At 43.3% G+C, this 70,310-nt stretch overlaps 2 protein-coding genes and 3 long non-coding RNA genes across 9 annotated transcripts in view; 4 read left to right on the top strand and 1 right to left on the bottom strand.

The window, feature by feature from the left end:
• LOC104364223 (ovocalyxin-32) overlaps window positions 1-1,785 on the bottom strand; it is a 10,642-nt gene extending 8,857 nt beyond the window's left edge. The window contains exon 1 of the mRNA XM_042793903.1: window positions 1,478-1,785. Coding sequence (XP_042649837.1) covers window positions 1,478-1,696 — 219 coding nt within the window. The 5' untranslated portion in view covers window positions 1,697-1,785. The remainder of the gene's footprint in view (window positions 1-1,477) is intronic.
• The window catches only part of LOC122153537, a 9,580-nt gene extending 5,191 nt beyond the window's left edge, over window positions 1-4,389 (top strand). The window contains exons 3-4 of the long non-coding RNA XR_006165451.1: window positions 3,880-4,146; window positions 4,265-4,389. This is a non-coding gene — a long non-coding RNA (uncharacterized LOC122153537). The remainder of the gene's footprint in view (window positions 1-3,879; window positions 4,147-4,264) is intronic.
• A 4,148-nt stretch (window positions 4,390-8,537) lies between these two features.
• Window positions 8,538-17,448, top strand: LOC116963399. The gene is made up of 3 exons (XR_004408156.1): window positions 8,538-8,821; window positions 11,764-11,963; window positions 16,974-17,448. It is a non-coding gene; the product is annotated as an uncharacterized LOC116963399 (long non-coding RNA).
• Window positions 17,449-26,526: 9,078 nt separating this feature from the next.
• On the top strand, window positions 26,527-41,971 carry MFSD1 (major facilitator superfamily domain containing 1). Of its 3 annotated transcripts, XM_042793688.1 has the most exons (17): window positions 26,527-26,700; window positions 26,902-26,954; window positions 27,120-27,232; window positions 27,612-27,654; window positions 28,209-28,276; window positions 29,105-29,213; window positions 30,378-30,480; window positions 31,202-31,300; window positions 32,098-32,209; window positions 34,275-34,331; window positions 34,959-35,115; window positions 36,173-36,270; window positions 36,602-36,714; window positions 37,191-37,238; window positions 37,949-38,009; window positions 41,413-41,527; window positions 41,784-41,971. In XM_042793688.1, the coding sequence occupies exons 1-17, from the start codon at window positions 26,550-26,552 to the stop codon at window positions 41,841-41,843; spliced, it is 1,560 nt and encodes a 519-aa protein (XP_042649622.1). In that variant the 5' UTR covers window positions 26,527-26,549; the 3' UTR covers window positions 41,844-41,971. The 3 variants fall into 3 exon arrangements, with proteins under 3 accessions (XP_042649622.1, XP_042649626.1, XP_042649636.1); XM_042793692.1 differs by lacking the exons at window positions 41,413-41,527; window positions 41,784-41,971 and adding an exon at window positions 40,447-41,215; XM_042793702.1 differs by lacking the exons at window positions 41,413-41,527; window positions 41,784-41,971 and having other exon boundaries at window positions 37,949-38,013.
• Window positions 41,972-51,226: 9,255 nt separating this feature from the next.
• Window positions 51,227-70,310, top strand: part of LOC116963405 — a 23,132-nt gene continuing 4,048 nt past the window's right edge. For all 3 annotated transcript variants that reach the window (XR_004408159.2, XR_004408160.2, XR_004408161.2), the window contains exons 1-3: window positions 51,227-53,299; window positions 53,393-53,519; window positions 55,018-55,152. This is a non-coding gene — a long non-coding RNA (uncharacterized LOC116963405). The remainder of the gene's footprint in view (window positions 53,300-53,392; window positions 53,520-55,017; window positions 55,153-70,310) is intronic.

Here is a 70,310-nt window from a genome sequence, read left to right on the forward strand (position 1 = left end):
TGCTTAAGGACAAATGTTAAGATCTCCTTTTCAGATGCTAGAGCCAGAATCCAGTGATGCACCTAGCACTTCAGACTGGGAAGCCAGAACAACCAGCCCTCACCTTCAGGAGCTGCCCAGCACTACCCTGGAGAGAAGGGCTAGATGAGAGGGCTGATTTTAAATCCCATCCACTGTGCTAGCTTAGACCTCCTCAGCTCTCCAGGAAGGTAGCGCTTTCTTTTCATGATCTACAGCCATGGACAAATGTTCCCCAAACAGTTTTACCTGTTCTTTTACTTTCAGAAGCTGTAAAAAAAAAAAAAAAAACAGACAAACCCATGGCCTCGAGGCATGGGGTGCAGGTACACTGTGCCTGACCTGGGCACCGCCTCGAGCATCCCTGACAAGCTCTCCACAGCGTGAGCTCTGCCCCTGTAGCTGCTCCTGTCTAGGACTCCTGCCCCTTTCTGTCACCTCAATTTGACGTTTTTTGGAAGATAAAGGCATATTTTCTGTTAGCAATTGCATCACCTTTTAGTTGAAGCTCAGTCTCCAGATGTAGAAAGCTAAAGTCCTTTCCATCCCTCCTCACACAAAGCAGATGGTCGCTCCAGAAGCAATTCTGCTGGGAACGTTTCCTCATCAAACTCTTTTTTAATTTCCATCGTGTGCCTGCCACATGCCTCAGTTCCCTCCTTCCCTCGTCTGTGTTACGCTGGTTTAGATTCCAGGACAGGGCACTGGGGAGCGACGTCAACCACCCTGCGGGGCACTGGGCTTGGATTGGGGTGCTATTTAAACCCGAATCTTTGGCGGTGGATCCTCACTCCCCTCTGAGGGGACCTGGGTGCCCCGAGCCCCCTCAGGGAAGGGGTGGCGGAGCCCTGAGGGGACCCGGGTGCCCCGAGCCCCCTCAGGGAAGGGGCGGTGGATCCCTGAGGGGACCCGGGTGCCCTGAACCCCCTTCAGGGAAGGGGCGGTGGATCCCTGAGGGGACCCGGGTGCCCCGAGCCCCCTCAGGGAAGGGGCAGTGGATCCCTGAGGGGACCCGGGTGCCCTGAACCCCCTCAGGGAAGGGGCAGTGGATCCCTGAGGGGACCCGGGTGCCCTGAACCCCCTCAGGGAAGGGGCAGTGGATCCCTGAGGGGACCCGGGTGCCCTGAACCCCTTCAGGGAAGGGGCGGTGGATCCCTGAGGGGACCCGGGTGCCCTGAACCCCCTCAGGGAAGGGGCGGTGGATCCCTGAGGGGACCCGGGTGCCCTGAACCCCCTCAGGGAAGCTGCGGCGGGACAGCGGCGCCCCGAGGGAGGCGGGAAGGCGCCCGGTGGCTCAGCGCGGCTGAGCTCCGCGCCGCGGCTCCGCTCTTTCACGATCATCATTATCATTCGCCGTTCTTCCCCCAGCGTCGCTTTCAAAACCCCGCCTGAGGAGTGTCTCCCCCACCCCAGCTCCTCCGGAGCCGCAGCCGCCCCGCTTTCCCCCCCCCACCCCTACCTTCAGCGTGGCCTTGCGGACCTGCCCCAGCCCCCGCAGCGCCGCGGGGGACGCCGCCTGGGAGTTGAGGTAGTGCAGTGCCGCCCGCGCCGCCCCCGCGGCCAGCCGGCTGCCGGGGCTCAGCTCCCGCTCGGCGGCCGCCGCCGCCAGCAGCGCGCTGAGGAGGAGGAGGAGAAGGAGGAGGCAGGCGGCGGGCGGCGCGGCGCTGAGCCCCTGCATGGCGCTGAGAGGCGGCGGGTGAACCGAGGCGGCCCCGCACTGAGGCGGGCTCCGCTGAGGGCCGGTACTAATAGCGGAGGGGCCCGGCCCGCTACCTCCCGCCCTCCCTCCGCCCGCTGTCAGTGTCGGGAAGCGCTCGGGGAAACTCCTGGCTCGGCGGCTACTCCCCTTCCCCTCGTCCCTCCCACCTGCTTCAGCCGGGCCCGGGTCGTGAGGGCGGCCGGGGGAGGCTGAGGGGAGCCGGGGGTGGGCGGCTTGAGCGGGGCTGGGGGTTGTCTGAGGGGAGCGAGGGAGCCTGAGGGTCCCCTCAGCCTGGAGAGGTGCCGATGTGAGGCGAGAGACAGACGCTCCAAGACGTGCTCAATCATAATAACATGTATCAGAGCAAATACAGGTAATTATGTGGGAAAAAAACCCACAAAAACTACCTATCTTCTTCTCAGTGTTATGACAACACTTCCCAAAACTTAAACAGGCTCACTCAGAGAGAGACACGCTTTGACTGAGGCACAGCTGAAATATTCCAAATATTGTGCACAAAAAGCAGAAGGAAGCGTTCCTCCCCGAAATAAATCCCACCAAGTGAAGTTTTTTGGAATTGGTGTGGTCATATCTCTTGTAGTGTGAAGAAAATGAACTGAGATGGCAGCCTGGCAGCCAGATTCCTTTAAGATGATTTTTAGGATACAAGTGGGCTTGCTGCCTTGCTGCTCCTGGAAGTGTTGCTTTTGGAAAGACTGAATGTGGTATAACGTAAAAGACTGCAATACTTTCTGGGTTAAAAACCGCTGCTTTTTAAATGACCTAGTCTATTAACATTTGAGCAGATGGGTATTAGTATGCGCAGCTGGGAATCTGTTTTTATGCTTCTGCATGTGTATTGGGGCATGCTTCTGGGCTGCGATGTCAAAGAAGAAAATCAGAATTCTAGTTAAGGACTCAGACTGCCTCTCGTGGAGCATTAAGTTGCATTTATTACTGTAATGCTTTTTCATAGACCTTGAAATTTGGTATTTCTGAGGTTCTCTTAAGTGCGGGAGAGAACTATTACAATAAAGGTATAATAACATTCTTAATGACACTGTTTTCTGTACCACCCAACTCATTTAATTGGCCTGACTTTGTTGGTGATTATGGTTTCCCTTCCTGATATATTTTCAATAAGTAATAGTTTGCATCTTCACATTTTTTGGCACACTGTTTTCTTTCTTTCCATTAGGGTAGCAGATGCAAATGTAGTGCCTTTCTTTTCTCCTTCCCTTCCCAGAAACCCCAGGCTGTTTGTGTTTCATCCATTCTGCAGCTTGCTTTATTCCTTTTTGTCGCTTGCTTTGCGAAGACTGTAAGAACACGGCAAGAATAGGCAATGCTTCCCCGCAGTACTTTCCCAGCTTCCTGCCACTTATGGCTCTGTGATTTCCTGAGATGGCAGAGGTTTTTTCTGGGCAGTTAGTAACCTTCAGTAGGTTTCCACAAACTAGTCCAGTTTCTCCATGAGCCCATGTCAGGCACAAGCAAAAGGCTCTGAACACTACCTAATTTCATCTTTGGTTTTTGCTGACTAATGATGGCTTTTCTGTCACATGATATGATTGGTTCCAGACAAAAGTACAAACGTGTTCTTTTCTCATTTCTTTCTTTGATATTATTTAGCTCTCTGCATCCTCAGAGAGTCTGTGTAACTTGTGTGGCAGTTTCCTCCAGGACTTGTGTTAGGGGAAAAAAAAAAAAAAAATTTGTTCTGTCATACCAACGGTACTAGAAGACAGTAAAGTTTCATTAAATTCAATTTGAGTAACTTCAGCATCCAAGAGAAAATGTGCAGTTATGCAGTTTGGGGGTGGGGGGGGGGGGTTGCCTTCATTCTTAATTGACACTGTCAATAGCCTATGCAGCAAATTAAGTTTATTTAACCTAATTTAGGAGCCAAACTTCTCATCTGCACCTGAGTTATATGCCATATAGAAAGGTTAACTTTAGATTAATTTGACATTTGTCCCAGTTTTACAATGCACTTCTCTAGTTAACATCACATCTGGAGTCACAGAGTTGCTTATTAGAGGGCAATGGCATTTTTCGTATATTTTTATGGGGAAGTGTTTACAAAATTTTGCAGAGGCAGCGGGCTAATTTTTTCCCTATTGGGACACTTGCCATGTTTGTCTCTAATATTTTCTGCTTAGGTGGAAGAAACCAAGATCCAGTCTTCTCTCGTTTATCCTCGCTGCGATGACAGCTCCGATGTTACTGTTAAAATGAAATACAAAGCTTGGTTCTCCTTAGCTGACACTGGCGGAGTTTGAGCAGCGCCGAGCGTTTCCTGCTGCTACCAGTTCGCTCCACTCACTTCATTTCTCACAGCAACGCTCCGGAGCGGCTGAGGATGTCGTGGGAGCAGAGGAAGCACAGGCCACGGAAGGGCAAGCAGCGAGGTGAAGCAGGGATCGCTGGTGAGAAAAGCTCTGGCTCAGGGTGTGTAGGGGAGGGTGGGGAGGGAGGAGGCAAGGACTGCGAGGGGTCAGCTTCTCCAACTCAACGACACCCGTGTTACTCGTGTCCCTGTTCAAGGAAAGAAGTTAAAACCACACTGCACAGAAGTTTCACGCTCACAGTTTTGATGCCTCAGGTTTTGGGGGAGCTCAGAGGCTTGAATGAGAAGTAAGAGCTTAAAAAGTGTTAAGAAAGAGTGTAAAAAGAAGAGATGAAAAAGAGGTAAGAGCTTGTAGATCTGGCTTTTTGTCACTCATGGTGGAAAAGCGTGCAAACCTCTGATGTGTGAGCTGTGAGGCTTTGACCCCATGTGTAACTTTCTATGTACTTCCTTTTCCCTGGTATGTTCTCCTCCTTTTCCTGCTTTCTCGGTCAGCATCGCTGTCAGTGATACGGTTGTTTCCTTCCTCCCAAGTGCAACAAAGAGGTTGCGAGTAACCGAGACCCAAGGGTCATTATGACAAGGATAAAGAACCTGTATCACAAAGTAGGGACAAGAAAGAATTTCCATGGCAATTTCCTACACTGCTGGCAGAGATTATGTTACTATAATTCGCTGTTGATCAAACACGACTCTGAATGTACAAAGCATTTTGACATGGGAAAATAAAAGCTCAAATGCTGAACAGGTCCAGGTCAGGGCCTGGGGGATGTTCCTAAATATGCACAAGCACAGGCATTTGCTGCTTGCATAACATTTAGAAAAAGTATTTATTTTGAGCCCTGATTTTATGGGGCTCTTCTTAAAAGCTGAAAGTGCATCTTCTAACAGCCAGGCCTCAAGCTAGGCTCTGCTCATGTGCTTCAGACTTCTTGGTGACAGTAAAAATGAAGCTCTACAGCATGTAACATCTGAACAAAGGGAACAGGAGTGAGTGATCTAACTTGAAGTGACATATATATATTCTAGTTAGCTAGAATGCGGTGCATGTAGGTTTTGTCCTTCTAGAATATCTTTTTACCTCTCATTCCAGTTAACTTGGTCCAGACTCAAAGAGGATGGTGGTGGTGTTACATGTTAATAAGCCTCCCTCATTTTTCCTTTCTCCATTCTTCTTTAACAAACTGTACATTATGGCAAATTTCCCAACGTTAAGATGGTGGGGCGGTTTGCATCACGCTTATGTCACGTCTGACTTGGACCCTTTACAAATGGAAATGAGGGTTGTTTGAGGCAGCTGGTCTAAAAAGCATTCTGAGGTTTTCATTTTCTTACCATCTCTTTTCATACATCAAATGCTTGTTTAGAGGCCAGCTATTCCTAATTTGCTTCATATTTGAAGACTATTTCTATATCCTTTGTAAGCATTTTACAACAGACCTCACTGGCTCATAATCGCTAACAGATGACTGTAATATAATACAATGAATTTGGACAAACTTCAGTTTATTTTGTTTTGCAACTTTTTTAGTTCTAACTTCAGCATCTTGCTGTAGTTAAAAACAAGCTCTGTTACTTGATTTTAAGTGAATAGTTTATGTCATTTTTTTTCCCCCCTCATCAACAATTATAGCTTGATTTTATTCCCAATAATTAATTACAAGAGCTTATTTTCTGTGTAATTAATCTCAAATTTTTTGATGGATAAATCAAGCTTTGAATAGGTGATCTAATGCATTGCTGGGCTGACCTTGCCTACGGTTAAGCATAGGCATAAAAATATGTATATTGTTTATATTGTTTCACTGGCTCATTTTTTCAGGAAAATTTGGTTTTGTAGGCTTCTGACTATTTTAAAATCTTTTTGGTTATGGATAGGATTTTTTTTTTAAAGCCAAACATGCATGTTCAGTGTCAGCAGCGACAGATGCCATTCTTGCACACCCATGTAACAGAATTTTCCCAGTGGATTTTATATATGTGACTTAACACAGACTGTGCTTTTCTGCAGGTGTTGGTACCCAGAATGTATGATATGTTGCATTTTTACAAAAGGGCAGGCTATGTTAAAGCCCAAATGAAGTCTCCTATATTTTGAGTGAGTATACAGTAGACAAGTTTTCTAAAAACCTGCGTATTATATGTGTCAATTGGCCTATGGGGAAGTTTGCTGTGCAGCTGTAATAGTTCCATAGGGAACTAATAGAAAAATAAACAAGAAGAGAGAAGGCAGTTGAAGCCCATAAATACTCCCTGCAACATGAATTACCTTCAAGGCCTTTGACTTGGTCTTTTGTTAAACTTATGGGATTGGTTTTGACCAGAATTGTTAGGGCCAGGAAATGAAGAAAAGTGAAAGGACTTGAAAGCCATCACTAAATGCCACTCGGGTCAGTAGAGGAATACCACTTGACATGTAGGCTCTGCAATATCTCGGTCAAGAACATCTAGTAACCCCTTCTGGTCAAAAATCTGCAAAATGATTGATGCTACCTGTTTTCATTAATTTGTGTATTTTTAGATTGCTTTTAAAATGCATACCAACATCCTGTGAAATGGAAACGGTCACGAGTAAGCTTCAGAGCTCGCTTTTTAACCGCCCCTGTGCTGTTGGCAAACCTTTCCAGTGAACTATCCACCAGGACTTCTGGTCTTGTTGCTTGGAGGCCCTTCCTCTTCAAAAGCGATGTTTGATGGTGTAAATCACCTTTAATCTTCCACTGTACTCTCTTTTCCTAAGGTGGTTGAAGCCACATGGCATTTCGTTCAATCTGCTGTAGCTTTAGTGTATCAAATCAATACCTTTTCCAGTGTCAAACGTGTCAGTGCAGAAAAAAACTTTGTGAACCTGGTGAAACAGAGAAGCACAAAAATTCTCAAGCACATGAGCACTTACAGGATCCTCTTTTATTTTACTTCCCCAAATCCTAGCAGTGGTTGAAGTATAAATGTGCTAGCGTTGATTCTAGTAACGCAGAGCACCTGCAACTGGGACCCTCTCTCTTTACTGGAGGCACCGTATGGGCCTGGGGAATTCAGCATGAAACAGCGTGTCCCTGGCTGCATCTTCAGCTGTTTCAAGCGACGAATGCGCGACACACCACTGATTCTTCAGGGTTTTCTTGAGGGAATCGCATAATAGGACCGCGTTTAAAGTCACCTACCTCAGGGAATAGCCACCAAAGCTAAGATTTACCGCATTTACAGCCATTTTTAGTTTCTCAACGTACAGTTAAGAACTGTACAAGACAGTACATCAATACAAGACTGATGCCACGCGTGTGGCGGTGCCAGCATCTCTGGAGTCTGTCTGGCAGAAAAGTAAGCTGCCCAGCGTGTCAATAGGGAAGGTTTGGAGGGTATTTCTTGGGATGGACTTTGCTTGGGGGGCTGCTGGGCTTGAGAGATGAGATGGCCTTATAGCAGATGGCTAAATTTAAGAAATGAATAATGGAATCAGAAATTGTATTTTGTTAGAAAACTGGAGTATATTTGAAATGAGCTAAGCCCAAGAAAAGCGAAAGGCCATCTATTATAACCTGGGGGAGTAAATCACTGCAGATTATTATCACTGCTATTCTAGCATTAAAAGGAGACTGAACATTTCGCTAACCTATTTGGATAATTTTCTTCTGATTATGGAACAGGTATGGAACAGAGAAATCTTAGTTTATAGACTGGCCCCAGCAAACAAATCCCTTACATGCCCAGTGAGATAAAATCATACAGAGCCAAGAATAAACACAAGCAACAAATAGTACCTATTAATAAACCAAAATCACAATTCTGCCTTGTAAAACTGTAACAAATGGATCTTGGACACAGGCTCGGGCTTGTTTAAAAATAAACAGAAATTAAAGCACCCTCTTAGAGATGAAATGCTGATAGGAAACACACCTATTTGAGTATTTTATACTACTGACAGCTGCCACAGAGGAACTCAGCTGAAAGGTTGGGCAGAGCTGTGATGTTTGGTTAGGGTCTTTCCTTCCTTTGTACGGCTCTCACAGCCGCTCTGCCTCTCCAGAGGTCTTTGGAGAGTGCATCAAATCTCCAAAAGATGGGATCCAAAATGGAGCCTCTAAAGCACTGTTTATGTTAAATTCCTCTGGGCAGATCCAGATGGATGCCAAGTCACGACCCCCTCGCCCCACACTATTTCAGTTTGTTTGAGGCTAACATTTACTCATAGTTGATAGCAGTAAAAATCCCCTTGAAATACCGGCTTTTTTTGACACTGGTTTTATAAAGATTCAGTGTATGTCACTGTTAAATAACTATTGCAACAGAACAATAATTTTTTAAGTGTTCAGTTGCACAATGTTTAAACAAGGCATTAAATATTTGCACAATAGGGGAAAGATGGCTCAGTTAGTGTTTCAAGTAAGGTGGGGACAAATGAGAGAATTCTTATGCTAAATTCCACAACATTGTATCACAAACCATCTTTCTTGCAAGGTGACGTGTTTGAAAGGATCCAGCAGAAGCAACAATGAGAGGAAACACATTTGCCATGTCTTGCTCACTACATCCTCCCGTGTGTCCTCTCCTTTGCGACCGCTGTTCTCTCCGTCCTTCGCAGCGCCCATCTCCAGGGGCCTGCTCTCCCTCGGAGCCATGGATGCTGAGCTGCACGGGCCCTGGCTCGTCTAACTGAAAGCCAAAACAGGCAAAACACTGGTCAGAAGCACAGCTGGGGACAATCCTACGCTGTCACTCCTGAACAGACCGTCCTGGGCAGACAGACCTAAAAGGTGATCCTAATTTTTTTTTTTTTCATAATTTCTGACACCTGTCAGATAAAAGATGAAGCACAGAAAAATACACCTCGCTGAACGGTTCCCTTGGTTAGCTAGGGATGTTATCTAGGCTGGAAAGCAGGTAGAACTTGTTAATTCTCTGGTAAGAAGTTTTGTTCCAGGGAGACATTTCAGAGATTAATTGATTTATGTGTGGCGTTTTATCTTCACACACTCAATTTTGTACTTATTTTTTTTTTTTTTTTTAATTTGCTCGAAGTCAGATACTGTAATCCATATTTAGGTTAGTAAATATATTACCCAGTTTTCACCTCACACCTATAACATGGTGTGATGACAATTTGTAGGTTGCTAATTTTACTCTTCTGCAGGGTTTCCTGTAACACTGGATGACACAGCCCTGAAGCAGATTGACCACCCTGATAGCAGTAAAGGCAGCTTACACTTCAGGATCTTCTAAAACCATATTATGACTTTTTTTTTCCATTGTAAGGGTCATATCTGGTTATTGTAGGTATTACTTATATGACTTAAAAAATAACCTGGAACTGTATTTTGGAATTATTATGGAATAAAATCATTAGAGCAACTGTCTCCAGTTAAGTAATTCATATATATATATATATAAAATGTCCTTTACATACTAATGAATTAGTCCTTTACATGCTAATGTTTTCTCAGTACATCTCTCATTGGTCAGTGACAGTTTTCTTATCATTGTTCCATTTCATGATAATCTAATTTTCTTGGTTCTGTTTAGGAATAATTCCTTCTTTGTCCTTTTCTGCATCACTGTATGTTCCCAGAACTCTGTGAAAATGATCTTTTTTTCTTGATTAGTCATACTGTTTGACAAATATGTACTTGTTTCCTCATGTAAACGTATAGGAGCTATTGTATGTATTTCTCCAGATTGTGCAGTCAGGCTTAATCAGCAGGATGATGGTGGAGTCAAAATGGAAATCTCTCTGTTGTGTTTAAGGATTAAAGAAAATATGGAGAAATAACATCACTTACATGGCGCAGACTTCAGCGTGGCCAATGTGGTACTTTTCATGAGCATTACAGTCACTGAAACACTGTTTTTACTGAAAAAAATCCAAGTGACAACCGAAAGCTATGAGCTCAGCGGTGGCTTTGATCCCGTAATAAGACTGACTAAAAGACTTTCAGCCGTTTAAAGCTCAAGGAAAAAACAGTTTGTGAAGAACAGTGCAGGAGCACTAAACAGTCATTTTCAGCAACATTAATTCCAGCTGGAGAGACTACAAGGAGAAAGTTCGTTCACTGTCATTGCTGTTAAATTTAAGTGGGTCTGTGTAATCTGGCAAACCTCCACTGCCATGAGCTGAATGCTGCATCGCGCTACAACAGTGAGCTGATCACTCGTGCTGTCACCTCTTGCTACATGCAAAAAAAGTTTAATGTATTTGGTCAAAAATGCTGAAGTGGGCACTAATGTTTAGCATTTTTCCTTTATGTTAGGAGTTCTTATGAGAAAAAGAGCAGATGAAAATGGGAAATGTTTAATGTCATGTATAGCCTAAATGGTAGTTGTGGTCTGGGAAAATAAGCCTCTGGTATATTCAAATGTTCAACAAATCTTATCAGGTTTTTTGGGAAATCTACACCCTGTCTCTAATTTTACATATCAGCAGATCGGTACATCAAGACCTAAGAATTCTATGGATTTTTACTGATATTTTACTGATGGGGAATGTGATATTACATCAGTTTCCGTGGAAATGATTGGCATATTAGTATAGAGTATAGAGCAGGAGGTGTTTATACGCAGCTCCAGCACAAACCACAGACCTGGGTTTGGTTGTAGTTTTGTTTTGTTTTTTTCATATCTAGATCTAAACATAATGGCACTGAGCAGTCACTAGCTTTCTCCTGCAATTTATTATTATTTTTCACCTGGTGACCAGCCTTTCCAGCACTGCATTTGTTATCACCAGCAAAATATATCTAACTCATTAGCTAAGCTTCTTCTGACAGGGAATACAATGTGATCTGGGAAATTATTCTGCTGTTTCACTGAATCAAACTGAACTGTCAGGGATTTGGGTTTGATACCCTCCCAAGTCTTTAAGAAAATGCAATTTATGGCAGAAACCAAATGAATATATTTTACAGATGCAAATTTGATATTTTATCTTGGAAGATCTCTGCTTCTCCTGCTGACACTAATCCATTAGCAGTGGAAGCCTGAGGTGGGGCAAGTTCTGGTGAGAAACTGTATGTGATACATCAAGCAAAACTTGATGCCATTTTCCTCTTTTGCAGGAGTTGCTTTTTAATGTCAAACTGTCTATACTGAATCAATGTTAGCATGGGATGTGGGGTTTGGGTTACAAAGTAAAACTAGGTTCAGGATGGTTTTCCTATTTTTTTTTAAGAAAAAATGCATTCACAGTTGTGGAATTTTATTCTTCCTGATACCAGTGTTGGTAGTTGTTATTACAATGTGCTGAAGTATTTGTATGGACATCTCAGATGAAATGATTTGCTGCCAGCTTAAGATCCTGATGCTATAATCTTCTCTTAGGTAGGACTGGGCTTCAGATCTGTAATGTGTTCATGAACAAAACATATTACCACATGTATATGATGAAAAAAAAAAAAATTCATATGTATATATTGACAGAGGTGTAACACATGATTGAAGTATTGCTGTGAATATTGTGGTTAAGATTTCCTTCCCGAATCTGTGATTGCATCCACCCTTTCCTTTTGAAAGGATTTTTAATTGAGGGTAGTCCATTCTTGGTCTTGTCCAAACAAATCTAGAAGATTTAAGGGAAATTATTGTCTAAAGGAAAAAGAGGGAGAACTTTTACTTTTTTCTATGTAAGACATGACGATTATTGCAGAGTTTTCCATGCAGATAGCTCAAATCTATGTTGATGTTTTGTTTTACTTTTTTTAAATAGCCCTGGCTGACCCTCCTTCCAAAGGTGAATGTGAAAAACAATAGCAGGGGTGCGAATGCTGAGCGTATTTAAAGCACAATCATGGGAAATGCTGGTGACCTCCCATTGCCACCGAGGCCTTTTCCTTCCTCTGGCAAAACCTATGGCTTGTCTCCACCACCACACCACTGGCCTCTGGTTCCGTGAGCCTCTTCGATAAGGTAATTGTTATCAATATTAAAAACATATATATTCTAGTGATAACATTTGAAGGGCACAGTGAAATCGCAACAGAACCAAGATTCACTTAATGCATTCATAAGTTGCTGCTTATGACAGAGACAGGCTAATTTTTAACAGCAGATTTCTCTCAGCAGCATCTTCCAATTTAATTTCTAATTAATGCTTGGTTATATACTGTTAATGCTCACTCTGAATAAAAACATTGCTGCTTGCATACTTGGATTTTTCCTCTTCACATTTTTGGGAAGCAGGAGATTAGGTTCAAGAAGTCAGCTATATGTTGGCTTCTATACAATAATAGATCAATTTTAATTTTAATAGCTGGACTTTTGTACTGACCTGAGTTAAAGTGTTTTCCAAAATAACTTGATGTAGCACAGCCATGATTTAAATTGAGAAGCTGAATACAAGTTCCTTTATTGCTCTGGTGTCTGTATTCTGCTATGCCATATTCTGGTGGCTTTCTTTAGAAGGTTAACCATGTATTTTTAACTGTTATAACCTGGCCATAATGCACAAACTGCAGACAGAGATGGAGAAAAAGAAAGTACTTCAGTGGTAGCTGAGCATTTTCAGCAGCCAGTGCTCAGCCCTGCGCAGACTGCAATTGCCAGTTTGCACAGATGAAGCGCAGGTAAGGCAAAATGTGTTAATGGACAGAGAGGAGGAGGCAGGAGATTTTATAAAGCACTTGTGAGAGCAATGTAGTTTTGCTGAGTAATACATCACTGGAGACAGCAAAAGCAGGGAGGATGGTACTTCTAACCCACATTTCCTTGTGGGCATAAATGCAATTCCCATTTTGCACCCTGAGCGTTTGTCACTTCAGGAGGCTACAGATTACACCTGGTGTTACTCACACAGAGCATTCAGTCAGCCTTCTGGGTGGAGCCCAGTGTAATTATGTGGTTTTGTAGTATTAAATCAGTGACCTGTGACCTTGTTTTTTTTTTTTAAAAAAGACTCAGTTGTCCAAGTGCCTCCTTGTGAACACTGGCACTGCTCAGGGGTCTGGTTGTAATGGCAGGGTGAATTCTCAAATCTGCATGTTCTACCATAACTGAGGAATGAGGAATAGAAAGGCAAAAGAAACACGCAGCATTGGAAGGCAGAAAGAAAGGCCTCCAGCTGTTTTTCACAACTGATGTTACAAATTAGACGTCCTTGCTAACTTTTGGTGAAGACAAATAAATAAAAAAAAAATCTGTATGCAACCTTGCCAGAAAACCAAAATCTACTGGAATAGATTAGTTTTTGCTGAGATTATGCCGCTGTTATGATTTAGGTATTTAATGAATTATTTTTGCTAGCCTTCTGGATTCTAATAAGCAACTTTGCATATTTGTAGTGAATGCATTATTTTAGGAGCAAAGTAAATTTGCTTTAGGCGTAAAAACTTGTTTCCTAGCAAGACACATAAAATGGAGGGGGTTTTGATATTAATAGCTCACTTACGAAGACAGCCTGTTGATCCAGAGAGGAAATGCCTGGCTATCCCAGTGAACAAGTCACAAGCACCTGCTCTTAACTCAAACAGATTTTTAGCAGGAATTATCTAACTGCTCATGGTAAGAATGGTATAAAACATTTCCTTATACAAATAATGAAGGTGCTTGATCTAGAAGACTGTATTATCACTTGCCATCACTGAAATTTAAGTTTTAAATGAGAAATCTGTTCTGTTCAAAATATGAGATGGTGGAAGATCAACACCAGAAATCACAGACAGTGGGATGGGAATGGACCCAGGGAAGTCACGTAGCCCATCTCTTACTGATTGACTCTCCTGAGAAGAAAGTTCATTGTTTATCACAGGAAAAAATCATTGTTTTGTCAGAGTAGAAGTTATAAAAACCTTAACTCGTGATATAGCACCTGATCTTGGTCCACAGTTTGTGTGACACTGGTGTGGGCTGCATACATGTTTGTGCATGTTTGTAGACATACATATATGTGTATATATATATCTATATATATCAGATACTACAGATATTAATTGTCAAATCTGTAGGTAGCTGTGTCTATTTATATTCGTTGTCAGACACTGTGCAATTATATCTGCCAATACAATTCCTCTCTGTTTTGTTCATGAGGTTTGTGCTGTGAGGATTTAGTGTGACAATGTCCTTTCCTAAAAGCTCGCTTTCAGTCACGGGGTCATCAGAGTGCTTGAGAAAGGAACAAAATTTTAGATATGAAAGCAAAGGTACAATCTAACCTATTGAGATATTTATAATCCATCTTGAATAGCAGCATATAATACTTTCCACTAGTTCTGTGAAGTGTAAAGAAAATGAATTTTTTCCCTTCAGGAATTTTTGCTGTTTCCATCTGCCAGCAAAGTAAAGAGGGAGCATGAGTTTAGGACAGTCTTGCTGACAGTTAAAGCAATTCAGGTTTCCCCGATCTATCTGTCTAATTAAATAAAACCATAGATTTGAAAAAGATGTTGGATATTTTTGCATTTTTCTGAAGTAGGCTGCAGTACACTTTTCTCAGACTAAATCAAAGCTGACCTGTTTATGAAGCAGCTTTGTTTCATAAACAGAAAAGGAATTGCAGACACAAACTCTTTGGTTTTACCCTCCTCTCTTGCTCAGCAGCCCCTCAGGCGGGCGTGCGGGAGCATCCGACAAGCCCGAGGAGTACGTTTCTGTTTGGGAGCTGGACTTTTGGTGAACCATTGTTGGGCTTTATGGCTTGTCCTAAGACAACAGCATCAGCAGTAAATTGTCACTTCGGGACCAACATTTAGTGCTAACTCACAGAAACCGCAGGATCACTGTGGCAGATATTAATAGTAAGCATACAAATTAAATCTTGGAGGAGGAGCATATCTTAACAATGCCTGGTTACTAAATCTATTTGCTGAGTACCCGGTGCACACGTAAATGAGGAAAGCATTGCAACAGCACAGAGATTCAACACATCATGCTGCGTCAGCAAGACCGTTTACTGCCGGACACTGTTTCTTTTCTTACAGACCCTCTGCTCACACTCCAGGCCAGTTGCTGTGTGCATTAAGATCGGGGTGGTACGGCTGTAGGCAGAAACATGGTTGTAGGCTTCAGCCAAGGGTCCCCCTCAGCCCCGCAGGGAGCCAATTATGACATTTGGAGCCTATTTATTTTTCTGTTGACTTCCTTGAAGACATGCGTTGCGAGCAGTGATTCATCCACCAGTTCTTCCCAGTCCCGTGGGACCTGTGAAAGGATTGTTAAAATCATTGTGTTTCTTTTCCATTTCCTGGAAGCATTCGGGTGTTTGGGGCAGGTTGCTGGGCGTCACGCCGCTGCTGGACACCTTCCACGGCCGCGCCGGGGCCAGGGCTGGCTGTCAAAACGTTATCTCCTGGGTGTAACATCCGTGACACCACCTCCCTGAAAATCCCAGCCCTGCAGATCTGTAGCAAAATGACTTTTCCCATGGGGGACCCAGAGTGTGAGGCTGTCTGTGGGAAATATTCCCAGGGAATCAAGGCTGGGAATGTGCTGAGAGCAGCATTGCTCTTTCAGGTGTCAGTATAAGAAATTTATAAAAAACTTGGTTCTTGTTCGTTGAGCCGGAAGTGCAGTAAAATGGGAGCCAGGACTGGGAAAGACTGGCCTAGAAGCTGAAATGATGTTGGGACAGCTAGGGATGGAGGCAGGAGAGTCCTTTATGGAGGAGCCATATAAAGAGTCACTCTTGAGTGAAAGCTTATATTGAGGTGCTTTGTTTTGCTGTTATTTACATTAATGAAAAAGCAAAGCCTGACAGCGTGGAAGCCTAAACCCAGAGGCTGTATTTTCCCCAAAAGCCTCTTTTGCAGACTCCTTCTCGCAGAGTTCCTGGCTTTGCTTTCCCTTTTTCTGTGCAGCAAAGTAATTTTCAGCGGCAAGTAAGTAGCGCTCACCCCACCCGTGTCCAGGCGCTGCACACAAGTGCCGTGGGTCACACGTGTCTCAGCTAAAGCATCGCTGCTGCCCCGGGGTCAGTACTGCATCCCACCCCTCACCCTGGGGATTTCTGAGGCCGCACCTCTGCCCCGGCTGATGCGCTTCCTAATAATTACCAAATTACCAATCTGGTAGTGGTAATAACCTCCAATGGAATTTTGGTTAGTGCCAGTTCTTCACCAGGCTTACAGCAGACGGGGATCTGGGGGTGCTGGAAACGTTTTTTTCATTTTGCCAGTCAAAATATTTTGGCATGTGTAATACTTCTAATAACCATAACGGATCTGTTTGAGCATGCTAATATACCGAGAAGAATTTGATCAATGCTCAGCAAGAGAAGTCAGAGCTGGGCCCAGGAACAGGCAGCCTTTAAAGGAACAGAAAACTTGAAAATGTAGATTCCAGGCAAAAATTTAGACAAAGATGAAGAATTCTGATTAGTTTGTCGTGTGACTTTGGTACATGTGAACTCACTTTGGAAAATGAGATTTTTGACTCTAAAGCGGTACAGATTTTGAGCACCTGACTATCAAAGCTATATTTTTTCTCAGTGTGAATAGTTGGGACATTTGCTCACTAAAACATCTACATCTAAACAGTAAAACATCTAAATCTTATTCAGACATACATGTCTAGTTCCTCAGTCACACTGAGGTGCCTTTCAGGATCCAAGACTAAATTGTTGGAGAAAAATGTAACCTTTGGGAAGTATATACATGCTATTCTGGGCTGAGGAATGACCAAGGCCAATGTCACCTTTTATGAAATTTAATGACATTAAAAACGTCATTGCAAAATGTTCCTTTTTTAAAAAAAAACATATGGTCGTGGCTCCTTTCTGAGGTTTGCCCTGTGCCTGCAGCTCGGCTGCAGGAGGAGAAGGAAGCATGGACACTTTGTGCTCAGTGGTGCCACCCCTCCTCCACAGCACGAGTGCCTTGTTCCGCCCCTCTCACCTCCAGTGGATCGACTGACTCTCTAATTCCCTGGAATAATCAGATCTTAAGAAGTTATGAAAGCACTAATTGTTTGTTTCTTCTCTTTTTCTAGTGATGTGAACACTCCCATGCAGCACAGAAAAGCCATCCAAAATAACACAGTCATTACCAGTGCTCGGAAAGACTCCGAGGGACGCATTCCCCAAAGAAATCAAGTCAGTTGTTGTTCGTCAGCAGGTCTTATGTAAATTGGGTAGCAGGGCATTTAGTTGGAGATCTCGGAGCCTAAGCCTGCCCCAAAGCACTTATTGTTTAGAGCGTAACTATAAGCTGGGAGAAGTGTGATTTTATACAGTTTGCCAAGGGAAGCGAACACTCCAGATCTTGTGTGGTGGCCAGGATGGGATGTTTTTACTTGGTGTCATTCTCAAAAGCAGGATTTTTATCTGTTCCCTTTCCTGAGTTCGGTTTTCTCTTTCCATTTTACTTTCCCTATAATCTTACAAAGCAGTATGCTTGGCATTTGGTGTTAGATGTTAGATATCTGAAACAGAAGCGTCACAGCTGTTCACTGCCTTGTATTTTATTTGAATGCATTGTGGTTGTGGCCCTCAGTGTAGATATGTCACATGAACAGACTGCTCAAGTTTCCAGAAAAAAAAATGTTGCATTTGCTTTCCAGATAAGAGAAAAGAAGAAAACATGGGTTTTGATCTTTGGTTTCTTTTAAACTAAGACTTCATCTAATGGTTGCCACGCAGACCCTGGGCTAGGTGTGTGTGAGCAAAGCACTGGCTGTGCAAGGGAGCTCTCAGAACCGAGCTGGTGTTCAGCCAAGCTCTGTGTGGGGTGCAGGCAGGGCAGGGAAGGAAGCTGAAGCCGGAGCGTGCAGTCACTTCCACGTGGAGCACCTGAGACAGAAGGAATTGCGGCAGCTCGGGATGGGTGAAGCCAGTACAAGCCCTTTCCAAGCCATCCCTCCAATGGGGAGCACCGGGGACGTTCAAGGGACAGAGAGGAGTGCTTGGGAGTTTCCCATCCAGGAGCCCGCATGGCGTGAGCTCTTCTCTGAAGGTTAGCTTTCTCCTCAGTCTTGGGCTCTGTTTAAAAAGAGCAAACACCTTGTTGTAGCTCAGAAGGGTCTCTGCACGTCTGAACGGTGCGTAATCAAAAGAGGCCACAGGAGATGTCCCAAGCCAGCTCTGCGTAGTGTGATTTGCCTTACTCATCTAACTGCGGTCACGGTTTATCTGTCCAGTTATGGTAATTTACATATTAATGTTATTGGGAATTTCATTTCTGATGGAAGCAGGAAGTAAGGTCGTAGCCTTCCCATGCCACTGGGATCGGTTTCTTCTTGTGCTGCCTTACTGCTGGTGTTCAGAAGCAAACGTAATTTAGGATTTGCCTAAATGGAAGAAATTAATATACAAATAAAACAAGTTGTAAGTGAAAGGTTATGCAAGCAAAGCATAACTTCCAATAAGAACCATCCCAGAACTTTTGCTTCACCCATTTGCTTACGCTCAGATAAGGTTATTTTCAAATAAGTCTTTGTTCTTTTTCTCCTTCCTGAAAGGAACCACCCAGAGCCCAGGAAGAAATGCGCTTTGCTGTGGGTAGGTCTGACTCCGGTTGCAAACAGGTGACGGCTGCAGCGTGATTTTTCCTACCTGCACTAGTCGAGGGAGGGCGGGCACCTCGTGTGGCAGCGGGGTCCGGAGCGCAGCCCCTCTCTGCTCAGCCCCAGCCCTGGCCAGGAGGGAGGGAGGGACAGAATGTATGCAATATATAGAATTTCCATCCCAACTACGGGCATACACGTAACTATATATTAAAAGCATAGAACATATACAATGAAAGTGTGCGTGCATGCCACTAAATCAGCCTCGCCACCTGTCCTGATGTTGTAGAAAGAAGGTGAATTCTGCAGGTCTCGTAAGAAACAAAGTGTTTTAAGATCAGGTAAAATTTTCCACGCTAACAAAGCTGGAATGACCTTTCGCTGAGTGACCTGTCACCGAAACTCTGGCCTAGGGGTAATGTTAACTTTAAGATGCGTTTACTCAGCGTTGAATACCTCCGTGTATAGCAAGCGTGATATGCCTATAGTGCCAGGAAACGTCAGTGCAATATTTCAGTTAGCCACCCATATAACTTGTATTTATTCACTTGTCATTTATGTGGAAGAACATGAATCTACTCGATTTTTTTCCTAATGCTATGAATAATATTTATGAAGTTGTTTGTACTTCAAAACCACAAGGTGGTGAACTCAGAGATATAAAAATGCAAAGAATTGTAATCTCTAAGGAATGAAAATGTGAAATCAAGTGTTGAGCAAGATGCTTCTAAAGGAAACAATATATTTTCTGAATTATATTACAAGTGATTTTCTTGCTGTGCAGAATAATTTTTCATTCACTCTTTGAAGGAAAGTAAAAAAGAAAACTGTGCATTTCATCCCCCTCTCCAACCCCTTACTTTAGCAAATGCTTAGGCAGACTATCTGGTCCTCATTTTATTTTTCATTATCAGTTTAGGAAATTTTTTCCTTCCCTCTCCAGGTAGATAAACTGCTAGTTTCCAATTCTTTGCCAATGAGGAAAGAATTTTGCCTTTCTTTCTTTTTTATTTTTTTCCTCTTTTTTTCTTCTACATGAGAGCATTTTGTAACTTTTTTTCCCATGGTATCACTTTCTTGGCATCATGAAACCAAGCAAAACGTCGTACTGTGAGATAAAGCCGGGTATATGGAGATAACTCAGAATTACTGGAATGATACTGATTTTGTATTTCTTTTATTTTTAAAGATCTCAATCCAATAAGAATATTTAACATGACCATGTCAACTACAGGTGTAGAATTTTTTTTTTTTTTTTTTAAAGAAAAAGGTGAAACTACATCATGCTTGTCTTGATTATTTGCCGCTCCTTGTGGACAATCACGCAAGATCAGTGAATTTTGAGAATTTCTGCAGCGGATAAAGTATCTACTTATGCTGCCCCACTTGCTAAAAGTGTTGCAGCTAGAATAAGAATTCATGTAAAAGCTGAAGCCATGGAGCAAAGGGGAAGTGACCATAAATCAGGAAACCAAAAATTGACGGCAGAGTGTCTCCTGGAATAACAGTTGCTGGATAGGAGCGCCTGTAAAGTGGGGCTGTAGTTATCAGGAAAGAGCTCGTACTCTGCAGCAGGTTGTACCGTGATAAATAGGGCCTCAAACAGAAGGTTGTACACTGGAAGAGATGCTTCAAATAAATACACTTACGGGTCAAAAGTGGAAAGCAGTTCCTTGGATTTGGGGCCTAGGAGAGATGATGAGAAGCAAATTGCACAAAGGTGAAAGGATTCATTTCCAAGGAAAGGAAAAGAATGATCTGGTGTATCAGCAAAGGAATTAATCACAATTCCAGTGAACAGTGGTGCCACTGAATAAAGCTGTTTGCTTGGAAAGTTCTGCTCAATTCTGGGCTGTAGCCTAGAGAGAGAAGGAAAGAAAACAACCCACCTTACCCATGTCTTGGAACCTCTCCAGAAAAGTTCAGTAACTTCAGGGCGGAGGAAATGCCTGATGAGGAACTGCTTGAGGTGCATAAAATACTCAGCCTTGCGGGGGGGGGAGGTGGGAAAAGAGAGTTTGACAGGAGATCTGCTTTTGGAATACGAGTAACTAGGGGAGATAAATACAGAGCTAGGTGGGGACACCGGGAGGCTTTCTGCTGCAGTTAGAAAGGAGAGGTTCTTCCTGGATACTTGGCATGTAGGAGAGCCTGCTAGCCAAATTACTGGGCGGTCCTAACGCACTTCAGTTTAAGAACAGAATGATATCTGTGCCGTGAACTACGCACATTATAGACTTACAGGGCTATTCAGGGCACACTGCGAGGCCTGCAGTGGAGTCAGCGGGGATCAGCTCCTTTCTCCCACCCGTTTCTGCGTTTCTATATGCTTTCACTTGAGAAGAATGAAAAGTCTCGCCCGGGTGACAAAGAGCGCCTTTGCACCGCTTGCACTTGGGCTTCAGCCAGAGGGAGAGAAACAAAACCCTTGTCAGGGGTGTGAACTTCCTTCATTCCCAGGGCAGCGAGCGGCGGTGGTGGCAGCGTGTCGCACCAACCTCCAGCATTTTATTCAATATCAAAGCTTCCTTCCGAAATTGCTGGGCTTGGTTATAAAATACTTCATGTACATCCCGCTGAAAGAAAACAGTAGACTTTTAGAAATGTTGAAATGCTACGAGAATGCATATTTTCACTGACAGAGCACCCAGTAAGTGCTTCAGTCATTTCAGACACTTTATTATTTGGCTCCAGACTCATATGTGCATGCTAAGCAACCTCTGATAAACGTTTTTGTTTTGTTTTGGTTTGTTTTTTTTTTTTTCCCTTAGGAGGCTTGTTAGACACAATGGGTGTTTCCAAAGTGAAAAACGCTTTGAACTGCTGCAGGAAAGCAATGAGAGAGCTGAATGAAGCTCTGGAGCGCCCACGCAGTGTCCTCCTGAGGGTGCTTGCAACCACCCAGCTCTGCTCCCTCTCGTCTCCGCTGGGATGCGCCGCGAAAGCGGGAAGCGCCCTCCCAGTGCAATGCAATAGAGCGACTGGACCCAGCAGCTGGGAGATGGGCCGGCTTCCAAACTACACCTGGGTGGACGAGCCCGTGAGGAACAGCAGAAAAACACTGCAGAAATGGTGATTTCTAGAGAGAAGTCATTACGTGTGTGTGTGCAGTGGGCGTGGGAGTTACACCAGGGCTGTGTTTCTGCTCGGGCAGCCCCGTGGCCGGTGCCCCCAGCTTTGGGATGTCAGCGCCCACGGGAGCGCAGGCACCCAGCAGCCACGTCCTTACGAAGGGTCAGTGCTGGCAGCCGGAGCGAGGGGGGTCCCCAGGGGCGAACGCCGGCAGCTGGGGCAACGCGGTCCAGGGAGGAACCGGCCCGTGAAGGGTTGGAGGGCTCCTGCGCCGCGTTATTTCAAACAGTGGCTTGTTCACAGGAAGCTGAATGAAGTTAATGAGCGGGTATTTTAGCAGCCTGCTCTGATCCCGGTTTTTGCACCCTGCTAGGGCAAAGAACCTGGGTAGTAATGCTAAAAAAAAAAAAAAAAAAGCCTCCTGAAAGTTCTGGTTTGGCTGAACGTCATTAACGATGCTCTTACACACTCGCTGCAGGTTATTTTTTTTTATATACGTTACCTGAGCAGGTTTGGCTGTTAGAGATACAGCCTTAGGAAACATCTAGGGGCTTTAAGTAATTTTGAGAAGTATGAAGAAGAGTCTTGATGAGTGCACTTAGGAAAAGGAGCAATAAAACCCCAACGCTCAGCACTGTGGTTTGTTGTCTGACTCAGCTGAGAGGGGAGGAGGTGTTGGCTTTGGCCGAGTATCCTTTCGAACCTCAGGAGGTTCCACAGGCCAAGCACTTGGGTCTCAGACAGATTTATGGTGCAAAAATGCTTCCTCAGCCTTTTTGCAGCTGTTTACAGAAATTAGACATGTCTTAAGGAGATTGTACACAAGTCCAATAATATTAGAGTGGGATGGGAAGAGTACAGGACATGGGGAGCTTTATAATAACACATTCCTTACCTCATGAAGTGATTAAAAAAATGTCTGCATGCCTGTGTATGACAGATCTTTCATAATAGGTTGCTAATGCATGTTGGAGGCAAAGCACAAGACTCTTCTTTCAGAGAATGGATAATAGTCTGTGATGGTGATGTAAATTTAATCATGTTAAATGCAGTTCCTGGTTCTTTGCAATTTCGTCATATTTTGAAGCATCTTCACTGAAGACAGTAATAACTTAGAAGAACTAAACTCTGAAAGCTAATCGTTGTTTCACGTGAGTATTTACTATCCAGAGTGTTCAGTGGACTTGATTGATCTGGGCAATGCAAAGAGGTGAGGCCACAAGCACAAGAATTTTATAGCACCTATAAAGTACTGTATACAGTTTTTGCTCAATTTTATGCTGTTAAACTAAGCATTTGGTATCATATGGCACTTTAAGTACTTTGATTTATGTTAAGACAGAAATTGCATCTGTAATAAACATTCTAAAGTACGAGTTTAAGAGCAATCTACTGTATTTATTTGTGACATAAACACTCACCTGCAATGCATTTGAGAATCATCTCAGACTTAACTCACACAGCACATTACAGCCATTAAGCTTCAGACACAGCAAGGTCATATCCAAGGTGAAGACGGAAGTGACTGGGAAGAAAGGGGTGGCATGGCAAATATTCTGAAATAGGAAATGGAAAAATATTCTTTTTCTCCTGTTAAATATTCCAGATACATGACTGTAATTTCTTACACTACTATAGAGTCTTATGTTACATCGAACAAGATAAAGTACAAATCCAGTCTTGTTTAATATGAAATATTTAAGCACACAGCCTTGAAAATAACATGAAAAACCCACTGACGTCTTTGAAAATAAATATAATAAAATTTCATGTGTTTCAGATGTATGAAAACACCCTCGAGGATGAATGAAAGCACAGAAACCCTTTGTTGTACTGGAACCTGCCGCGGCTGTGCTCCATGTGAAGAATCCTCCCACCGTTACATTTGCTATTTTGATATAGAATTAATTACGCTCAGTGGAACCTGCTTAAGAGTAACATAAAGTAATATTTAAAAAATTCTTTTAGGTAGCTTTTTAAATAGCTTAATCCTACCATTTTTGCATATTTTTGTATGATTAGTAATAGAGTGTGGGAGAGCGGTGATAAGGTAATGGATATTATTAGGAACGAACAACAAGGCTTCACTGGCAGAGCAGGATGTTAACACTCATGCATTTATTTCTGAGGAAACCACAGAGTAAGTGAATTCAGACAGATCTCTGGTCTTCCAAGAGGAGGCAAAAGAGAGGCCAAGAAAAAGCAAGACACATTATGAAATCATGAAGTTTTCAGGGTAACACAGCTTAAAGAAATTTAATGACTTAAATAAAAAAGACAAATCCAGGATTCTTTAGTTTAAATAATAAAATTAGATAACTAAACAGTATTCAACCTTTAAGGTCGTATGTGCTAACCCAGCCTTGTCTCACTGTTTTACGGGAAAAGGAAGGAGTTGTCTTTTTATGTTTGTTACATGTTGATGCAACAGTGGCACACTGAATTTCTTATAGTAGGGAAGACTTGGACTGTAATGCTGCACAGGTTTACATGAACTAAAATGGGACAAGAAGATGGGAAAGCAGTGCTTAAAATCCTACTGCTAAGTTTGCAGAAAGTCAAGATGATACTCTTTGCTGAGTGTTTCTTTTTCCAGGAAGCCTTTGTCATCGTACTTGGCAGAGACAATCTGCCATGGTTGTCAGAAGCTCTCAAACATACTTTTGCAGAGTGTATTTTTTTGGCCTTTAGTGTATAAAGCACTGCAACAAAAGTACCCAGGATGAAATCCTGGTCCACAAGTCAGCTTGAAGGACTGCAGAAGTTTTTGGTGGTAGTTAATTGATTAATTGAAGTCAACCAAACAAGAGCTTTGGTGAGGATATCCTTAGGGTCTCTGAAAGCCATTTACTTCCATTCTTCCCATTGGCATCCACAGCAGAATCCAGGCTGTAATATTATCATCCTACATCAGAAATTGCAGTTTAATATGTTTACTCACAATGTGCTTTTGCCTATTATTTTGATTATGGGGCTAGAAAGCCTTTTTGAGACTTAGAGGATAAAATCTATTTTTCTAGATCTTCCTTTAAATATCCTCGCTGATATAATTGATCAAAAGTTACAGGAGACAGTTTGCGTGGGATCTTTTTGCAAAGTGCCGACATCATGTCACTGCCCATACGAGTTACACGTTAAGGTGATTTGAAATAGATATGAGAGTATTATAGTTTAAATAATAAAATCAAAGTACTACTGTTTAAGACAATGACAAAGCATTCAAATGGCACCTCTGAGTACGTGCCAGTTACCTCTTTCAGCTTTATCTACCAATTATCTATATTTACCTGTGCCTTCTGTACTAATGTTTAAAAATAGTTACAGGGACATCTTTTTTATGATAATATTCTGGCACTCTACGGATTTGTTAAGTTTAACTTTGCTGGGTACCACAGTCTGAAACTGGTACCTATCATTTTATGGAGTAGGCTGTGCAGTTCATGTCTTGTCAGTGAGGGTTTTCTTCCCTGACCCACAATATATTGTGTCTGAAATTGCCACGGTTATGCTCAAAATGGAGCAGGATGGTCTTGGGGAAGCAGCTGTGGGCCATGGAGAAGTCAGTTCTGTTGACTCTGGCTCTGTGCTTCATGAACAGAGTGGGCTGGGGCTCCCTTCCCCTTCATCAACGATGGATCCAGCTGAGTCCTGAGGTTTTTCAGCATTTTATTTCCGAGAATGTCGGCGGGAGGGTAGCTTGGGGACTCTGGCCTTTTGCAACAACCTTATTTGTGTCCTGGAGGGAAACTAGAGTGTGTGCATGAACAAAAACCATTTTCCGTGGATCAGAGAAACCTAGAAGAGTACTGGGTGATATGACAGTGGTTTCAGGGAATAATTGAGCTAGTTAGCTAAGAGAAAGGCTACATTTATATTCTGTACACGAGCTTTCGCTAGCTATAACTTCACTTTCCAAAGTTTTCCCTTTTATCTGTGTATATAAAACATCTCTCTTTAATGACGCCCCTGTGAAACTGAAGGTGATCTGGATGTCCACGCATTACCTTTGAGCTCCCTCAAGCGGCAACGAAACCCCCAAGTTTGGTGCATGGGTACTTCTACAACGAAGCCTTGCAGATGAAAACCACGTTTTAAAGAGTAACTAGAGTAACCTGAAAGAGCTGCTCTGACAAGACTGGTTTAGGGCAGTTGAAAATGTGACCCCGTGATTTCATAACATGCTTCTCTTATGACAGATCTGTTAAAAGACACATGTTGAGTGGAAAGCAAGCGTTTCAGGTGCAGTGGTGTTTTTACAGCGAATGAGTCGCTTGTTTAAGGGTTTGTCCAATATGGGAAGACCTTTTTGAACCAGACATCTCACAGGAAATGACTTTAATAGCTGAATGGAGGGTAACGGAGAAATTTTACAAACATCTGCATTTCTTTGCATGCTTATTGTAGGGCTTATTGCAGTCTATACCTTTTAACTTTTTTGTTTTGTTTTGTTTTCCAGGCTGGGAGCACGTGGAAAAGCCAAAGGTATTTCCCTGGTTTTACATTTTAAATCAACCGGGGCAAGACAGGTACGCTTCCTCCGCGGGGCTCGTTCACCATTTGACTATGACATCGCCTTTAAATAGAAAAGGCGGCTGTAGGTGCTAAAACCTGAAATAACCCCCTGCCAGCCTCATCCCTTCCACACGGTTTTGCCGTGGCTGCAAAGCTGGGCGCGGTTTGTTTGGCTAACGCCCTCACCAGAGCAGCAGGTCGTTCAGGGGTGCGGCTTTAAGGAGTTTTTTTGACACCTGGTTTAACTGAGCGAGACTCATGAGGTGTAGCACCCACCGCCCGGGGTTTCGCACGTCTAATTTCGGTGATTTCCTCACGCCCCGTTGGGCCGGGGAAGGTGGGGGGGGGGCTGAAGGCCGCCATAGCAACCGGCGGTCATAGCAACCGGCCGCGGCGCGTTGTGGGCCGGGCTCACGTGACGCGGGCGGGAGTCACGCGGTCGCGTGTGCGTCCCGCCCTCCTCACGTGACGGCGGCCGCGATGGCGGCGGAGGAGGAGCGGTCGCTGCTCGGCTACCCCGATGGCGATGGCGGTTCCGCGGGGTCCCCCCGCGCCCTGCCCGCCGCCTGCGACCCGCGGCGCCTGCCGCACCGCCTCCTCGTCCTCACGCTCATGTGCTTCCTGGGCTTCGGTGGGTGCCGGGTGCTGAGGGGCGGCCGGGTGCTGAGGGGCGGCCGGGTGCTGAGGGACGGCCGGGTGCTGAGGGACGGCCGGGTGCTGAGGGACGGCCGGGTGCTGAGGGACGGCCGGGTGCTGAGGGACGGCCGGGTGCTGAGGGACGGCCGGGTGCTGAGGGACGGCCGGGTGCTGAGGGGTCCTTTTCTCCTTGCAGGCAGCTGCTTCTGCTACGACAACCCGGCGGCTCTCCAGACCCAGGTGCAACGGGTGAGTAGCGGCCTGGGGTGGGAGCAGCGTCACGGGGGGGGGGCTAGGGAGTAATCAGGTTGGAAAACATACCCGTTTCCAGCAACTTCCATACCTGCTCTGTGTCCCTGTAATGACCTCAGGGAGGGATAATTGCTCTTTTTAATCTCCCCCTTCTGCATGTAGGATATGAAGGTGAACACAGCTCAGTTCATGGCACTCTATGCCTGGTATTCCTGGCCCAATGTGGTTCTTTGCTTCTTTGGAGGTTTTCTGATAGACAGAGTATTTGGGATACGGTAAGTATGCTGTTCATGGTACTCCTGTTCAGCAGATGGTAAACTTAAAGTGCGTGTGAAGTATAAGCTTTAAAGTTTTTAAAGATTATAATAATCTTTTTCTATGTTGTTTTTTTTTTTTTGTTTTTTTTTTTGTCGTGTCATAGGAATTTCCACTGGTATAGATGAGCCTTCTTCCCTTATGGCTTAAATAAACTGGCTTCAAAAATGCCAGTATGTGCTGCCTTTTTTGCAGGAAGCTGTCAAACTGTAGCATTTATTAGAGAGACCTTTTATTGCATATCAACTTCCCCTTGTTTCTCTGCTATAGGTCCAGCATAGCATTTTATAGCAAAAAAAGAGTTTAGCTAGACATTAAGTGATTTTATTTGTTTTACAGGTTGGGCACTGTAATATTTAGTATCTTTGTTTGTGTCGGGCAGGTAAGTGCAGTTGAGAGGGTGAAGGATGATGTGTGTTTGAAGTTTCTCTGCCAGGGGTGGGGGGAAAAAAGCCCAAACAACTTCTTGCATAGTAGGGAGAGATTTCAAATGGGAGTAGAGAGGTGGAGAGAACTAAAATGGGAGAACACTGGATTATTGGGGTGGTTGGGACCAGATGGTATAACGGGGAACAGAGGACCTTGAAAGATGAGTGAAATAAGAATGTGAATGAACCTTTTGATGTGAAACTATTATGTAAAAGTATTTGGGTAGGGCGTGGTGACAAAGGTGAAGCATGACTTGAACCTCTAGAAGTGTTTTCTGAGTGTGCTTTCAGGGTGGGCCAGGCTGGATAGCCTGTAGCCAGCAGGATGATGAATAAGGTGGAGGGAGCAAAGGCAAAAAGCTAGGAGCTAGGAGTAGGAAGTGTCTGTAAAGTGTTTCTGCAGGTCTGGGAAGGGAAAAGTGGGTTTGTTTCTGTTTTGGGATTGTTCTAGTTTGTTCCGTACTTAAAATATAAAATCATAATTTTTCCTTAAATGTTTATTTGGCAGGTGATTTTTGCTTTGGGAGCACTACTTAATGCTTTCTGGCTGATGGACGTGGGCAGATTCATATTTGGGTGAGTGTAGTAGAGCATATTATGTGCTTTCTGAGGTGAGGACCGTCTTTCTGTGCCCTAGAGAACTGCTACCATGTTTGCACTCCCAGACAAAATTGTTGGGTTTTGAGGCATTTGTAAAGTTGAGGCATCCAAGATCTTCTGTCACATTCCCTGTCTAATTTAAAGTTAAAAAACAAAACCCAGGATTTTGCTGGTCTTACTGAATTCAGAAATGCTGAAACTATTCAAATAAAGACATTCACTAAGCTGATAAAACTTAGTCCTCCTTTTCTCTTAATTCTTGCTTTCCTGAGCAAAAAGAATTCTTAGCAATGACAACAACAGGGCTCCTGTGGTGGCAAAAAATAAGAGCAAATGTCAGAAGAAATACATCTAAGTTGTGAATGTGCCACGGCATAAAAATGTTAGAAAATCTGACCAACTTTACTGGGGGGTGGGCAGATGACTCCATTAAGTTCTGATTCCAGGTAAGGTGCCTGCTTTTGGTTTCATTTGGGTCAGAATCTATACCACTTGGTTCTTTATTGCAAAAGAGAAATGAGAAGTTGCTGCCCATTTCTGTAAATGACCAAAGGCAGTTATAATCACTCCTAGGCTGCTTAAGATACCGTATACTCTTAATTATTCTTAAGACACTGCAGTTCTCTTTTGAATTGTCTTTAAGACTTCTGTTGCCTTGTATATATACATTAGATCTACCTGTACACAGATAAATTTCTCTGAAATACTGTCATCTTGGTATTGCCAGCAGCTGATGGGCTGCTTCTGTGTTGCTTTGCATGTTACAATTAACGTGCTTCTTTTTGTCCCTTCCTTCTTTTTTAGAATAGGTGGAGAGTCCTTAGCGGTGGCACAGAACACGTATGCAGTCAGTTGGTTTAAAGGCAAGGAGTTAAATCTTGTGTTTGGATTGCAGCTAAGCATGGCCAGAATTGTAAGTGCCAAACTGTGTAGCTTTAATTGTTAGACTTTAAGCTGTGCGCCTTGTCTTGGCGGTGAGACAGGTAGAATCAGCATTCCCAATGCTCCCTGGGGAGTTTTAGTTAAAAATAGATGTGAAATTGAAAGTTAAAATGTTACAAATTTGTGGTAAATGGACAAAGGCTACACAAGGAAATGGGTTAATAAGATTACTTAGACCCTGTCAAGCTTCTGCAGAAGGCTGGTGGTGTTATTAGTGTAGATTACTGGGTGGGACAGTCCCAGTGCTGTCTTTCATCAGACTAATTGATTCCTGGCACGTCATAAAATATTGCCTTAGTGGAATGTAGCTTGTGGCTCACTCGGGGACTAAGTGCAGGCTCTGATAAATGAGCTGGGGGGGCTGCTTTAAGAAACTCCCATCCTTATCTGCTGTTGTGAGATGCTTTTGTCCCTGTTGCTGGTAGGAACTCAGTGACTGCATCTCAGCTGTGCCGCTTTGGTTTGATACAATCAATTAAACTGCTGCCAGTGTGGTTTTACACTAATACACCAGGCTGTGAATGACGAGAGTGGAGACATGCTGCTCCTGTTAGGGGTCCTCTTCAGCAGCCTGTGGTACCTTACACTGCTGCGGGTATTTATCTCGGGGAGAAGAGAGCTAGCTTGTCCCAGCTGGCTCTGGGTTGATCAGGCTGTTGCTAATTAGTTGCCTAATCTCAGCTGAACTGTAGTTACTGCCTGTTGTTAGCTTTGGGATTGCAGCCCTGAATCCCTTCTCTAGAGGCAGAAGGGGGGAACAAAAAAGGTGCTTCTTCTTGATGGCTGTGAGGTGGGAATCCTGTTTGCTTTAACATGCGGTGTTAAATTCAACTCGGTTTGAGCTACTACAGTGTGTGATGTGGATTTTACAGTGCTTCCGATGTCTCCATTGAAACACTGTTAGAGTTGTAGAAAATTTCAGCTTGTGACAATATATTATTGTTGCAATGGTTAATTTATTACAAACACTGACCAAACCAAGAGGGAATAATTTTACCATTGATCGTTTATGTTCCTGTGTTGCATCTTACCTGTTTGTTTTAAACACTGTTCAATAAGCAGTCTGCCTAATGTTCCTTTTGAATTTGTATAATTGTGAAATACATTATTCTTCACATGAGTCTGTTCTGCCTAGGGGAGCACAGTGAACATGAATATCATGGGATGGATATACTCTAGAGTTCGAGATCTTCTGGGGTACACTGGTCCCAGTACTCTTGGGTTAACTCTTATGATAGGTCAGTAATCTTTTGAATTGATGTCACCTGCTGTTGTAGGCTTCCAACTTGGAACAGCATGCTTACATGTTTATGATTTCTCACTAACTTGAAAGTAGGACAAATATATTTGAGACTAAGAAGAGCAATTCAAATACTGTTTGTATCAATGTCTAATATTTTTGTGCAGAGTGTATGATTACTGCATCTGATAAAATGGTGAGTTCTGTGGCTGTTAAATTCAAGTTTGTCTTTTATGGAGGTGAAACATTTGACATACTTTGAGTAAAGGGCAGACTTGAAAAATTTTCTGAAGGGCGTCATGTCAAAGCTTGTGTGTAGACGTCTGATGTGTAGAAGTGAAATTTCAGCTGCCTTTGGACCTGTGTTCCCTTCCTTCGGAGCCATGGATATTAAGGCCCTGGTGTTGGTAACAAGGCACAGGCTTTGTGTTATTACGAGGTACAGATAAGAAGCTTGGCTGTGCTGAGTGGGAGTGGTGGTTAATGTTTTAAATAAAATAAATGTAGCTGTGTGTTTGTACTCCAAGGCAGACGTCTCTCAGTGGCATGCTTCAGTATTTACAGCTTATTCAGTTGTACAGCTATTGAGCCTTATACATAACGCAAGGTGGTGTTAAACTTAGCTTGTATTAGATATATAAAGGTAGACTACACTAGTGCTTAAAAGCCAAATTATTACTTGTGTCAACAACTAAACATGTTGTATTGCCTTATTGCAGGTGGCCTAACGTGTCTCTTTTCACTGGCCTGTGCATTAATCCTGGCTTATCTGGACAAGAGAGCAGAGAAGCTCCTTTGTAAAGAGCAAGGGAAGACGGGTGAGTGGTGTGGCTGAACCGGCCCTGGGCTTCAAACTTCAATTCTGGAGCAAACCCTTCCAGTTACTCTGTGCGCTGTGCAGGTTTGCATTTTAGGTAATTCAGTGGCTGTTGCTTAACACCTTTTTCATAGTTAGAGCTTAAATCATAATTTTTAGTTCATTTTTGTATCAGTAGGAAGTTTTACGGTTTTAAACACCAGTTTACAGGCAGATGCACTGTCATCTGCTTTATTTACAAAGCAAGTGGAGAGCTTCCCAGTTCACACCAATTTGATCTGTGCCATTGCCACTGGTACTTGGTTCTGTTGGAATCGGTCTTACTTCCTTTAATAGGTGTGCAAAAATACGCAGCTCTTCTCTGTCAGTGTGTGGTGTTCTGAGGTTTTTCTGTGTGGGTGAACTTAGGCCAATTAAAAATGAGCTGAATTTGAGATCCAGGTAAGAGCATATAATACAAGGCTTCAGACATGAATTTTGCTAGCTGATTAAACATTTCCTTGAAAAAGTGGTTTGTATTTAATTCTGCTGCATAAGACTCTGAGAGGCTTTAGAGAACTTACACATCCAACTTGTAATGTGGGAGAGACAATTTGTTCTTGGCTTTGGCACTGTTGATTTAGCACTTCTGTATTCTTAACTGACTCTCACTGTGTAAACTTTAAATAAGAGAGTAGTCAGGGGCAGGAATATATGCTTTAGTGGTGACTTGTGATCACTGTAATGTTTATTCAGCATGGATGAATTTCAGATGTGCTCATACTGACTGAAACAATATTGTGTCTTGCCCCACTCCAGGTGAAGTGATTAAGCTAACTGATGTGAAGGACTTCTCTTTGTCCTTGTGGCTTATATTTGTAATCTGTGTCTGTTACTATGCAGCAGTTTTTCCCTTCATTGGACTTGGAAAGTAAGTGTCTCCCACTTATGTAGCAGTTGAACCCAAGGATTTAAACTAGCTACTTAGCCTGCGCTTCTCCCTTACTCTCCCTAATATTTAAGAATCCCAGATGGCTACAGAGCCACTGCTCTCCCAGCTGTGGTTTGTCATTTCTTCTGTGGCATCGTTTGCCATACTTTTGTGATACAAATAAACACAACTCTTTCATAGCTTCCTTATCTGCTGAGCTTTGTGGGAAATACCATTGCTTAGCATAAGCTGAGTGGTCCGGACTCAAAAGCATAAGTCATGCTCCATTTCCTGATTAAAACTTGCTACATACTTAAAGCGTGGCATGAGTTTTGGTGTGGAAAGCTGTGGACAGCAGTCATGTAAATTCCTTCCATACTCATAAGCTGTTGACCGAGTTCGAGGTGGGGGCTTCAGTGTAGTTACAACTTCAGACCGAAGTTCTCTTATGGTGCTGACTTGGGTGTATATCTAGCATTGATAGATATACTTGAAGCTTTTATATGTAAGTGTCCCCCTTTGAAGCACACAACTCGATCTGATAGCTCATTTATCAAACACATATAATTTTATATATGTTTCTTTTCCGAGTGAAGTATAGGTGGCCTGTCCACCTGGGTCCAAACTGGTAAAAATTTAGTCCAATCCAATAATCAATGTCAATTTCCAGTTTTAAAGATGCGTCATAAAAAGAACAAGTCCCCACCTACTGTGTTAGATTTCCAGTACTCTGATCGTTTTCCCACCTGATCTAATCCCTCTACGATCCTTCCATGTCGGCTCTTCCCACCATTTTATTTTTATTATTTGTGAAAGTAATACAGTGTACAAACATTACAGCTACAGTGTGATAATACAATTAAACATTCACTACAGTTCTTACTTTACTACGAAACATGTGAACTATATCAACAGAAGAAAATAATGCACGATTAGACAATTGATGTGCAACTTTGTCTTGCCGAGAACTAGAGAATCCCAACTCCATCAACAATTTGTAATTACCCTGGTACCACTTGCCACGCGCCCCCAAGGGAGAGCCCATGAATTTAATGGTTGTTGTGTTAGTCAATTCCTGAATTTGATCTTCGAAATTCTGGTATTTTTAAATTTTCTCTTTTGCAGCATCCTCTAAGGATGTTGTCTTGCTTTCGTATCTAATGGTTGCATCCACTACAACTGCTATCTCCTCTTTTACAAATACCAAATTGGGTTTAAATAGTTTTTTTTTTTTTTTTCCTTACAAACTCCAATCCTCTCAAATTTATCCCAACATCCACCAATTCGGTGTGGTCTCTGATGGTACGAGTGACCACATTGTCACGCAAGTCCAAAGGACTTGTTTGCGTGCCCACAGACACGAAAGAAATCTGTGCTGTTAGACACGTTTTGCCAGTTCCAAATAAGGGTAAGATCTAAGCCAGCCAGCACCCCCCTACGAGCTGTCGGACTGCGCCCAACATAGGCCCGTGGGCCAGGCTCTGGGCAGTCAATAATTGACTCGGAACTTTTGTATCACCAGTTTAATACTATCAAGTGGTTGGTGAAGTCACTCGATGGGGAGGAAGGAACCATACCTCATCACACCGGGGCAGATGGGTTTTGAATATACTTGCAATTAGAAAGGGATCTCTTGAGCTCAATGCATGCGTTATGTTGAGCAAGAAGGAAAAGTCTGAGGTGACTTGGAGAGACCTCACAGTCAGCAGTGCAGATGCCTGTTTTCCAAATGTACATGTTTTGTAAAAAGTCTCACTTTGGTCTCTTACTGTATGCTCATTGCTAATGTCTCATTCTTGGGTTACGTGCTGGTTATGTACTTTGAATATTTTCTCCGAAGTGTAATTTGACTAGTCCTTATACAAAACTGTAGAGTCTAATAATCAGCTCCTAAATGCATTATAAATGAGGATCTGTGATGGGATGTTTGTGTCAAAGCTATAGAACTATATTTAAAGATTTTCTGTAAACTGGGTTCTTGTGTCTTCACTTTATCTAGCTTAAATTTTCTTTCATGTCATAAAAGTGTGCATTTTTCTAAGTCTTTTTTTTTCCCCCCTCTCAGGGTTTTCTTTATTGAGAAATTCAAATTCTCATCTCAAGAAGCAAGTGCAATTAACAGGTATGTTGTGGTTGATTGAACAAGTAAATGTGCCACTGCTGTGTTCTAGGGGTGTATGTGTCTTCGGGTTTGGGCCACGTGGTGGGAGGTTTGGGAACTACTGTTGCAGTGGGTGACCTGTGTTTAAGTGGATAGCTAGATTTCACATGGCCCAAGGAGTAACTGGGAAGTGTGGATAATTTTGTAATATCTTATATGTCCACATTGAGGAATTGGAGAGAAAAGGCTCTGTCTGAAGGGTATTATTTTGGTGTTTGGTGATTCTCTTCTAAGTGACAGAAGCAATTTTATAGAAACGTTAAATGAACTAAATTTTCCTAGTTTGAAGATGAATTTGTGATGTGGCAGAAAACCAAACAAATAAAGGCCAACAACAAAACGCTTGCTGGTATAGGATTCCAAGAGTATGTCACTGTTTCCTTGGATGTTGGTTGTTTTCACATACTTGGACATTTGGGGAGTTTTGAGTTCTGGAGTCCGTTCAGGTGGGGTTTTGTGTGGTTTTTCTTATGGCCTCACCAGTAACAAGGGAATATCATGTTTTAGCTGGAGACACTTGTATTGTGTAACACCTAAAGCTGTCACGGCTAGACAGTGTTAAATTCTCTTCTTTTTATTCTTTTGTAGTATTGTATATATCATATCAGTACCCATGTCCCCTGTCTTTGGACTCCTGGTGGATAAACTTGGAAAGAATATCATCTGGGTTTTATGTGCTGTAATAACTACACTTGCTTCTCATATTATGTTGGCTTTTACCTTCTGGAACCCCTGGATAGCAATGGTAACATTCTCTGAGCTTTATGGCTAAATATGAATAAAATAAGAAATAGAGTTGAGGCTGAATTATTCTGTGCAAGTTGTCACTGTCTTCTGACTGTTTAGGTAGTCCTCAAAACTGATTTTGCTGTCCCTGTCTTTAAGGAAGACACACTGTGTGAAATTGAGTTTAAAACTGAAGACAGTGAAAAAGCAAAGAATGGGTGATACAGGCGAAGCTAACACGAGCTGTCTGCAGGCTACAGATAACACTTCAGTCTGGTGTTTTGTGGAGGGAGGCGGTAGTTATGCATGTGTGTTTTGAGGTGGAAAAGACAGGCTGCTGCTGTCTGTAGGAGTAATTCTATAGTAGTTTGGTGCAAAAGGGTATTTGGCTTCTTGGGAAGGGATTAGGCCAGAGGGGTGTCTGGAGTGGCAATTCCTTGTCCCTTGATTCATCAGAGTAGCTCTGGTTTGGTGGTGCTCCCTTGCAGAGATCTGCTTTCGTGCTTCACCAACATTCCCTATGCTCACTGTTACTACATTGCTGTGCTAGATGCTTGCTTTTCTCCAAAAACTTGTTCTTTTGGTGTAGTTCTGAAGCTTATTGCTATTAATTAAACTGTCTCTAATGTGATGTGTTGGATAGTGGTAAACGTCAATAAAAATCTGTTATTGATTTCCCATTCCTAGGGCAGATTCCCTGAGAAATTGCTTTTGTACTAAGGTTCACAGACTTAAACGTGGTGCTTGGCAATGTATTTGGGTTTAATAATAGAGTCCTTGTGTTTTGGGTAGTTTTCTAGTGAGCTGCAGAATTGATCTTTTCCTCTGGGTATTCAGGTCAGGCTCTTTAATGCGAATTAGTTAGGGTTTAGTTCGTGGGTCACTGCTGGAAAAAGTTCTCTCTCCCTTTAAACATGCATATTTATTTAGAACGATATTGCAAAAAGTTACTTTATCTCTCTTTTTTTTTTTTTTCTCTTTTGGGAGAAGGGGAAAGCTAATATGTTCATTTGTTAGAACTTCACAGCAAAAATGAACCTCATCTAACATCTGTCTACTTGTTCTTATTTTACCAGAGTTTGCTAGGAGTGGCTTACTCATTGCTTGCCTGTGCCCTGTGGCCCATGGTGGCCTTTGTTGTTCCAGAACACCAGCTGGGAACTGCTTATGGCTTGTAAGTCCTTAGATCTGTCTGTCTGTCTGTGCTGCTCTACAGTGACCATATCCTGGTACTGTTGGTCCACTGAAATGAAACAGTTCTAACACCTTAATGGTTACTCGTTCTTGTAAATTCAGCCTAGCAGGAAGTCTTGTGTAGTTTCAGGATGTGTGTGTGAGGGAGAGCATGTGGTTGTGGTCGATGCACAGAAACTTCTGCAAAAATGTGGAGTCGTGACTGTCGTATGTCATAACTAATGGGGAGAAGTTAATCTCATGGGTTGTTCAGTGCTGCTAATGATTTGTTTTTCTTTAAAAATAAATTTAATCCTTTGTTTATGCTTTAGTATGCAGTCTATCCAGAATCTCGGTCTGGCAATTATTGCTATAGCAGCTGGGATGATTCTGGACACAAGAGGATACTTGTTTCTTGAAGTCTTCTTCAGTGCTTGTGTTTGCTGTAAGTATTAAAAACAATAGAAATGGATTCTGTATGTTCAGGAAGCTGTAGTAGGCTTTTTTCTTAACATTTCCTGTAAAACAGTAATAACTTCTTTCTTAAGAGATTGGGGCAATATTGAAAGTCACTCAAACCGAGTGAAGTGTTGTGTGGTTTTCTTCAAGGGATTTAGTGCAAGTAGTTTCAGTGTTTTGAAAAAAATGAGTAAAAGGATAGGTGAATGATGCTGTTAAAGGCTATGTTTATGAAGGCTGTTATTAATATAACTAGAAACTTTTTCTGAGTTATTGTGCTACTTAGGAGCATAGTGGAATTTTCAAAAGCAATTAAGAGATGCTGCTGGCAAAAGTCTCCCCTCAATTACAACTATTATGAAAATGCCTTGTTGTTGCCTAGTTGCATGTTAAAGCTTTTCTGTTGTTGTTGTAAACTTATTGTCAGCTAAAATGGTTCCTTTTTTTTTTTTTTTTTTTTAGTGGCACTAATAGCTGTAGTCATGCTGTATTTTGTGAATCACCTCACAGGTAAGTGTTTTCAGCTTCTCTTGATATTTGTCTTTATTGTAATTCTTGAAGTTATCAAGCTGAATTGTTTACAGGTGGTGCTGTATGGTTGTGTCAGGTGCTACAACTCATGGCTTCATATAGCTTCATCATCTTCCTAGATGCTGTAGTGTGTTAATTCACCAAAACTTGCTGTGATGTTCAATCTCATCAGCAGGGCAGTGGTACCTGTCCCTTCAGCTGATTTGAACAAATGTAGAGGATATTCTGTAGCTTTTTCTAAACTGCATATCAAACTTCGCTGTATATGTATCTGTAAATACAAAAACCTAATTCTGTAGACTTCCCTTCAAATAGCAGTTTTCTTTTAATTGTTTTTCAAAGCAGTAACTAGTGAAAGAACTGGGAGGAATGTCAATTTGTTTCTTTCAAAGTTACTTCCACTTTCTTTTAGTTTTATGGGACATTATGGTGAATCGTAGAGAAATTTGTTGTTACTCAATGGAAAACTGGATCAGGCTGGAGAGTTTAGTTTGGGTCCTGATTTTGCTGGCTTGGGTGATTGTGAACCTGTTGCTCTTTCTCTTTACCTCAGTTTCTACTTTTGTAAAATTGCTCCACTGATTTCTTTCGTCAAGTGCTCTGAGAACTTCTGCAGTGAGGTATGATATCAAAGGTATACAAAAAGACCAATTTTAAAATTTTCAAAGTGTATATTACTTCTGTTGTAGGTGGTGATCTCAACTGGTCCGCAAAGAAAAGGGAAAAACTGCAAAAAGTAGCTGCAACTGAGTAAGTGTAAAGAACAGGGTTTTTATGAAATGTTTAACCTCAAGTATTTAAGTAGATTACTGTCTGAAGTCAGTCTCTTTTTTGTAGGTCTGTCATTTGTACAGAATGTTATTTTTTTATCTTTCTTACCAGTTAGTATTAGGATTTCATATTCCTGCCTCCTGTCAATGAATAGAGGAAGTAGCAATTAACCAGGAGTGCTTTCCTTGCTATTTTTCTCTATTTCAGTGACTTTCCAAATGAGTGGAATCAAAGTGTGTTTTTAAAAATGTTCTATCGCTTATTTACAAATGGTGCTTCCTTTCTATGGCATGTACTTGACCCGGTCAGCAGCAAACATTACCTGGGTTTAAAGTCAGGTAATGCATGGACCAATTTTTAAAGTGTCATTAAAAGCTAGATCTCTCTTCAGATAAAGCTACACTCCAGTCACTTCCCCTTCATTTCAGGTTGCTCCCTTTGCTATCTTATTTAGAAATCTTAATTCAACTTGTCTCTGAAAACTGTGGCATGAGTCTAAATTACAGCACTAATGTGAAACTCAGTTTGTGGTCAGATCTGTGTCATAAATGTTACTGATGATAGTGAAAAATTTCTGCTTTTTAGAAAGAAAATGAGGCAGCAGTATTTCAATAAAGTGTAATCCATTTAATTTGAAAGGAAATGGAGCACTGAAGAAGTGGCCTTAGGGCAGCAATTGTCAAAATAATCAAATTTTGACTGTTCTTCCGATTGGGCAAACTTCATTCTGTGGGAGACTTGTATGTTCTGCTTTCCTCTCTACAGAAAATAAGGATAGCGACACCCTTCAGAGCAGTAACTTAAATACTCTTCCTTGGTCTTGACAAAACATTGGTGGTGTGGTAAGGATCCATTGCTGTGCGTAGCCCTAACAGCTGGAATCGGGTACTCTTGCTTTTAAGTGTTGTTTGATCAGATGTGAAGGTGTCAGTCACCTGCTGCTGGCACATCCCCCGAGTCCTAGGGCACTGGATTTATCCCCTCTGCACAGTAGAAAGTTTACTTGCCTTTTTTGTTTGGTATCTGAGAGGGTTAAAAGCTCTCAAGGGATGTGGAATGCTGCACAAGGGAGTCAGACACTGGGTTAGGCTTCTAACTTTCAAAATAATTGCCTTGTATTATGGAAAGAGGAGAGGAGCAGCGCTGTATGGCAAAGTCTGTTAAGAGATGTCACCTTAAAGGCAAAACAAAAGACCCTTCCACTCCAGCTTCTCCACTATGCACTTAACTGTCTAGAAAAGCTGCTTTTTTTAAGTAGACAAAATGTAAAGTGTGTCCATCGGATTGAGTTTGTCCTGGTGACCTTGCTGAAGGTGCTTCTTCTAGTAGTGTCTCAGCACCCAAAAATTGTGTTACCTTTTCCTAGTTCTGATTAGTGCTGTGAGGATTACAAACATATGTGCATTGGAGAATGTAATGTCAATGGGGATGAATGCTTGGTTAATTTATTGATATATTTTTTTATAAAATATATTTAAAGCAAATGTTTAATTTGTTTAAGGGTAGAACAAGTCTAAGAAATGTCAGGTTCTGCTCCTCTGATCTGCACTTGTTTTGGTGAGATTGTGAGTAAGAACTATTGGAGAGGGCACAGGATATGCGTTTCACGACTCTAGATGTAGTTTAATGTTTGTCATGTGAAAGAGCAAGTCGATACGCAGCGAGGCACAGCTACCAAAATAACACCTGTAGAATTCACGCTGCTTGTGTGTGAGCAACACAGAATTTTTCTGTTGAAATGCTTTCTGTTCTGACCTAATTCAGCTCAGTGAGTCTCTTCAGGCCTTGTAGCTCATTTTGTCTGTGATGTTGTTGGAATTACTTTTTAATAGGTAACTACATTTCACCTGCAGATATACATTCCACAGCTTATATATACGTTCATTACAGATACATACTTTGCTAACAAGGTATCTCTTATAAATGGACTTCATGGACTTCTCTAAAACTGGGCTGTGTATCTGTCCATGTGATGATACTTAAGTTAGTCTCAAAAAACTAAAGTACCTGCCGACAAGGTCGAGCCAGGTGACTTGTGGGGTTTAACATGGTTTTGTTTCTTGTCCTAATTTGTGAGCTTTTTACGCATCAGTCTTGAGGAAAGCTCAAGAAAAATCAAATTGCACCAGACCTGGTGAGCACACTGGCTTAGTTGTGATGAGTGTCATCCTCGAGCCAAAAGGTTACAACTGAGTTTTAATACAAATGCAACAGCAAAAACCCCAAAACCTGGTACCCAGGAGTGAAGAAATTCTGTGTCCAAATAGGGCTGCTTTTCAGTCTGCCTGGCCTACCTTGGATGTGTATAACACTTGCAGTATTTAATGTGAAAGATGGCTTTGTATTGGTGTATGCTGTGGGATACAGTGCTGTAGAACAATATTTTCAGTAATTTTTATTACAATGTTTTTTTCAGAAAAGAAAGTTGAATAGCAAATATCATCCAGAAGTGGGGAGCATTTGATCAGCATCATGTCAACTTGAAGAATTATAATGTTTAGTTTGGTCACTCTGCACAGTAGTTCTTTGGAAAAGAAAGTAACTTGCTGGGGGCTTTACAGGAAATGGCTAAATTTTATGCTTTGTAACCAAATCATCTCTTTGAATTTGAACAGAATGGGTTTATACCATTTTGCACTGTGTTTAAGCTCTGTGGTTGGAGAGGGTACTCTGCAAGCTGAGACAAACGTGTTCATCTGAAAATGAAGACTAGTGTAAAGTGTCTTTTTGGTCCAGCACTACCCTCTTGGTGTGGGGGAGATTTCTTTACCTAATGGCACTTTATGTTCTGTAGTAAGGCTCACTGCCTTACAGAGCTTAGAAACGGGTCACTGTTACTGCCTTTGTCACGGTCTTAATGCAAACCACTGTCTTACGCAAAGTGTATTTAGAGCTTTGGTTCTGTTTAAGGCTTATATGAAGAAAGAGCCACGATGCCCTGGTCAAATATTGACACTTTTGTAGGAGACTGCTATTAATTCTGAAGACTGCTGAGCAGTCTTTTATTTGCATTTTTGACAACTGATTCTTTTTGTAATGTAATTTTAAGGAGTGAAAGCTTGTTTAATAAAGAGACGGTAAAAATTGTTACAAAAGCTTACTGAGCACGTTGTAATCTGTGAAAACCAAAAGGTTGATCTTTCTACCGAAGTCTTGCAATCTGAATAAAAGGAAACTGCAGAAAACAGCCTCTCTCTTTCTTTACACTGAGTTAGAGTAATCCATACCCACCTCTTAGTGTCTCTTAAACTGCTATCCAGTGTTCATCTATAAACGTTGCAAGCATTTTCTAGTTATTAAAAATAAAGCTGCATACATAAGATGAAGTTGCTTGGGTTTGCACTCCTCAGTGCAAATATCTTAAACCAATTTTCTTTTCCAGAGCGGAAGAACAAGAGAGACTCAGACGTCAAAATGAAGATGACTTGGCTAAATTACGGCCAAAAGCTGATGACTTTAGTTTAAGGAATAAATACCTCTCCAAACTAGGCGCTCAGGTATTAGTAACAAGTAGGGGGTTTAATAACTGAGAATAGAACAATGAGATGTTTATTTTATTAACTTGCCTTATTGTTTCAAATAGCAAATCAACCTCTGATTAAGATGCTAAATGTATGCTTGTTCTCAGAAATGAAGTCTCACCAATGGTAATTAAATATCTAATGAAGAAAATGAATCAAGGACTGGCGAATCAAGGAAGTTGAGGAGCAGGCTTATTATGACGCATGATGTTTTGATTTTATTTTTTTGCAGCTACCAGATAATTACTCTTCCTGTTTCTCAACAATGGCACACAGAAGCATGTTGAAATAGCATCTTGCCCTATTTGCAAAAGCAGAAATACATTGAAGTTCCTGGTGCACAAAACTTTGTTTCCAGTACTGACAGCTACCACAGTGAAAGCCGAATGAGGCACCGTACTTTCCTGCAAGCACAGATCTTATTTTAATATTATTTGGCTTAAGCTCCCTCTCCGCTCTGTGGGTAAATAACACAGATGCTGGTGAAGAACCATCTGGCTGTTTATTTGAACCCATGAGCTACGTACGACACCCTCCACTGTAAAATGCTCAGTGAGTAGCTCGAGTCAGTACATGAGACTTGGTCTCTTCTCATTACACAACGATGTCCGAGATGTAAAAGCTTCGTTTCAGTGATCAAATCGCTGGGAAATGAGCCTTGATGCAGGTGTGGGTTGTTTAGCCTCTCAAGTTGGACAACTTTGTCACCAAGTTGGAAGTCGTCGGTTTCATTTTTCTTCTAGAAAAATGTGAGGAAAGAGTACCTTTTTGTTTTGGTCCAAGGAAATATTTTAGGGGAAACTACAATTTCAGTGTTACAGTTCAAAAAGTGCTAGCTGTGGACTTTAGTATTAGATCACAGGCTTGGCAATAACCTCATATAAGTCCTGATTAATGTGAAAAGTGATGTATTTTTAAGAGATTCTGACTAAAAACTGTGGAAAGAGTTAAATGCAGGAACCAATGTTTGGCTTTCAGTGAGGAAAGTGGTGTTCGATAACTCTTTCCCATCATTTCTGTGGAAGGCTTGTTGCTGAAGAATTCCTAGGAGCTCCTGCAGAGTGCTTTTTTTCTTTGTTGTTGTTACTCATAAAGGCTCACTGATGTCATTGGACAAACTATTTGTAAACTGAGCTAATCTTACTTTAAAAGGCAAGAGCATGTGGCTTTCTGGAGCACTAGGCACACCGAACGAGGAGCTGCTGTAGCAGTAGAGGATAAAGTTCCCAGGGGTGAGTGAGCTTTCCTTTGCTGACTTCAGGGAGTCCTTGTGTGCCAAAAAATGCTGAAGAGCGAATTGCTTGACTGCAGAGAAAGTAGTTTGTTACAATAAAAATGTTACATTGTACCTGTAATATTTTTTTTGCCTACAGTAATTTAAGGAGACATTTTGGAACACCTGGTCTTAAGGTGTTTTTTTAAGAGATATTTTCCTGTGGAGATTTCTTTTATGTTCCTTAAAGACTAAGCCAGGACTATTTTGGTTAATAGTTCTGTATTCCGAAAAACAATCCAGGAAAATAAAGTTGCAGGTTGTGAACTAAGCCGAGCTTACTGCCGGAGGGGAGTAGTACGCTGACCTGTGACAATTTTTATTGCTGCTCTCTGTGCTCCCTTTGAGAACCAAACACTATCAGCTCCGAGACTGGTTGATGCAAGTTGGATTGTGTTTCCTTGGAGACTTGTGAATTCTCGGTCTTTTTTTATTAAAAAAACTTTAAATGGATACTGGCACCTGTACTTTTCTTACCTGGCTGCTTAGTGATGTGTTGTTGCCTTTGGTGATTGTTGAGACTTAATATATGTTGGGTGTTTTTTTTATTTTATTTAAACAAGTGTGGCTTGTGTTTTCCTATGAGAAACATGTAGTGGTTTTGGGGAAGTGTATCTTTGAGGATCCAAAAGCAAAGTTTCCCCCAGTTCCCCGCACTGATGGGTTGATGCATTTTTCTTTCCTGGGGAGGGAGTTAGATTCTTCTGTTCCTCTTCATCTCCTTCAGCTACCTGCTTCACTAATTCTGGTATGGTTGTAGAGAACTCTTGTGCTGTTACCCATAGGTTGGCATTTTGTGTGTGACATGACAGTAATTGAACTTAGTATTTTGTTGAAACTTTATTTTCAGTTCCTAAATTCGCTGTACCCTCGAGCATTTTGCTAAAGTGCTGTGGTGGACTTCTGCAAATGGTGTAACTTGTGTCAGCTCGACTCTAAATGCTGTAGCTTTTCTTTTCTGAGGGTTTTCAGCCCAGTGATTTCTCTTACCTTGCTTTTTCACTTGTGGATATGGAGCATGGGAGCCATCTGGCTTTTGTTCCCTTATCCTTCATTCCTCTAATAAGTTTCTGGTAGGATGGAGCCTTCTTCTTTCTGTCGCCAGCCCTTTTGCTTCCAGCCCTGCCTTAGAAAGTTGTGATGCTGTGTTTGCGCTTCAGGCTTTCAAGGCATACATCGTAGGTTCAAGTTGATCATCAGGAGGAAAAGGGGAAAAGGGATTTTTGAATTCTGAAATGCAGTTTCTTTTTGACAGAGAAAACCTGGTTGTGATGGTTGTGGGAGGGTAAGGCCAGCAGCTCCAGCAGTGAGTGGGCTGCCTGCCTTGGCTGGGGGAGAGACTGTTGGAGCCTGGGCTGCTGGAGTGTTACTTGGCAATGTCTGCCCAAGTCCTGTTTGCAAGGAATTTGCAATGGCTTGAGCTGAAAGCTGCTTATCTTTAGAAGACCTGCTTTTTTCCCCACAAAGCTTCCTTTAATGGCTTCTACCTCCACCAGCCTGAGAAGCTGTCGGTGCAGTATGGCTTTCCTGACTTTTTTTTTTTTAATACAGAGTTTATGGGTTGGGCTCTGCTTCTGGACTGTAATGATCTCACTAAATTCTGCTGGTAGATATGCACGCTTGTCTGGAGATGTTTATAGAAGAGTTCATAAATATGGTAGTAAACAGTAGTTCAGCACAGTATTTTATTACAATTCTATGGGCAAATTTCCAAGGGAAGTGTAACTTATGAAGACTATAAATGGTGTTACCCATCTCTGCTGTTATTTCTGCTGCTCACATGGGGGACTCCCAGAGCTGCTGTGGCTTTTTGTGTTTCTTTCTGTTGGGTGAGAGTTTTGGTTTTGCTGTTTTTTTTTTTTTTTTTCCTTACTCCTTTTGACATGTCTTTTCTTCCGGGGTTATTACTGGATGTTTCAATTGGCTTTCTCATTCTCATTTCAAAAATTGGTTACCATTTCATCGTGTATCTTAACCAGTGTAGGTGCTCTCTTATTACTTCTCCTGGTGCGGAGATGGTCAAGCAAAGAAGCAAAGCAGAGCTCTTCAAAGAAGCTGTGTGTCTGAGTAACATGAAAGCCTCTATTGCTAATATGTTCACGCTGTGTTGTGCTGGATGGGGCAGATGTGCACTGGCCTGAATGGAAGCCAGAAAGCTGTAGATGTAAGTACACGCAGTGTGCTGTTTCATGCTGATTTCTTCAAAAGCAAATGTTTAAAACACAGAAATACGCTGTAAATATTTAAACTTCCCATGCATATGAATCATGAAATATCTCTTTAAAACATTCAGTAATGGAATAGCTGCCATATGACACTACAGTGCTTCAGATCTCCTGTTGTTCTCCAAGTATGCAAGTGTTTTTGTACACCTGAGATTTTTTTTTCATAATTACCGGTCACTAAGAACAGCAAAGGCATTTGTGCCACAAAGATAGTACTTATGAACGAAGCTTCTTATCCTTGGGGACCTTAGAGGTTTTATAACAGCAACAGTACTGAACTCTTCTTCATCCTGAACCTCCCAAGAAGCCTGTCTTCGAGGTGGCCCCCGAGCAAGACAGCAGGAATGGTTTTGTTTGCCCTTACCCACGAGGAGCTGTGCTGAAACCAGTTTGTGTGGCCTTTTAAACAGCTGTCAGAAGCCGTGGATTTCAGTTGTTACCAACCTCGGTTGAATTTGAATCAACAGATTGGAAATTCAAGCTGCTCTGTCTCATTGCCAAGGCTCCGTCTGCTGAATGTTAGAGAAGGAAACAGAAGCAGCCTTGGCTGACTGGGTGGCTTCATCTGGATTCCCTGGTTGAGTTTGCCCATGTTACTTGCTCGAGTGGGGAGAAAGCAAACGTGCTTCTACCCAAAGCCCTGGTGGAGGTGATCTGGAAGATCTGAAGTAAAGAGTTTGGATTTTGTTTTATTTAAATAAGGAGAAAACTTTAGTAAAATAAGTCAGAGTAATTGTGTCTGTTTAGACTGGGCTCTGGCTCATGTCAGCATATGTAAAATTGGATAGCTGAAGCAGTTACCATGTCCTGGCCATCTGGTCTGCTCTTCTGAGAGAAGCTGCCACTGCTGTTGCAGAGATGACTTGAAAAACATTTTTTTTTTTTTTTTTTTTTTTTGCCAAGCTTCTTAAAGTTCAGTGTCATGGACAGGTTATAAACAAACGGGACCCAGTTTCTTGGCTTTTTCTAAAGCTTGCTGTCTGCTGCTTCTCAGGTGTACACCATGACTGCTTTTCTGCTTTTGTTTGATTCTGATGCTTGTATGGATGTGGTCAGGCAGTGTCCCAGCTACATCACTTGCTGTTAGCCTCCAAGACAATTCCTCTTACTCTTGTCGTGTTTTCTAGATCTCACAGGACTGGCAGCTCCTGTTGTCTTACCTTGCTCCCTCTCAATAATTGCTGCTCCCAGCTGGCTCGAACAAAGGGATGGGACTCAAACCTTGTGGGCAGCGATGGGTCTGCAGGTGCCTGTAGCTCAAATACGGGTTTGGAAGCAATCAGCACTTTCTGAGAACAACAACTCAAATTACATTTCTGTTATGGTACTTGCCGAGGTCCTCGTCATGTTCTTGCTTGTTAAGTTTTGTACAGGTAGTCAAATCTTGTTCCTATCCCTTTGTACCCACAGTATTTAAACAATTTAAACATTTAATTGCCTGACTAATGGCCGGAGAAGGCTGCTTACCTCTGCTTTGGTGTCTTCTGCAGTTATTTACTGTCATTATTTTACAGCCCTCTTTCCAACTAGAAATGGTATCCAGGCCTTTAGGAAAAGGGGAATTTCAGCTCTATTTAGTCACAGCTGGCCCAGGAAATGATGACAACTTGCCCCACAGTCCCTCATGAAAATATTTCCTTTGTTCTTTAACCAAATTTATCCTCACTACATTTTGTCCTTGCTCTGGGGCAATTGCAATTTTCTTTTTTTTTTTTTTTTTTTTGGTGTGCAGGTGAGTGTCATGTCGCTTCTCCAAGTCTCATACCCAGTGAAGTGGAACAAATCTGCATAAATGAGCTTTCTCAGCTAGGAGCAGGTCTTGCTGGGGCGCCTGTCCCCTCTCTGTTTATGGCAGGCCTGGTGAGAGGACCTGCCTTGGGTCTTGGCCCTGAAACGAGCCTGGCTCTGTTAGTTTGACCAGAAAGAAAGTAGAGGGAGGGAGTTGATGTGGCTGTTGAGGCTCACCAGGGGCCTCCAGATCTTGTAAAGCAAACTCCAGCGCTGTAGGAATTGGCAATCAGCAACCTGGTCCGCAGGAAGGAAGAGGTCTCAGTGCTGCGGGTGATGCAAAATAGCAGTAAAGAGAGAGCAAAAAGCCCCCAGAGGAATGGTTTGGGTGGTGCTACTGGTGGGGTTGGTGTCTCCAGGGCGCTGGGTGATGCTTCTGACCGTGAGACGGCAGCGAACTGAAATAATGAGGGAAAGGAAAGAGGAAAGCAGCTGCGGTTAGAGCCACGCACACCCCTAGAAAAACGGTGGGCGCTGATGCAGGTCGGCGTGAAACAAGAAACGTGGCGGTTTGCAGAGCAGCTCTCCGAAAGGCCACGTGTCCTGCGGGGTGTTGATGATGATGATGAGCAAGGGCGGAGAGGTGGGGAAGGCTCACCGCAGCCAGGTTCACCAAGGTAGACGGTGCAGGTCCAGTCCTTGGCCACAGCACAGCTCCAGTGAGGAGCAGCCCCAGCACAAAGGCGGAGCTGTAAGTGAGGGATAACAAAATGTATCGCTTTCCCCCAGAGGGCACAGAGCCCTCCCGGAGGTGGTGGTCTCCATTTCTTTCAGCCCCTCCATTGCCGGGTGCAGCTTTAGGCATCGTGCACTGCTTTTCTGTTGCTTCAAAGCTCTCCCTGCCAGAAATAAAAACATGAACACCCAACAGTCATTTGTCACTCTCAGCCCTGGCCTCTTGCCACCTCCAAGAAATCTGTAAAATCCTGATTAAGGCACGGACAATCCTCTAAAGAGATGAAACTGCGGTGGAAACGGTGTGTCCCTGCTACCACTTCAATTCAACCAGAGCAGCAACTGCTGCAAACACGTGGTGTATCCCTTGGGCACCAGCACTGTATCGCAAGGGCATTTAAATGAAGGTTTTTTTGCAAATGCAGGCTCTGCCACATGCTGAAATTCCTCTGAGCTTTAGGTCACTTTAGGGGGGGCAGTTGAGGGAAGGGCTCAAGTGAGGGCACGTTTTGGGAGAGGCAGTGCCTGGGGCTGCTGCTACTTTGGCATTGCACGTAGGTTGGTTGGGACAAGGTGAATTTACAGCTTGCCCAGAGCAGCAACAAGAAAACAAACCTGATGGATAGCCATGGGCGGCCTTGCTCGGTGGGGAGCAGTTTGCTCAAAATATGTGTTCATTGCAAGCTGAGAAAATACGGATGACATTTCCCAGAGGAGTGGGGAAGAGGTGTTTTTTCTCCTTTCTGGTGTTCCCTTAGTCCCATTTAGAAAATATTCATATAATAAGCATAGACTTTTTTTTTTTTTTTTTTTAAGTTTGTACTCTACATAGCTCCTAAATGTCCCAGAAAAGCAAGGGAACCAGGAGAGATTTCCTAGCAGGCATTCTCTTCTAAAGAGAGCAAGGATCAAACCAAACTGAGAAATGACTGAATGTCTTTCTGTTCTTAATTTAGGGGAAAGCTCAGTAACTTCTGCGTGTGGCCAGCTGAGCCAGAACTGTTTGAAGAGATTTCTCCTGGCAGGAACGGTGAAGTGCATGTTCGGGTGAGCCTCTCTGATTTTTATCTACCAGGGATGCTCATTCCACACTCTCAGGTCGGGCCCTGTTTGGGTTTGTCTTCTGCTGTAAGTCACCATGAACCCCTCGGAGCATTTCTGAGCTCCTGGGTCATTACATCTCTCCCCAGACGCTCCTTTGCCACGATCCTGCAGTGATTCTGCCCGTGGAGGGTCCTGGCTGGCTCCTCTCTGCCTGGTCCTTACTGCAAAACCCCTCCAGGCATGCCCTGGCCCCCCCGAGTATGAAAAGGGTTTTAACCCTCACTAAGTAGTGACATAAATAACTAACTTAACTTCAGTATCTCAAAATCTGTAATTTACTGCTTGGCTTTTGAATTATTATACCAATTTCTTCATAATCTCCCTTAGGTAATTTGAGCAGCAAACTTCCACTCTTACTACTTTGACCCTTTGAAAAACTGTGCAATAAGGATACCACATCTGTGGTGTTAACTGGGAGCCAGTTCTGGGGCTGCTCACCCTCTGAAATTAGGGAACATGGTTCTGGACTGGAGGATGAAATCAGGGGGCAGGAGGTGGGGAAGTGAGGTTTATCCCAACAAATGCTTCTGTTTTCTGGGCTGTCACTAGAGGTCAGCACCGCAACGTGAATATACAAGAAATGTTTTGTGTATTAGGACAAAAAGTCTTATCCGAGGCTGCAACTACTCTCATTCGTGTCACTTACATACATGACTTTGGAGGTTGGTTTCCAAAGATAAATATTAATACCAGCAGTCTTCAGCGGGAAGAATTCGCTTTTATTTTTTCTCATGCAAATAAAACAGGGTAGGGTAATAAAGTGACCAAACTTGCCTTTTCTTTTTTTCAGAGCTGAAGCACAGAATGGTTAGATTGGAAGGGTTCTCTGGAGATCACCTAGTCCTGCTCAAGCAATCATAAATGAGTACGTCTAATTTTCTGAAATACCAGCCCGTTTGTGTCCCCTGCCAGCTGCCTGAGGCTGCCGTGGTTTGCAGCTCAGACTCAGCTGTAGTTACCTTTGGTCCATTTTTTTGGAAAAAGCTCCCGTTCCCCACAGCGCTGCTGGATAATCTGCTGGAGATGCTGGTTAACTCCGATCCAGCCCAGGGCAGAAGTGTAACCAAAGCTGCTGCCATCCCACCCGCTATGAGTTCAGCGACGGCTGCGGCCGTTGCGTTGTCTCTTTGGTGGACGTGGAGCAAACTGTGGCCCCTGGTTCACACAACGGGACGGGTGACACCGCAGCCCCTTCCCTGAACCGGAGCTGCTGGCTGGCAGCATTGTCATCCTCAGCAAAAATCCCTTTGACCACACTCAGACGTGTTTTGTGAAGCCTGAAGTTGCATAGAATGATGTAAGTCTGAATTCTAGCTGGAGTGATCCCTGCTGTCATCTACGATATATATGAAGCAAAGTTCTTTAAAACAACTCCCTCTCAAAAAAAAATCCAACCCTCTGGATTAGATGGAAAAGAAAGGAGTGGTCAAAAAACTCCTCAAATTTTGCAATCCAAGACCTAAATAGTGTATTCCATAGAGAAGGGTGATGTGTGCTCAGTGGTTTCTCATGTAGCCGTGTGTATGTTCAGGCACAGGGAGGGCTGCGGACCCCTTTCATGATCAGGCCTTGGTGTTCCCATCACAAAACCCTCTTGTTTTCTGCAATTTCACTTCTATCAAGAGCTCATTCTGTTGGTACAGTCTTGGTGGGTTGCAGCAGGATAGAGAAATTTCTGCTGCATGGAGTCTTGGTCCAACCAGGTAGTTACGTCCCCCAAAGCCCTCAGATCTCTTGAATTTGTTTCAAGATGGGTAAATTCTTGATCTTCTCCGTTTCGTCGGGAGGGATTCGGTCCATGTTGCTTAGGCTGCTGGCCTGGGAATAGTTTGCGCTGGAGACCGGCGCGTTATTCAGTGTGTTTCTGAGCGGTTTTGGGGTGCGTGTTGCGAGGCAGCTTTGTCTGATCTGGCTGGAAAGGTGCCACTGGAGAAGTTTCAGCTGGGGTCCTGTGGCTGGATCTCACCTTTGAAGGAAAACCTACATATCTGTCTTAGGGCATCTGTGGATTTAGGGCTGAAACTTTTGTTCTGCAAGCAAAATGTGGGGCCTTCCAGCAAACAGAAGGAAGGAATTAGTTCCTGTTCTGTTTCCTCTGAACAAGCAAATTCTTTCTGGAATTTTTATAAAGCATCTGCAGATCTGTAAACATCAGGCTGTTCCTCAAATTATTAAAAACTGTGTTACTATAGTATCTTAATTAATTGACTTGTTTACATGTTTATGAAGCTCTGTCTGTAGATATAAACCAGCTGTTAATGTCACTAATTCAGAAATAGTGGAGCTGGCATCTTGTATTTCTCTTGTCAGCTGAAATGATGATTGAACATAACTGGCCACTTCAAATTAAGGTAAGTGAACTAACTGCCTTAGAGCAGCTGGGGTGAAATGGCTCACTTATGGCTGTTGCAAATTGATGAAAAAATCTCGGATGTCACTTAAATACTTACGGGAAATTGGTTAACCTACTTAACACTGAAGACTTAAAGACTTTTTAAAAATTCTACTTTACTCCCAGAGCCGGTGAATGTCTACAGGTGAGCATTAGATGTTTTTATTTAATATTATTCTATTTTTTTAGATATGTTTATAGTGTAGCAGTGGGAGCAAATCATCTTAGATCTGCTGGTCAAGATGAAGCCTGTTGGGGCATTGTCTCTTAAAATGCCTTCACGGTGTTCCCTGTTGGCCTCTTCCATGCTGGATGGTTTTGCGTGGCTGTTGGGTCATCTCTTACAGTCGGCATTTCGGAGTAAATCAACCTGTTAACCCAAGTTTAAAACCACCTTATTTGGCTTTGATGTTGCTTTATTATGAGCAGGCTGACTTGGGATGGCCCTCACTTACCATCCTGCGTTTCAGACCTACCTTGAATATGAGGTTAAGAATAAAACTTCACTTGAGACGCTTAGGCTATCAGAAACTATATTGCTTATAAGAAGAGCCCCCAAAAGCAGTTTTTTCCAGTCTTTGTATATAAAATTCACTTAAAATTGTTTTTAGTGAGACTAGAGGTGATATCCCAGTGTATAAAATCTGTCAGAAATAATTGATAAACGTATGAGAAGCTGACTGAAAATTGAAGGAAAGATACGGCATTGCCAGGATTCATTTAAATACAAGAGCTATGCATTTAGATTGATTTATTTTTGTGCCAATAGATTCTGACAGAAATATAGTGATATATAATGTATTGACTGTAATGTCAACATTATTTTAAAGCTGACTCGAGGAAAAATATCTTGTTGTTAGTGCTGAAATATCATGCTTTATTCTGCTGAAGGGGGAATGCCTACAGTCAAATAACCTCTTTCTCAAGACCCTTTGTAATGGCTCTTAAGATGAGTGAGTAACAGCAGAGGTGACCTGTCTCAGGGCACTCTGTGTCCTGAAATTGTTTTGGGACTTTCAGGGCAATAGCAGAGGGACTGGGAGCAGCACGTCCTGTGGTGCTGAGGCTGTGGCTGTGCTGGCACAGCCCAGCTCTGCGCCCCGTGCCTTTGCCTTCTGTTTTGGAGTCTCTTAAACTTGCATCCACACTACACAGCAGGTTGGCCCTTAGGCTGGCCCTTAGGTAGCTTTTAATGCTAATCACAGTTTTATACCATGCACTGTGCATGTTGTATTATGTAAAACCAATGGGTTACAGGTTGTCAAACTGACCCTATTTGAATTTTGCTTTAGGGTCTTTAATCTTTTTTTTTTGACTTGTTTTGGAGCTAACCTTGCTAGAGGCGGAGGAACTACTAGATGTTTCGGGGGGAAAGGGTAGATATTCATTGACTGAACAGTCTAGTGCAAAAGGGATTCACCTTTTCTCTTCACTGCTTCTGCTCTTTACCTGCTGTTCTGAATTTTCCAGGTCAAGTCTCTGGATGTTCAGTGAAGCAACGTGACCTTCAGGACCAGGCAGATTGGTGTTGGCTGTGGCCATTGGAAGTCAGTGGAAACCTCAGGCTCGCAGTGGGTCTACCTTTCTCAGTCCAGGCTTCCGTTGGTCCCCAGGAGGAATGTGCCAGCCCACTTCTGACTTAGATCCGCTGCCTCCAAATCCTTCTGGTTTTGCTTTGTTTTAAAGCAAGCAAACAATACAAAACAAAACCCAAGCCAAACAAACAAACAAACAAAAAACCCTGAAAAGTTTCTTTTCCATTAAAACTGCTTTGCAGCACTCAGCTGGCTGGTGCCTTTGCATTCAGTCAGCGTAGGTAGGAGAGCTTGGCTGCGCACAGAGCGGCGCTGCTGGCACAAGGGGGGCTACTGCACGCTGGGTTTGTGCCATGGTCCTGCTGTAGCCCATGAACCATAACGGCAGAGAGATGGAGTTAGCCTGAAGGCTTTTCTTCTACTTCTTATATTGTTAGCTTGCACTTAGTCTGCTTAAATTATGCCCAAGTGTACCACTTCAATTTAAGTCTACCTTTGCAAATTTTACAAGCTTTCATCCCTTTTTACCCTTAGCATCTTTCTAGTAACTTATTCTGAGTGTGTATAACGTGTGGAAGTGGTTGTGGCTCGTTGCTCAGTGTCACAGCCAAGAAGCAAAGCAGTGTCTGCAGTTTTGCTTGAAGCCTGCAGTTGATGTACCCCCCTGGAAAAGCCCCTTAGACCCGTAACACTTAATTTCTCCGCTTAGGTGGCCGCTGGGTGCAGATGTGTTGAGCACCTGCAGCTCCAGGCGCGGTGAGTAAAAGCTCCACCTGATTTTCACCTCTGCAAATCCTTGCTAGGTAACCTCATCCCAGCACCCACAACTCCTGTCTGTGTTGGTTTTAGGTTGGCTTCAGCCCCCTGGCAGGGAAGGGCAGTTGCCAGGAGCCGAGCTCAACAGGACTCGCTGTGACATTTCTATTCACATATGAATTGTTTTAAAAGCGTCAGATGGAGAGCAATATACATAGATGTAAGTTTTTCCCTTTGCATCAAATGATTTTTTTTTTTTCTTTCTCATTTTCTCCTGCATTTTTTTACTTCCACGTTGTACAGGCTGCTGATATAAAGGGTTTATTCATGAGGTTAACCTAATTACTGTCTTCAGAAACAAAGCCTGTTTCTACAGTGAATATCCTTTTGATATCCATCATCTGAATATTGCCTAATAAAGTTAGCAAATGGCCTCCAAATGAACCAAAATGATTCAATATCTCATCTAGCAAAGAATGTATTATGGTTTTACCGATAGTGACAGAAATGTTTAAAATTCTCAATGCGTTGCTTTGCTGGTGGATTAATATGCATTTTTCTGTCTTGAGATGAAGAACACCGTCTGGATTTAATGCCACACTTACAAAATTGCTGATGTGAGTCTCTGTTAAAGCTATTTTATATACACACTGGAGAGTTTACCAGAGACAACCGCAAAGTTCACTTTGAGTAGCTCCAACACTTGTAATCAGTAACTAAAATGTATTCGCGGAGTGGCAAGACTAAAAGGCATGAATTTAAGTGCCTTCATATATTTTCCTTGCTTGGAACAAAGGTGGTACATTTTTCATGTAAGCAAAACTCCTTGGAGTTGAGTATACTGTGGGGAGATAATTAAGAGAGGTCAATATATACTGATTGATTGAGTTGTGACCCGAGCATAGGCTCGTTATCCACGTACTGCGATGGCCAAGCTCCAGCGTGCGCGGCTGGTGGCTGGCTCCCTGGGCTGGCTTAGCTGCTGCTGGAGTCATCTCGCAAGGTCTGCATGTTGGGTTGACACGGGGGGATAGTTTACATTTGGTCAGACTTCCCTGGCTTCCGTGTGAATGTTGGTGTGAAAACCTGACAGAAAAGGCCATTTCAGCCCTTCATGGTGCTTACTGCAAAACAAATGTTCGATGCTCGACTCAGTCATTTGTTTTTTCTTTTGGGGGAGAAACAGAAGTGGTAAGTGAATGCAAAATTGACCTTTTTTCCCCTATGGATCATCATTCTCTTAAGTGAATTCTTGGACAAAAAAATTTAAGATTTAGCTTGCCTTCTGTGAAGCAGAACCCCAGCTAATCCTGTTAAAAAGAACATAGCCAGCAGATTTCAACGTTCTCGCTGCTGCCTACCTGCTTGATGCTTGCAGGTATTCGTGAAGGAGGCTGAGGCAATCTTTATGTTCTTAATCTTCCATCTTTACGTGGACTGGAACTTTTATGAATCATTTTACTTAATTATAATATATCCTGATTGGAAAATACTAGTTTGTCAGAGAACATTTCAAAAAGCATACTGACAAACTGCCTCGTTCCACTGAGTGCAAAAACCCAGCGTTAAGCGACGATGATGTCTGATGCGTCCAAAGGAAAATCATTATTTCAGTTACTTCTTAAATAGCTCTCTGGATTGGAAAGAGAATCTGAATTAATGGTAGTTTGGCATCATTATATATTAATGGGCTCCATCTGATTTATTTTTTCTGGCAGTTATCCACTCGCACGATGTATTACACCTGACTGTTCCATTTCCCCTGCTATTGAGTGGTAGATGGTGGATTAGTACCTCGAGCCAACGAGAGAGGCTGCATGGGAATATAATGGGATCTCACATCATTTTTAATGGTGAGTTATGGTCTGTCACGCAGAATATCTGGACACACTTAATAACTTTCTGATGGCAACTGTAACAGACGGGAAGGTACGTCTTGCCACTGAGCTGCTAGAGAGGCAGGCTCCTGCTCGCCAGATGCACCGAGTTGCCTTTGTAGATATTTTTGTAATTACAAACTTTTTCCTAGCTCCAGTAGTGCTTAAATAAAAAATAAATCCCATGGAATTATATTGCTGAATATTAAAGTCAGTATTTATTTGCAAGAGTCACTTTGGGGTGCCTAATTTGTCCGCGAGAGCAAGGTTTTCTGCTCAGGCTGCAAAATGGTGCAATAAAAATCAGTGATTGATGTTTATTATCAGATTAAATGGTTTAGCTGTGGGGATCAAAGTTATAAATTACAGCCCTCCCCAAGCTGTGATTGGCCACCAGAGATCTTTCTAAAGTGCCAGCGTTTTTTAATGAGATCGTATATTTTCAAGTCCCTAACAGTATCAACTTTTGTAGTTTATTGAAACTGTGTTTAAAATAACAGCTTACCGGGTGTCAAAAATATTGGATATGTTTTGTATTTGCTTGGTCAGACATCCCAGAGGAAAAAAGCATGAGTTAAAAGCAAAGGTTTTGTTTCCCAAGCAAAGTCTGAGGACTTGAGGAGCGGGAGGGATGCCATCCTCTGGCTCTACACTGATGTAATTTTTGCTGCTTCTGGTTTTTGGTCATTTCACTACAAACATGGGGCCTCAACATGCAGCAAATGCAGCTCTCCCTCAGGCTGCCTCCCTGGCACGCTGCAAAGGGGAACTGTAACCTGGTTATTCACAGAAATTAAATATTTCCGTTCCTGAGTGTCATGGAGAGACTGCAGCGTTAGTGTAGTGGTGGCTGGCCCAAAGTTTAATGCTCAGATTTTTCCCAGTTGGGAGACTGGCCTTGGTGACACCAGTGTTTTCCCCCACTGTTCAGTGAAGTAGAAGAAATGGAGATTTCTCTAAATGACAGAAGAATGGAAACACCCTAATATTATGTGCTTATAGCTGATGGGCATGCCCTAAATATCAGAAGCATAATATTCAAATAACAGACATTTGATGAAAGGAACACTGAAATAATTTTGTTTGACTGCTAGTTTTCAGATACAGGGTTTAAGAGCAATCTAAGAATAGCTAAAATTTAGTCTGCCATTAGAGAAGACTAAATTATATTTTGTTACTTGCTATGGGAGATTCATAATTGGGGTAAAATCTTAACTGTGAAAGCATTAATCTCAAGTTACAGTATTGTAGCATCAAAAGCATGACATTGTCTTCCTGTCCCCAGGACATTCTTTGTTAGAAAATCATTTGTTTTACTCAAAGGAGGTCTTTTTTTTTCTTTTTGTATTAAAAAGTTGGGTCTTTTTTTCCTTGTGGCTGCATTTACTCTCAGGAGATTCTGATTAAGCAGCTCAGTTCAAAAGAGTTTGCACTGTACAGTCATTTGGGGGGGGGGGGGGGTGAGGGGGGAAATCATTAGGCGTGCTGTGGGTATTGCAGCTGCTCAGCTCGGGGGGAGTTTCAAAGCAGGTTCTCTTCTTTCATTCCTCCTGCATCAGCACATCAGCTGCTCTTCCCTGGGCGTCAAGATAAACGAGGGGCTTTTTCAAAGGTGAGAAAATATTATTTAAAGCAATGTACAAGTAGCTCCTGATTTGCAGCCAGTCGGGCAGGTGTTATTTCCCTTCTCTTACTCATGGGGGAGGGACTTGCCCAAAGCCCACCTCCGGTGTGGGGGAACCCCGTTCCTGCACCCTGATTTTTGGGGTGTGCTTGCTCTAGCATCGCTGGAAGGACATAACTGAATGAAGGAGCGCTTGCTGTAATTCTGGCAGGTTCATACATGGAGTGATTGGGTTTGTCGTGAAGACAAATTGCTCTGTTTTTTATATATATATATATATTTTTTTTTTTTAATTATTTTTAAAGGTTAAAATGAGCAAAGGCAATCTGTGACTGCTGCAGCAGAGGTAAAGCCCAATGTGTAGCAGAGATCTGGGCACTGGCATGGAGCTGGCCCTCCCTCGATGCAAGTAGCTGCTGTAATTGCACCTTTACCTTGTAAGCCCTGGTGGAAAATAATTAAATTTCATAAAAGCCTGTCTCATTTTCAGCCCCTGAGGGTATCAATTAAATGTAATAATGGTAACTGCAGCTTTTAAGCAAATATGTATTTTTTTTTTTTTAAAAAAAAAAAAAAGAAATGAGGTGCAATCTTTCGCACAGCATGGAGCTGAGGACTTTATTTCCCTGTTTCTACCCCCTCACTGGAAATACCCCTCCTGTCAAGTCTCAGGACCAGCCTTTTAGGCCCAAGAAACAGAGGCAGGGAGATTTTTCGGGGTTTCTTTGGTGTCCAAAGGCAGGTCCTGGAGGTACCAAGTGGTGCCCGTCATTTTACATCACTTCGCTGGGATATGCCATGCGCAGTAACCTTAACCTGCCCGAGCCAGATCTTTAGGAATAAGTCACCATAGAATTTAGAATTTTGTTTGTGTTTTTTTTTTTTTTTTTTTTTTTTCTTTTTCCTAGTGTCTTGCCACAGATGAATGTGTGTGTGTGTGTCCCCATGCTCAGATGCAATGTAAGGATTTCTACACCTCGGGATATCCGCTTTAAAAATAAATTAGCGTGGCCTGCACACCTGATCTGGAGGCTGGCCCCTTCGGCTGCTCGTCGCCGGGCTGCAGCTCCGTTAGCAGCGGCACGAGCTGCTTTATGAGAGCATTCCAGAAGCAGCATACACCTTCTGCAAGGTTGCGTCAGAGGGAAATAAAACACTGAAATTATCCTAATAAATTATAATAATTGTGCCTGGCAGCATGCGGTAATTTAAAGTAGATTAATCTAACAAGCCTTAAATATGAATAAATAATAAACATCTTCATGCATTGGGAATCCTATTCTGCTTAATTCTGAATGAATATTAATTACTCCTCATAAACCCAATGCAAAAATCGATCCGTGTGGAGAAGGCAAAAGGTATTAAGTATACCAAATTGGACAGGGCCCAGATGAATATTCTCATCATCAATTAAAGTCGGATTGCACTGCCGCTCGGCTCCGTCACCGGCTGCCTGGTGACAAGAAGCAGGCTTTAAAAAAAACGGGGTCTGTGCTCTTGCGGGTTATATTTGATTTTGTAGCCCTTCTTTCGTGGCTGGGATAGCTCAGGAATTCTCTGGTGTCCCTGTGAGAAAAGGGGAAGCCACGGGTGATGCTGGCCATCGAGGTGGTGGCTGGTGCCGGCAGCCGGCATCCCCCCGTGCCACGGCACGTCCTCCAGCCCTCCCGCGGGCAAAATCCAGGGAGCTGAGAATCAGGAGATTGGCTTCCCGACTTCTGCAGGCATAAATACCAGAGAAGAACATCCTCACCTGGCAAAATGACCCCCTCGGGCCATGGTGACCTGTTGGGTAGGGTGAGATGCCGTCCCGGCAGCGGTGCGATGCGCCGGTGCCTGTTGCGCCGCGCTGTCCTGGTTTGGGCTGAAATAGAGTTAATATTCCTTCTCGGGGACTAGGTGAGTGCTGTGTTTTGGATTTAGCTTTGGGTTTGGTATGAACAGAATGCTGATAGCACACTGATGTTTTCAGCTGCTACCGAGGCTTCAAGGACTCTCCGACTCCTCACGTTCTGCCCGTGCGCAAGGGCGCAGGGAGGGAGCACGGAGAGAGCACCAGACCCAAACTGGCCAAGGAAACATGGAATATTTCATGGAATATTCCATGTCATGGAACGTCATGCTCACTACATAGAGGGGGGGTGGTTGGGAAGGAGCTCGCTCTCTCTCTTGCTTCCAGGATTGCAATTGCAGGATCTTGGTATTTCGGGATCTCTAGCTGGTAAAGGGGTGGGTATTGGTTAGCGGGTGGTGCATTGCCTGTTTATCTATTTTTTTGTTCTATCATCATCATTGTTCTTGTTTTATTGCCATTATTAAACCATTCCTATCTCAGCCTCTGAGTCTCCCTCCACCCCTCTAATTCCCTCCCCCATTCCCAGACGGGGAGGGGGAAGGGAGGGTGACCAGCTGCCAGGGGTTGGTTGCCGACCAGGCTCAAACCACGACACGCGCGGAGAGCGGGGCTTTCAACCGGAGCAAAACTGAAGACCTGCTTGGTTTTGAGTGGGAGCATATGGAAGATGGATGAGAGGGAGCATCTGCACCATCTGGTGTAGGGGAGCCCTGTCCTTCATCCTCGCACCTCCCCACGTTGCCGTTGTGGTTGGGTGAGATCCTTCCTTCCCTCCTGTTATCGCTGCTCTCCTAAGGCCGAGTCTTCCTTCGGCAAAATGCTTTGCTTCTGCACTGGGAGCTCCTCAGTGGGAATTTCCTTGGCTGCCTTTTTCTGGGCGTGGTTTGGGCAAATATATTTTGCCTGTACAAGCAGGCATCGGGATCTTGTGTTTGGCGAACGAGCCGGGAAGGATAATTGGGGTGTTTGGAGATACGAGGTCGTTCTGGGGCCAAGGCAGGGAGCTGGTGGGGGACGCTGGCTGCGGCGCAGGGCTGGGTCCGGCAGGAGCGATGCTGCTGTGGGGAATTGCTGGGTAAAACTGGGTTTGTATACCAGTGGGCTCCCAGGGATATGCTGTTTTGCATCTTGGTTTAAATCGTAAAGCCTGGCAGAGTTAAATGAAGGTCACCAGCTGTAAAACATGACAGGGACATCTTAAGATGTATCGTAAAATGAGCTGTAGCCTAGAGAAAGCTTACGACAGTATCTGCTGCAGGCTTTGGCCTCCATTTTTAAAGCTGCCTTGATCTTTTAACGTGGAAGTGATTCCCTGCTGTGGTACCACACCTGAGATCTGCAGATACTGTACTTAAGTCTGTCTGGAGGCCGCTGGTATCGTCAGAGTTTAAAGATAAGGGAGAAGGAAAGGAGAAATACATCCTTGTGTCTTCCTGAGCCGGGCCAGGGGCTTGTTTCAGATGTATGTTGAGCAGCTGCTCGTGGACTGAGGTACCGGGCATCCAGGAGGGTGCGTGGAGCAGGAATGGGTGAAGAGCTCCGAGGGGATGTCGCTCGTCTCCCTGGGGTTTGTTCCCCTGCAGATTTTTTTTTTTTTTTTTTTTTTTCCTGTGACCCGGGAGTCCAGAATGCCACCAGTTGGGTCCAGCACCTGAAACGACGTGGCTGTCCACCGCCACAGGGAGGTGGAGTGGCACCGTGTATGTGGGCAAGGGGGGTGTGGGGGGGCATACAGGAGAAGCACGCGTCGGCTGGGAATTGCACAGAAATCTTGATGCTTTTCCTCTGCCCGTGTTGTCACTCTTTGGTAAGTAGAAAGGTCTTCGTGACCTACTGCATGTTAGAAGTGTTACGAGCTAATTAAAAAACCCATCAGCCCCCAAATCTAAATCGCTCCCATTTCCCCAGAAACCAGCAATTAGCAGGTGTCTGTCTTGCTTTCACCTACAGCTTAAATACCAAAGAAATATCTTCTGTACTTGCAGCAAAATTTGAGAAGCCTTAGCACTCAGCTTTCCATGCGACCTTGCATGTTAGAGATGGACAAATACAGCAATATATGCTCCAGTTTATGAACTGGATCTTTTGAGTACTTAATGAAAGTTTTCGGAGACTTTACATGAGAAAACAATTTTTAAATGGAAATGTGAGACCTGAACTTCAACCTGAAGTGAGAACCGCCCTGCTATCAGCAGCCCAGGGGTTAGACTGAAACCAGTATAAGGATAACAGATATTTTGACAAACTTGAAAATACAGCAATTGCTTTAATGTTTGATTGAATTTGATGGTTTTGTGTATTTCTACTTACGGATATTTTCCGAATTTTCCTGACAGGGTTTACCGAGGTTACAGCTCCTTTGGGTTAGTGGCAATTGTGACGAGCCTAGGAAAATGCCCTTTTGGTACACAAATGGGCTTGCTAAGTAAAAGCACTGTATAAAAAGATGACAAAAGCAGCAGATGATCTATGGGCCAGTTTCCCTTCTGCTTAGAGCATGCAATGATCATTTACCATTTGTCACCCTTAGGACAAATTCTAGCAGTGACAGGTATGCGTTTTTGCCAAACCTGGCTTTTTTTTTTTTTTTTTTTTCTGTTTTATTTAATACATTTCCCCAACCAGCAGCTGTTGCATTTGTGGGGAAGGAGGAAAAAATTGGTTATAACATCTGCAGAGTCCAGGTGTGGACAGAGGTTCGTTGAGCTTTGGACCGAGACCCCCAGGGAAAGATTTCCCAGCCCCTGCCCCGGGAAGCGGAGGGACAGGGATGCAGGAGAGGAGTCGGCGCTGGCTGACGCAGCGTCCTGCAAAGCACTTGCCTGGGGTGGTTCATGGATATAATCTAATATTGCCGTGGCACTTCCTTGGCAAACCCAAGTGTGCTTTAAAATCCAGTACACCCGTGGCAGTGGAATTGCCAGCCGGCTGCTGGTTTCCAGCCGGGTCGTTTCTGTTGCTCTGGTTTTGTGCATGTTTTGTTTGAGGCACCCTGTGGCACAGGACAGCAACAGCGTGCTCCCAACGAGCACCCCTGATGACAGCAGCAATATTATAAATAAGCAACAAGGAGGGGAGAGCACATAAAAAGGGGGGTTGTAAGACTGGAAGCTTATAGGTTTACAAGTGTCTTTAGAGGATGCTTCGTTGTAACTTAATTAATTAAACGTATGTCATCGGGTTTTTTTTTTTTTTAAGATGGAGCGAGGATTGAGTTGCAGCAGCTCACGTGGATGTGACAGCACCTGCACTGCTTGGGGACATGAGGCAAAACAGCTGAAGCACTTACAGTGATTTTTAAGCATAAGCATAGCTTGTTTTCATCCAGCGTTTTCTGGAAATACCTTAAATCTGCCAGGTCCGATTAAAAAAAAAAAAAAATTCTCATCCTCCATGCTAATGTAGAGTCTGCTGGCCATTTTTTTTTTTTACAGCGCAGGGACATGGCTTGATGTCATGGGGACAGAAATCACTCGTGGGCATTTTTTTTAAATATTTTTTTTTTTTTTTTTTTTTTTTCATCCAGTGCATGGTGGTGGGAGCGGTCGCCACCCGAGTCAAACTGCGGCGGCTGAGCCCTGGGTTGAGCTCTGGGGCTTCTTTCCCCGGGGGAAAGCTGGCGGGCACAGTCTGCAGCGGGCGGGCCTGGCATTCACAGGGCAGCATCCCGAAAGCTGCGTGTAACCTGTGCTGCGCTACCGGGGAGAATTTAAGTAGCAACAAAATGACCTAGCTGGGGACTTTAAAAAGCGTTTTTATATAGATCCATTACCAAGGACTTCAAAGAGATTGCGCTTTGGTCTTTGCTGCAAAGGGAACAAAGTGTTACGAGTTTGACCTGTCTGGAGAAGCTGTTCCTTTGCCTTGCTGCTAGGCAAGATTTAAATCCTGCTGCTGTATTGCATTGATCCTGAATAATTGCTTTAATAGCAATCCTGGTGTAAACAGCGAGTAGGTTTCTGTCACTCAAGTAATGAAATTACATGTGGTTTTGTTGCGAAAGAATGTATCCCACAGGTCGGTGGTGTCTCCCCAAGATGAGGAGGCTCCTTGCTCTGAGCCCGGGCAGTACAAGCCCACAACTCCGAGGAAAAATGAATTAGGGGAAAGATGGAGGGAAGGCAGAGGTTTGGGGAAATAAATTCTTTAAGGTATCAGAGCAGTTACTTCTGGTAGACAAGAAAATAATGGGTTATTGCTTGTGTTGTAGGCTGTAATTCCAACAAAATGTCTCATGGTTTCTCTTTTTCTAGGCTCCTTTAGTAACACCCAGTGTGATTTCCCATTTTACTGAGTAGCTGTTCTCCAGCTCAGGGGGTTGCTGCTCAGTTTGATCATATGGGAGTTGTGTGGGTTTTGATTAGAAAAAGTCAACAGCATCTTTCTCTTCCCTCCCCATCCCGGCCTATTTTGTGACCAAATGCAAACGACTACTGGCTCCTCCTGTGACAATCTTCTATTTATTTACATTGTTTTACACTTCTCAATTTCCAGCAGCGGTGTGAGAAGCTAACAGAATTTGTAAGGTGGGAAAAAGAGTAGTTTAGGAACCGAAGGTCCAGGATGAGGATTAAGAAGCATATCACCCCGGCTCAGCAAAGTGAGCCTTTGCTCCACCAGAGCTTTGGGACCTCAGTTTCTTTTTAGTTTCTTTATATTTTTAAATACACACGAAGCGCTTTGAACAGCCAGGAACACAGCCCGGGCTTCAGCCCTGTGTTTGTGCCAGTGCGTTGCTCCTGGTGCGAAACGAATTTGTGACACCTGCAAGTTTGTCTGAGAGTTTTCTGGAGAGATTTACTGTTTGGCAGAAAGCAAGTGAAGAAGACTCTAGCACAAAAATAAAACTCATAAACAGCCCAAAAGGGAAACCATTGCAAAACCACAGCAGTCACAGCGTCTCTGCATGTAACGAATGCCTTTTGCTTGAAAGAGTGATTTGCAATATAACATTAACTGGCAAAATGTGTACACTTGGGTCATAAATTCTCAGTAATGTGGAGCTCTAAAGAGTTGGCAAAATTCGCCACATCTTTATAAAGTGTGGAAACTATACTTAAAGTATATATATGTATTTTCTACAGCGCAGTAGTTTCACATGGTTCGATCTACTGCATACAGGCAATTTGCATGTGATTTAGCGCCATATTTATGCCAGGCGTTTCGTGTTGTTCTAAGTAAATGAAGTAGTGCTGGCAATCCTTTTCATTATTAATACCGCTAGACGTAATGATTTTTGTATACCAAGTCGCAGCTTTTCAGCGAGCGGATCCCTAGTTAATGTAATGTGTTTGACCTTCACGCTTAGCGGGGTGAGCTCTGATAGCCTATCTGTTGTGTAATTGCCTTTTGATTATTATTCACCAACCCTGGTATTGTTTAATGGGCAGATTAGTATCTCGCTTGTGAGCTTTGGTTCATAACCGTGGCTCCACTAAACATCGTGCTATTTTGTCCTTAGCGAAATCACCATAGTAACATCGCAGGGAAAATAGCGTGCCTTATATTTTTATCCTATGCTGAAATATCAGGGCTAGCTAATATTTTTCTTACTTTTGTCCGCCTCTCATCTTTAACACCCGCGCAGGCCAGAGGCCCTCGTGCCTTTGCCTTCAAGACGATTGCCAGTTTCTCCCGTGGGCGTGGGTACAGCTGGCCTGTGCAAGACCCCGTGATGCTCGTGGAGCGTGGAAGCCCGTTGTGCGGCCGCTCCTCACGCCAGGCTGCTCGTGATCCCTGGGGCTGACTGCCACAAGCAAGAAGCGAGTCCGTGCTTCAAACGACCGGTAATCAAATGGCACAAACCCAAACCCTGTTTTCTGCACAGGCGATTGAGAAACCGAAGAGTAAAATTATTTCAGGGGATTGTGTAGAGTATTGGGGCTGTGTTGTGGTGCCCTGGGGGGGTTTGCTTCCCGCAGAAGGGCTCTTATTTGGGTGCTGTGTCATTCTCATTAAATAACCTTGGTGTTCAAGAAGCATTTGTCTGTTAAGGTGGGTGTTTTTGAAGGTAAACTTATTTTCCCCCCTTTCTTTCACGAAGACTAAGAAATTTAGTTTCCCAACAGATCTGCGCAGTTTTGAGGGGCGGAATACGACCGTTATTTTGTTGGCAGTGATTGCTGAGCTCTGTTACCTCCAGGTTCAAAAGCACGAGCAGCACAAACTGTGCTGTCGTGACCGAGAGCATCCTCGTCCCGGGGAGGAGCAGGGTCCAGGGTCAGTCGTCCCATCCTGACGCCGTGTCCCTTCTCCCCATTACCCAGCCATGGGGCTCCAGCGGGGGTTTCCCTGCTCATTAAAGCCCCCTCTGCTGTGTTATGTGAAACGAGAGAAAGCTCTTGTTCAATAATACATTGATAAGTTAAACCCTGTGATTCTGGAAATAATAATTGGCTTGGCAGTATGTGTTTAAACAAGGGATAAATTATACGTGGGTTTTGGCATGCAATTTCACCCCTACTGGTCCAGAAACTCATTACAAAGGTAGGAGTGATCGCTAGCCAAGATTTCCAGCTTCTGTTCTCTCTCCAATAAGACTTTATACTATTGCGTTATAATCTTCGGCTGATATCAGCATGTATCATGCCCTAACTGCCACGGGTGATAAAACATTTGACAGTTTTCCGCATCCCCGTTAAATAAAACCCAGTAACGGTAAATCAGCCGGAGCAACGTCCCTTGGCTGGGTACAGAGCACGCTGGTTTTCAGCCCGAACCTCTCTGAGATGTGAGAGGAGATAACGTGTGTTTCCCAGCCCCGTGCAGCATCACCCCCTGCCTCAGAAATACCGGCGATGGTTTTGGAAACCCTTACGGTTGCTGCCGTGGCTCTTAAGCGAGGGGGATCCTCCTGCAGTGATTTTTCCAGGGGAGTCCTGCTGTGTGGGCAACCAGCCCAATGTGGCCGCGCCACAGTTGGGAGGCTCCTCCACAAGCCTTAATTCCTTCCCTACCCCCACGGCAAATAGAAATCATCTGCTCTGTTTGAGTTATTTTGCTTTGATATGGAGAAGAATACATTAAATATGTTCCTTGAACTATGACAGAACAGCGGGTCAAAGATGTGATGGTATTTTTGTTTCTGATCCAAAAAAAAAAAAAATTACTCTCTGGGGTGTATGCTGAGAGGTATCATACATACGGCTTCCACAAACAGAGCAGAGCTTTGGCAGGGGTTAGACATCCCTCTTTGGTGTGATGATTTGTGACCGTGTTGCTGTGTTATTGGGTTGTCAACTTGAAAGAAAAAATACCCCTCTGCTTTCATTTATTATGCCTGGAAAAAGGGCCCCTGTTGCTCTCCTTGCTCTTGTCTTGATTCATCACAATGCGTAACCCCGAAGCGCGCGGGGAGGGCTGGCTGCATGCTGAGATCTCTGCTCCCCTCCTAAATACGTCCGTAAGTTATGGTTTCACTGACAGCAAAGTGGAAGGTGAAACCCGGCCTTTCCCAGCTGCTCGCTCACCATTTTTGAGGTACTTCAGGGAGAAAATGGAACCCACATCTTTGAGGAAGAAGGCTGAGATATTGGTTTGGATATTCCTTGTAGAAATTCAGAGAGGGGAAAAAAAATGGGCCACTGTGGGCTGGAATTTTTCCTGTCCTGTGCAGAAAAATACTATTGGAATACATGGGCCCAAAATCATTAACAAAACCATCTGCAGACCTTACGTTGGCGCAGATGGGCGTTTTGCTTCAGTTCTTGATTAATTGAAGTCAAAAGTGAGTGTTTCCCTGCTTGTTATGAAGAGAAACTATTCTGTGGAGAGCAGGAAAGCTTGGTTTGGTGCCTGAAGCTATACCTCTTGCTTGGTGGTGTGACCAAGGTCAAGGTTGCAAGCGTGGAACGGGGCTGGATGCCGCGAGCCGGGGAGGCAGGGGAGATGCAGCTCCTGTCAAAGCAAGTGTCTGTGCGAGGAGTTTGTAGCCTGGCTTTGAAGGAGTTTGACATAAATCATAGAAAAACACTCAATTCATAATCGCTTAACGTCATGATATGTCCGCATCTTCACTGTTACAAAAATAGTATTACATATTACTCTTCCTTATCACCTTTTTCACGTCTTTTGTTTTATGGTAAATACATTTTTATTAGGCTGCTTGAGCAAACAGGTGTCAATTTACAAAAGCTCCGCTGTTTACCTCTCTATATAATATACATACTTTTCATTAGTTTCTCTTTTAAGCCTTTGTGCTTTGGATTGCTTGCACAACTCGGCGTTTGTGAAATCTATCCAGGCACCACAGTGGAAGAGATTCCCTTAGCATAATGTATTCAAAATGGGGTTTAAACATCCTGCAGAAAAAAAAAAACGTACCGCGTGCGATTTCATTCCCAGGTCATGTTAAGTGCAATTACATTTATGTGGCTCTGAATCAGTTTCCTTAAATATCTGGGCTATATATTTAACTTCCCAATGAAATGGCTTATGCTGTAAATATTGAGGCCATCCAGGGTGATTAAATATTAAAAATGACATTTAAAGAAAGCCCCAGTTGCTGTGTGAGCTGAGCTTTCCCGGCTTTTGGCAAAGTGCAGGCTGATAGCTGAGCTTTGCATCCGACCACCGATGCTTGTTCCTGGGGAGACAGTGGGAAATCCCCCAGGAAAACCCACCCAGAGGTTATGGGTGGGTGTCAGAGCCCTCTGTGTCCCCAGGACAAGGGCAATGGGTCCTCAGCTTTCATGTCTTCTTGCTTCTCCCTTGCCCAGCCAGCATCTGGCCAAAAACCTCCCAGTATCACAGAGAAGATAAAAAAAAAAAAAAAAATAATCCCAGGTCTTGAGGGCAGTTCTGGTGATGGGAAGGGTGATGGTGAGCTCCAAGAGGGGCAGGATGACCCTGTTCCATTGTCATCTTGCAAGGGGCTTCTCCTCCTCTGAGCCTTGATGCGGGCATGCCGTCGGGCAGTAGATTTACTCTGTGAGTTTTTCCCGAAGAGCAAACCAGGACCAAAACACACCCCAAGCCCAGAGCAGAAATGCTTTCCCCTGCCACGTGTGCCAGCTCCTCGGGCCAGGAGGGTGTCTGGCTGTCCGAGTCTCCTCTCTCAAAAGGTTACAGCCTCACCGAGGGCAGCGATGGAGACACTGCTCTAACGTGAGAGATGTAATGAGTCAGGGCGGTGGGTTCACCATGTTATAAAGCACTTGATAAATTCAGTCTTATTTTGCATAGTGCCTCTCCGACAACTGGCATGAAACTCCAGAAGAAAATATATATACAACAATTACAACGGTCCGTTCAAGCGCTGCAGAAAATGAAGCAGATTTGAGGAGAATCCTTAAAACAGCCTACTTGCTTCAGGTATCACGAGGTAATTCATTCCCCTACAAGGAGCATAGTAATAAAGACTAAAGCTCTCCTGCCCAGGGTTTGACTTCTAGAGGTCAGGACTTTCATGAGGAGAGAAGTTGCAGAGTAATAATTCAGGAAGAAGGCGCTTTACCCGAATACAAAGTCTTTCTGTATGTAATAAAAACCCAGTGCATGTGCAGCCCTTGGCTCTGTTGTAATCGGAATTAAATAGCCTGACAGATCCTCTTGATTTTTCAAAATTACGTTTGTACTGTACTATTAAATCCTACAACTGACCTAAAGGCGAGGGGGAGGCAGGGTGGGTCTGGCAGGCGGGGTGGTACCCAGGCCAGGGGGTCTCACGCCGGGGCAGTTGGGGGGGTGGGATGAAGAGGGGGGGTTAGGGTCCAGCTCAGCTTCATCTCTGGTGTGGCCGGAGGGGTACACCCCAAATCCAGCCTGGGCTTTCTTGGAGACCCGTGCCAGGAGGAGCTGTGGGCAGAGGCACCAAGGAAGCACTTTTCTGCACCATCTGGTGACACCAAGCATAACTTTCTTAATTACCCTCTCTGACAAGGCTTCCTCTTTGTCAGCCTTGAAAGCAAGTAGTATTAAAAGTCAGAAACGTGCGGGATCTGCGCGCCTGTGGGAATGCTGTCATTTCAGGCCATTGATTTAAAGGGATATAAATCAGGAGGAAAAAAAATAAACAGAGTAACTGTCAACTTTTAAGATCGCAGGTGACGTGGGGTTTATTCGGTCGGGGTTTTTTTGGAGGAGCGCGTAGCCATCGTTCGCTTTAGGTGGAAGCGATACAAATGGGTTGCACGCTGATCTCTGTCCGAGTGGGAATGAGCTCCTGACCACATCTCATTTATTATCCTGCAAAACCCAAAGGGTGTCTGGGAGGCTCGTCAGGCTGAAGATAAGTTGCTGCCTCTGCCGTCTCTCATGGCTCCGAGGTACTTGTAGTTCACTTTGTTCAGCAAGATAAACCTGTTGTAAATGAAACGAAGGAGGCAGTGCATAAAAAGGCTCGGGATGTCTTTGCACGCTGGTCCTGGAAGTGTTGCGTTCACCAAAGCACAGTGTGTGGAGAGGACAGAGAAATCTGTGGCTTCCACACAAAAAACCCACAACTGAAAAAAAAAAAAAACAAACCCAAATGTACAACTGACAGCTGTCACGCTGTCACAGAAGTCATGTACTGAATCTGAAAATACCCAACACAGCTAAAATTCTGAAATAAATTTTACAAACCATGGAAGAGAATAAAAAAGTTGGTTTCTTGCCACGGGGGTGGTGAAATGCAATACAACTGTGCTCATATTAGTGGCTTCAGTGACATACGGTGAATGTGTGCTAACTTTAACTTTCCATCTGGAAATATTGGTAGTTAAATGGTGAAGTGTTTTCCTCATACTTTATTTCAATAGGAAGGTACCTGAGGCTTTTGGAAACTTCAGATTTGAGAAGGCATTTGCAGAGTGGCTGAAAGCCATTTATTAAACCAGTATTAGTGTACACATTAGACTTATGGGTTTACTTATGGAGCCGGAGGTCTGCAAAGCCAGGTGCAGAGGAATGCTCCTCCGCACGTCTGCTGAATCACTTACGATACTTGTGACAACCTGGTGTGTCCCCAGAGGTCGAGAAAAAGGAATCTGTGCCCCCTCCAACGGTTTTTCATCAAGGACAGTCATGAAGAAGGACTCTTCAAGACTCAACAAGTATCTTTTTTCAAAACCCCTTACTTATTTTGATTCAGCAGGTGAGTTGCCACTTAAGTTTATCCGGCAATAGTCTTTGGAGAGACTTTTGTGTTAAAAAATAGTATCTGAGATCAGTGAGAAGTTTTGTTTAGGTTCCTGTTGGGTGCCAAGTTGTATTCCAGCTCAGAGTAGATACTCAGTTTTGGCCTGGATCTTGCACTTGAGTATAGGGCTGCCCACAATTCTTGCTGTTTTCTTGTACTTTTTTTTTTTTTTTTTTCCTCCCAATATTTTTAAAAATTCCTTTAGCCACTCGTGAATATTGTGAACAAAATTTTTCATACATTTTTATGCCAAATGATCTTTAGATCTGCAAGAGAACTGTGGGCTTTTTGTTACTGCCGAGGTTGCACTGAACCCTACTCAACCTGCATCTCCAGCAACGCTTCCCAAAGCTGGAGATAATATTTCAAAAGCCTGTTCCAAATTTTAATCCTTTCTTTTGGTTGCTCTAGCAGATCAGCCAGGTCTGCGTACAACCACAAGCTGGGAACCATTGTCATGTAAGACAAATTAAAGATGATTAAACACTTTCCTGCTTCCGAGGGTGAAGGGCAAGTTGGGACACCACAGCTAACTA

This window comes from Tyto alba, unplaced genomic scaffold, assembly GCF_018691265.1.
Source record: "Tyto alba isolate M040663 unplaced genomic scaffold, T.alba_DEE_v4.0 Super-Scaffold_10, whole genome shotgun sequence".
In the NCBI taxonomy this organism is placed as follows: Eukaryota; Metazoa; Chordata; class Aves; order Strigiformes; family Tytonidae; genus Tyto; species Tyto alba.

Bases quoted from the DNA above. Each gene is read 5' to 3' on its own strand.
- MFSD1 (XM_042793688.1), top strand. From the start codon at position 26,550: ATGGCGGCGGAGGAGGAGCGGTCGCTGCTCGGCTACCCCGATGGCGAT. The intron at 31,301-32,097 runs GTGAGTGGTGTG...GCCCCACTCCAG, and splicing joins TAAAGAGCAAGGGAAGACGG to GTGAAGTGATTAAGCTAACT. The intron at 34,332-34,958 runs GTATGTTGTGGT...ATTCTTTTGTAG, and splicing joins GAAGCAAGTGCAATTAACAG to TATTGTATATATCATATCAG.